This window comes from Atractosteus spatula, chromosome 2, assembly GCF_055471065.1.
Source record: "Atractosteus spatula isolate fAtrSpa1 chromosome 2, fAtrSpa1.hap1, whole genome shotgun sequence".
Lineage (NCBI taxonomy): Eukaryota > Metazoa > Chordata > Actinopteri > Semionotiformes > Lepisosteidae > Atractosteus > Atractosteus spatula.
In genome coordinates, this window is record NC_142707.1 from 35415647 (window position 1) to 35487735 (window position 72089).

General features: G+C 36.5%; 1 protein-coding gene across 1 annotated transcript; it reads left to right on the forward strand.

The window, feature by feature from the left end:
- The first annotated feature begins 2136 nt into the window (after positions 1 to 2136).
- Positions 2137 to 46592, forward strand: kcnk3a (potassium channel, subfamily K, member 3a). The gene is made up of 3 exons (XM_088935990.1): positions 2137 to 2442; positions 5276 to 5561; positions 45718 to 46592. The coding sequence occupies exons 1-3, from the start codon at positions 2137 to 2139 to the stop codon at positions 46590 to 46592; spliced, it is 1467 nt and encodes a 488-aa protein (XP_088792116.1).
- The last annotated feature ends 25497 nt before the right edge of the window (positions 46593 to 72089 follow it).

Consider the following 72089-nt stretch of genomic DNA (forward strand, 5'->3'; position numbering starts at 1 on the left):
GTCCTGTGAGGTTGTAGTTGTGCTTCACACCTCCTCATTCCTGGGCTGATTCCAGGTTGCTGTGGTCCATAGCAGGAAAATGCAGCTATCAGTTAATAGATGAACTGAACTGGATACTACAACAATTCACTTGCTATTGGAATGTTTTAGTGGTCCTTTACAAATTTGATAAGTAGGAGTTAAGGCATTTTGCTAGTATAATTATATGATAATATTGTTTTATTAATATTGCTATGAGTATTTTAGATATTATTAAAGTTTTATACAAAGCAATTGTTTTAATATTATTTTACATTTTGTTTGGCTGTAATTTAGGTTTTGATCTTGACATGTTCAGGAAACAAAATACATTCTACTGTATGTTTTCACTACAAATACTGTACATAAAACTCGAATGCAAAAAAAAAATACAAAACACAAACTACAATTCCTTAAGTTCTGCTTTGTTAGTGTATCAATATGTGGTTATAAGCTCATGTTAATAGTATGTTATATCTGAAAACCTCTAAGTTATTTCCAAGATCTTCTAAACAACCCGTAAGGGATTTTCAGAAAATGTGCTGAATAGGCTGAAACCTTATTTTTTTTGAGTGTGTAAGCATTTTGAGGTTTAGATTTGCATTGCTAAAAATCTTTTCTTCATTCATTCAATATCAAAAAGACATATTTCCTCTCAATTTTTTTTCTGTATTTGCATGTTTGTTGATTTTACAGTAATTGAATTTATTCACAATAACACATTTCTAATTGTATTACATTAACTGATGATTAACTGATGCAGTGACACATTTAGTAGTTTGTTCAATCACCATATTTTACTTGGGGGAAAAATGTTGCTGTTTAGGTGCATAAAATTACTTATACAAGTCACAGATTTCATTGAATAGCCTCTGTTCATGCTCAATAATATTGGTTCAGAACAAATACACCAATCTCTATAAAGTTGCTCTGCTAGGTATTAAATATAAATGAATGATTCAACCAAGGAGCTTTAAAGACAACTAAGGGATAAAGTGGATTTGAAACGTTATTCAGACGGGTTTTGTAGTGAGCGAGCTAATCGCAAAAAAGCTGAGGCCTCATGTAGAGGGAGAGTTTGTGAAAGAGTGCATGGTGGCTGCTGCGGAGTTGTTAGTACCAGACAAAGTAAAATTGTTTCAGAGTGTTAGTTTGTCTTGGAGAACCATCTCAGATCGGATTACTGACTTAGCACAAGATATTGAAAAAACACTGAAGGATTCTGCAGGAGATTTCCAATTTTTCTCTCTGGCTTGTGACGAGACAATGAACATAACAAATACTGCCCAACTGGCCGTTTTTGTTCGTGGAATATCTGCAGAGTTTGACACGCGAGAGGAACTGCTGTCACTGGAAGCCATGCATGGCACTACAAGAGGTGAGGACTTGTTTTATTAATGAAAAAACTTGAGCTAACATTTGAAAAGTTAAGTGGCCTTACTACAGATGGAGCTCCAGCCATGGTTGGCTCGCAAAAAGGGTTAATAGCATTTGTCAAGAAAGAACTGAATTGTCTCAGTCTTGATCCAAGTGATTTAATTATATGCCACTGCATCATACACCAAGAAAGTCACTGTGCACAGTCGTTGCGGCTCAACAATATGATGTCAACAGTAGTGTCATGCATAAATTTTGTCAAAAGCAGAGGGTTTAACAGCCGCCAGTTTAAGAAGTTACTGAATGATCTTGACTCTGAGTACGATGATCTTGTTTATCACTGTGAAGTGCGGTAGCTGAGTCGCGGGAACATGCTAATGAGGTTTTACCAACTGCGGGATGAAGTCAAGCAGTTCATGGAGATGAAGGGAAAACCTGTTAGGGAACTCAATGATAGCAAGTGGCTGTGTGATCTAGTGTTCATGGTGGACATTACCAAGTACCTCTCAGAGCTGAACGTCAAGCTGCAGGGCCCCAACCAGCTTCTCAGCTCCCTGTTTTCAAACGTGAAATCATTTGAAGCTAAATTAAGGCTGTGGAAAGTGCAACTCGAAAGGAATAACACGGTGAATTTCCCCACTCTGGAAGGACAAAAGCCTTCTACGACACTTGAATAGGCTGGTGAATGTGTGAAACTAATTGAGGCATTTAATGAGATTGAAGGACGTGAAAAATAAACAAATGGAATTGAACATCTTTGCTACACCGTTCAATGTGGAACCAGCTGATGTTCCTGATAACCTACAACACGAAATCATTCAGCTGCAAAGCGATGATGAGCTGAAAGTTAGGTACAACAACCTCCCACTGCTTGAGTTCTATAAACATTACATAAGCAATGATGAATTTCCCACTGAGGAGACGTGCATTGAAATATGCATCTGTGTTCGGAACAAGTTACTGCTGCGTGCAGTTCTTTTCAAAACTTGCCATCACAAAGAGTCAACTGCGCTCCAGACTGACCGACGCAAACCTGGAAAAGCAGTTGTGAGTAGCAACATTATCAATACCAGCTAACATCACACGCCTCACCAAAGAGAAGCAGTTCCAGCCATCACATTAGGGGTGAGTTAATTAAATGTTTGACCAAATATAACAGGCTAATTTTTAAATTTTTTATGGCCCGCGAATGATGTTATAAATATCCAAATGGCCCTTGGCAGAATAAAGGTTCCCCACCCCTGCTTTAAAGCACAGCAAACGTAATCATTAAAAGATAGAACATGTCTCATACCACCAAAACATTTTCTACATGAGGTTTTCCTTCTAAACTGAGCAGTCTAAGACAACTTTGAAAGAGTTAAAACATAAGACTGGAGAAATGTCCGAGTGTCACGGGAGCTGGGACAGTCTTCTGTGGAGTATGCAATTAAGACCCTATGCATAACGGTATAATCCGGAAGAGACTGGAGATGGATATCAGGGGAAAAGACAGCAGGGTTTATTTGGGTTGACAGACAGTGAGTGTTGACAGTAGTGATCCGGTGCACGGGAGGAAACGCAAAGGCGATCAAGTCCAGGCAGTTCCAAAAGGGGTAGTCAGGGCACAGTCTAAATTCCAAGAACCGGGAGATCCATCCAAGACAAAGACAATTAAAATCCAGGGAACGGGAAACAAAGGCCAGGAGCATGGAAGATAACCATAACGGGACAAGGCGCTCTGAGCCCCGGGCTCAGAGGTCAGAACATCTGGATGAAAGCCTATACCCTCAAGCTATCTCCAAGCCTGGTGCTTGGTGGTGCTAGGTGGGCTTTCGGACGTCCATCTTCCAAATCTGAGCCAGTAACTTGAAAGAGTCCGGGTTTATATAACGAAGTAGCTGGGAGAACTTAAACTAAAATCAATACCAAAAAGGTAGGAGCGCCCTCTACAGGAGGGATGATGACAATGATACTGAGTCAGCAATAACTTAGTTCCTCCATAAAACAGGCCTTTGTGACAGAGTAACAAACCCCACATAACATTTTGAATAAATTATTTAAGTGATACTGCAAATAACTGCAAGCACAAAATTTTGTGAACAGATGAGAAAGAATTGGAACTTTTTGTGAATAAGTGTAATATCTGGTTCAAACTCAGCTCATCACATCCCCCCGTTAACACAATCCCTATGTCAAGCATGGTGGTGGGCAAGATTATGTTACAGTTGGGCTTCTTATCAGCAGGAACTGAGCAGCTTATCAGAATTGAGAAGTGCAAACTATTTAATTTTATCTGAAGTGAATCAGATAGAAAATGAATGACAAGACGTGAAAATTGCTGCCCAACAGCAATCCCCAACCAATTTGATAGAGCTTGAGCACATTTACAAAGATGAATGGATAAGAATCACACCATCCTGGTGTGCAAAGTTATCAATAATGTAACTGCTGCCAAAGATGCATCTTCCAAATTATTACTCTGGGAATTCAATACTTATGCAATAAACATATTTCAATATGTGTTTTTTTTTCTTTGCAGTTTTTTATTAATTTAATTACATTTAACTTCACTTATGTTCATACATTCATTAATATGTATGACTGTAAATCAATGTTTGGTTTGAGTATTCAAACAATAAAATATACAAAAAATTGTATGAATTAAACATGTATGATTCAACAAAAGGTGAATGTCATTTGAAGGGGGTGAATATTGTGCATGGCACTATACATACAAGAAATCACATGCTCTGTAGGTGAAGTAAGATACAGTATGCATAAACATGTGTTTGACCTACAGCAGGAATAATAATAATGTATCTCACTCTTTCTTCTGGTCCTGGAGAGCCACATGTTTTTATTTTGTGGTTTTCATTGCAACTGAATCTCCCATTGACAACTGAATGAATCATTGGCTAAGTTCACTTCACTTACAGTACCTCTGTTTCCAAGTCTTCAGTCATTCAAGGGTTTGGGTCACATAAGAAAATTGCAGGGCTGAGGCTGTCCAGGATCACTTATCAGAATTACCATTCGGTTCTCTACAGATCAAAGGGCATGAAGGTCAATAGTTTTATTTGTTTAATGACATTTTCCTTCAGCTTTTTCTGGAATTGTTATTCTGCCTTTGTTCTGGCCATCACATTATCTTTGCACTTGTTAGTCAGGTGGAATTCACAATCATTAGATTTGATACCAGTCACTTTTTTAGTTGGGAAAAAAAAAGTATTCACTTCAATGCATGTAAAAATGTTTTACAGAACATGTCATTTTTAAGGAACAATGGAACTGAACATTAAGTATTACTTTATATACAGCTTACATAATGCACTGTAGGGTAAGGGTGTATTCAGTGTAATGTACAGTATAAATGAAAACACAAAACACAATGCTAAATAAAAAATCCTGTAGCAACGACAAATTAACACGTTTTAGAGTGTCCCGTACATGTAATTTAATGGTCTCGTTTGTAACCTTTCCTGTCTTCTTAATAAAACGCGAGTTCATATAGCACCAAGTAACTCTTTTGGATTACATTTCATAGCAAATGGGTTTTTCATAAAAAAACGTGTTTAAGTCACCCGTCTGCTTTTATGCAGTACCGTGAGTACACTTCCAGGCTGCCGTGTCTCCATACAGAGAGCGCTACTTAGAATTTATGCCTTGGAGCAAATGACCAAATAAGGCACGCACACGCTCTGGTGTGACGGGTCTCAGAGGTGGGGGGTGGTGCTGAACGAACAGCTCCCAGTAAATGAGTGCTTCAGTAAATAAAGCAATCAAAGACCTCTCGGCTTAGCGCACAGCTCTTCGCGCGGCACAACGTAGTCATGAACCAGCCAAGCTCTCCGTCTTCAAGATCAACATTAAAACTTTTAAAACCCGTCACTTCACCCAGACCATGAAGAGGCAAAACGTAAGGACCCTCGCTCTCATCATCTGTACCTTCACCTATTTGCTCGTTGGAGCGGCTGTTTTCGATGCCCTGGAATCTGAGCAAGAGAAAACACAGAAGGCAAAACTGGACGGTAAAAAGGAAGAACTGATGGTTGCATATAACCTGACTCCAGAGAACTTCGATGAACTTGAAAGGGTTGTACTGCAACTGAAACCTCACAAAGCGGGAGTCCAGTGGAAATTCGCAGGATCTTTTTATTTTGCTATCACTGTGATCACAACGATAGGTAAGAGCGTGTTTTTTTCCTTTCTTTTATGTTTCATGACGTTCCAAAGGAAAGGGAGAGCTTTTGCAGCAAGCTACTGTATTTTGGTATATTTCTCATACCGTTTTCATCACAACCGTGACTATTTTTTCGTGTTGAAATGTGCACTTGGCACTGAATGTGTACAGAGCACGGCTAAAGCTCTGGTACTGCAGTGTACTGTATGTGTTAGCGTTTAATTTACTAGACTCCACTGGAAGGTGATAGGGGATAATATAATGAACTGACGCATCATTTTGTAGGATGAGTTCAACAAATAGAAGTTTAATAAAAAACACACACAATTAAAGCATGTTTCCTTGATGCTTTGGACAATAATTGTCAGGTACTGTATATGGTTCAAAGCTTCTAAGGCTTTTTCCAAAGCAAAGGGCTCTTTTTGTTGCATACAATAGTACTCAAGGTAATGCATGTAGTCAGATGCAAGGAATTCAACAACGACAAAAGATGTATTAGGTTTGTACTTCTATTCTAAGTGAGACTGATTTTATCATGAGTAAAATACTTGAATGGAAGAGAAATCACCAGTGTCCCAGTAGCAAAGGAACAAACTCATCCGCGGTACTTTTATCTACCACTTCTTTACAGGTCGCTTAATAACAAAGATGAAAAATAAAATAAAGGAGGGCTAAATAATATAATGGTTCAACAACGACACATTATTTTCTAAGAAGAATGCAATACGAATGGACGATTAGAAAGCAGTTACTATTTATTGGTTTCATAGATGCCGCGTGTGGTTAACATCTGTGAATTTAGCTTGCTACTCATACTTTTAATAATAGTCATATACAGTATATTTTAGATTTACAGTAATACCCGACTATAATCAAACCGCTTTTTACAAAATCGGTATTAGCAGCGTTTTTTTTCTATGGGATATAAAACTCCACAGCAACTTAACTTTACGTCAGAAATCTATCCACAGATTAGTTGAAATGCAATTAAGATTCTGGATTTCCATTTTGCATTCTTAATCCAGTTTATTTCAGTTCCTGGTGCTTATTTGAACGTGTTTGGAATACCGGTCCCGAGAAATACAGTAGATCCGATTTAATAAATAGCATCTCGCTTCTATAATTGTAATGCAGGAGCTGCAGATTTATAAAATATTAATGCTTTTAAGAGCAATGTCAATATGCCTACAGTATACTGTATGTTTGTGTGGTTGCGATGCCATCTGTGTTTTTCGTATTAGAGAAACAGTGAAACGTTTTACTGTACCTGCGCCTTTTCTAGCGGTATATTTAGAAACTAAAAAATAAATAAATTAAAAAAAGCTCTGTTAAAACTCCATGTACTGTATTACTGAAAATCGCGCACTTTACTTTTTTGTAAGCCAATTCTGTTTTTGAAAGATTAATAAAAAAATAAAAATACTAGCTTACCAGTACTTACAGTATGAGTGGAAACGAGTTTTATGAAAACATGCGCCCAAAACATATTTTAATAACTAGGGAATCAATGTTCACACAGGAAAACACATTATGCTGATTAAAAATAGTCCATAATATAGTCATTATGAATATTTTATCATCCACATGATAAGGGAAATATTCAGAGTCAGTTGGTATTTTATTAAGTTGAATGTGTTATTAAACTACTGTGTAAGTAGAGTTATTGATCTCCTAAGTAAAGCTGGCACAGTAGTAAAGTTATATAGACTTGAGTAATAACGCACAAGTATAGTATATTGTAGTATTTTTATTAGTTTAAAATATTTTAATATTATGATTTAATATATGTTTTATCAAAAGGAGAGATGTTCCAGACCTTAGGATAATCACACCTGTAATTTCGTACTTTATAATTAATTGTGGATACAGTGTTAGTGTGACAAGTTACATTTGGTAAACTTCTAAAATTAGAAATTAGTTGATTATTACAGTTACTTTTCTACTCTTTGTTAGATTACCTATATAATTAACACTTTTTATATAAAGGTACCTACATTCACACCTTTTAGCTGTCTATTTTATTAGTACAGTTCAGGTAAAGTACCTTGCTCAAGGGCACAAGATTTCACCTGTAATTTGAACCCACAACATACTAGGAATGAGTGCAGAATCCTAACCTGTGCTCCATAATGGACACCACAGTGGAAAGCACTAGATTAAGCATTATGTGTATTCTTTAATCACCATTTCTCAACTTGTGGAGGCCAGTGACCATTTGCCTGCAGTCTGTGGAGAGTTCTCTGTACCGTGTGTCACGCCCTCTACTCACCACAATCTCACACGGAAATGTGCCCGCACTAATTACACTCCAGCCCTGAGCACTTCTGCCAAACGACACTGCCCCTGCAAATCAGCCAACCACAACACTTCATCAATCAACACACCTTCTTCCTCGCACAGTACTTAAACCCTTCTGAACCTTCTGCTCTTTGCCTGGTATTGGTTGTTTGTTTGTTCACCTACCTCACCTTAGATTATGTTTTCCTTCTTGCTCTTTGTTACTAATCATGAAACTCACCTTTGACTACGTCTACCGTCTTGCCCCTTCGGATTTGGAAGCCTACTTGTTGACCTTCACCTTTTGACTCACGGAACTGCCTTTTCAACTACAAGTTCAGCCTTGCCCTATTCTGGATTGGAAACCTACTCTCATTCCTTTTTCTACGATCCTTGGAACTTGACTCGGACTTCGCCTCTCGTCTAGCCCCCTAAGGTACCGCATAGGGTCCACCTTCCCGTTTCCTCAGCGGGTCAATCCTGACACCGTGATGATACAATACGTTCTGCCACTGAATGTCTTCTGTGCATTTCCTCCTTTAATACCCCAGGACACAAGAAACCTTTGCAAGCCTCCAAAATGGTTCCTAAGGATTCCATTGCCCTTCCAAAGATAAGAATGTTGTATGTTTGGTTTTTATTTACAATTTAACAATTTTTGGAATTTCTTTTAAATTAAGACACATTCTGCAGTCTTTAACTCATTCTGTCCCCAGTGTGTTGCCTTAGTCTTTTTTGCATTTTAAGAAAAAAGACTACTTCTGGATCCTTGCTCTTCCATGGTGTTTCATGGGGAAAACTACACTTCCAAGTGAAGAGCAACTAAAAAGGTTCTACACGCACAAGTCACTATGTCTTATCAACTCTTCACTCTTAGTGTTGCCCAGGTGTCACTTAAGGAATCATTTCAATTCAAATTTCTTATTTTACTCCATCAACTTTTTATTCCTCACTAACATCCACTAGCTTTTCTTACCAGAATCCTGACTGATTTGGGTCAGCCAGGCACATCTCTCTGTAACCAGTACAGACAGAGCAGCTGCTGGTTTGCCATTTTCTCTCATTTCTCACATTCTGAGACTGTCGATCTTCTAAAGTTAAGTCAATCTAGACTCCTCTCTCTCCCCGGTGGGGAGAAGGTAAACTGAAACCACACCGAGCAATGCCCCACTCCTCCAGGTACCATCAGTTCCTGTCAGCCTTGGTTCATGGGGCTAAGACTGGTCTTCAGCAGCATATTAACTTAATTCAACCCCATTGAGCCTGACAAATAGAGTACCACACACCCTGCCTTTCAGCACATCAGATGCCAACCAGTTCAGCCTAAGCTATATTGTTTCAAGCACTTGTAGTTGCTAGGTTGCACGAGCCTATAAACCAGTCCACTCCAATTCAAAACTGGGTCTCTTCTCTTGCATTACCACTAATCAATTTTCCAGGCTGGAGTCTAGACACAGACTGAAATTCTGTTCCTCCTTGTTGTTCTTATTAGCCTCTTAATTAGCTCAGAGGAGTGGCCAATTCCATGCAGAGCCTATCCTGACAGCACCTTTCCCTCTCATGGAACTTCACTCTGCCTCAGTGTTAACTACCCATTCAAACTAGCTGTGCCTCCTATTGCAGGTTTTTCAAATGAACAGGTGGATTTCTCACAAAGCCAACTCTCACTACCTCACCATAACATTATTTCAAAGTGTTAACAGATAACGTTTTGGCACACTTACAGTACAGTACTCAACCTGTCAATAAATATTAAATCTTAGATAAATTAAGGTACACTACCATGAAATGTTCTAGTATACACGGGATCTAAATTGCTCAGTTCATTCAGTTATATGTGAATGATTTATCTGAGGAGAACATTTACCGACCAGTTTCACTTATTCTACTCTGATTCTGAACCTTTAAAGTCTGGTTTCAGAGCACCCAAAATCAATAGCATTAAATCTAATCCTGTCACTTGGAAAATTATTGATGAGCAGTGGCTCTGCATGAAACATTTGTATATAAGTGTTGCCATATACTATAACAAGAGTGTTTTGATTTTAATTGATTTACAATGTTAAAAATTGCTGTTTATGCTTGATATATACCTCCAGTGCCATAAGTACATGTTGATGGTCATCAAGATACAGTATATTTATGAAACTGTGGCTAGCTTCTGCTGCAAGTTTACTAAATAAGAGGATTTATGAATACCATATTAATTGAATGAATATGGTCTCAAATCTCAGGAAGAAACAAATTTAAAAATGTAGAAATATGTATCAGAAAATTAAATCAACTATTAAAAGACAAAGCTTTATCCATTAGATGTAAAGGCCATGACATTCTAAGTGTTTTAAATTCATCAAATAATTCATAGGATTGTGGGTTTGTTTGGTAATTTAATTTAGATGGAAAGTTAGTTATTAGAAATTCATATGTTTTTCATACAAATTATCTTAGAAATTCCTGTACAGCACTATTTATATTGTGCCTTTTTTTGTATGTATTCTTATTTTAACTTGGTGCATGGTATTAGTCAAAAGTAGTAGTAAGGTTGGTATGATTATCCAAGATCCAAGTGAAAGTGCACTTTGAAAACCATTCAAATGATTTATAGCATTTAAGTAGATGGTTATCAATTACCTTTTAATTTAATACATACAAAAGAAAATACAAAAAGTAAGAAGAAAGGATACTATCACTGAGACACCTATATCTTGCATGCATAAGCTTTTGAAGACTTTTTACTTCAGGTGACAACATTTTAAAACCCTAAAATCAGACATAAGATGTTCCGTCAGAATAGGACAATTTTAGGGGAGAGGTCAGACCTGAGATGCATTTGGACAGCAGTGAGGGAAAGTACACATAAATACTGCTGGCATCATTCCTGACTTTCCAAAGTTCAGCTGTTTGTCGGCTAATGTAGGTGCCAATTTCACAGTCATCACAACAGAAAATGAGAAGTGGAAAGCAAACAAATTGCGAGCGAAATGGCATATTTGTATCTTCATAATAATAATAGACATCATCATGAAATGAGAAATTGTTCATAATAAAGACCAATAGTCATAATATTTATAGTCAATATGTAAAAAAAAGCTACAGCTTTCTGTGGCTGGTATATAAACATTGTTGAATCATTTTTACAAAATGTTCAGCAGACTATTCAGTCTTTTTCCACTATGCACTACAGTACATTAATGTAACTCATGCAAAAGGAATTTTTGTCCAGTGTCTACAGCTGCAATAATCTAAACGGCTAATCAGTGATCACTGTCCTACCAAAGTAGCTCTAAACAGATATATCAAGACAAAAGGGACTGAGCTAGCATCGTTTTAGCTGTATTGTACTGAAATTGTTTTCCAAAAGAAATGTGTCATGCGAATGCATATTTGCCCTGACATCACTAAAGTGATAAAAAGCCTGGGAAACTTGGAATAGAACGTTTAGACCTTGCCATTTAAAACAGTCTTCAGAGATTGAAGGTTCTTGTGTGAAAGGGCCTTTAGGGGCTCATCTGGTTAAAATTGTCAAAATACACAAAGTGCAAGGAGGCTACCAAGGCTCATCTGGGTACCCACTGGGAGTGTTGCACTAGCTAGCTCTCCTAACAGACCCTGCCCATCTCCTTGGAAAGACTTTTATTTACGGAAGGAATGCTAAATGGGAAAAAAATAACAAGCAATTTAAAATAATTCCCCAAACTGCAGTACTTGGCACAAGGGTGGTTTTGATAAACTGTAATGGAACTTTCACATGAAAACCTTTTGGCAGCCCTTTTTCTGTCACCTCCTGTTTCTCATGTTGATCACAGTGACCACAATGCACAGAAGTATTGCGCAACACATCACATGTGGTGTTCTCAGCTGCAACTATTCCCTCAAAATGAAAGATTACTTTTTTTTATGATCCCACCATGCCTTGTCGATTAGCAATAAATATGCAGTTTATTGCAACAAATGTTGCAGTGACATCCTTACACTCACAGTCAGAGAAGAACTTTGGAAAGTAGTTTCCAAATGAAATTGCAGTATTAAGAAAGCAGTATCATGAAATGAGCCAGACTATTCACACAGTAATTCATAATTGTGTGCTTTTCTCTAATTTATTTTAGATTTTTGTGACACAGTGGATAGATGCTTTATTAATCTGGAAACTTTATACATTTTAGACAGGTTTGACAGTAATTTTGTGATTAATATTCATATAATATTTTTTTATGCAGTACAGTATATAATTGAAAGCAAGGGTGAGAACAGATAACATTGCATAACAATTGGTATTATGCAAAGATAATAAACATGTCTACTTGTATACTGTATCTCATATGCAATACATATAAAATCTGTGTCTTACGGCTTGAATTGATGATTAAGTGTAATGTGTTGAAATATAGCACAAGCAAAATATACAATAATGTCGGTCTGATGAAAAACAATTTCTGAGTGTTTACAATTGTATATTTAATTATTTCTCAACAAATAGAAAAAAAAGTTAAATTATATAATCTGATACACAAATCCCATGCTAAATGTTGCAAATTATAAAATAATGAATGGACTTCAAAGGACTCAGGAATAACAGCAACATGAATGCACCAGCTGTTATGTTTGGGCACAAATGCTTGATCAGGTACAAAGAGAGCACAGTGTGTAAAATAACTGGTGCTTAAAAAATGACTTGATCCCAGAGGCTTTGAAAGAGAAAAAAGTGGAGCGGAAATATGACAAAGCTCTTTTCACCGTGTTTAAGTGATAAAACAAAGGCAGTCTCCAGGATCTGTACAGGTAAAAATGCATAAAATCCTATAATTTAATGGTGTAAGACAGAATAAATGAGTCATCCAAAAACTTACGTGACCTGAAGCAGGGATTGTTTAATTCAATAACCGAGATTATTTCTAACCTAGGAAGAAAATCTAGTTCCAGCATTAGTAACTGAAATCAGAAAAACATAAAATAGATTGTAAAATCAAGGGGGTCTTTCCTGCAAAAAAAAGTACAAGGTGAATTCAAACAGACCATTTACAGCTCTCCTTTAAAGATACTTTTAGTTTTTGTTTGGGTTTTCATTCGTTTTGTTTTAATTGTACTACACCTATAATAATAAAATTGCAATGCTTGTTATAAAATATATTATTACAGTTAAGTCTCAATTTAGGCATGTTTGATTTTGTTCTTTAAGAAATACTTTCCACTTCCTAATTCAGGACACCACTAATTCTCACCTCAATGCGCTTTGGGGCCTGGCTAGTAACAGACATCTGTTTGGGCTTCTGTGCCCTGTTCGAGATGCTTTATGTAACCCGTCGTGTACCAGAATGAATATCTTTCTACCAGCCACTATTCATCATATCCCTTAAAATTCACTAATAATAATCTTTTAAAACCCTAAATAAGGAAAAATGAATTTGCAATGGTAATAACAGTATAAGATTTGAAAATAAATGGCATTTGAAAACTCACTGAGAGTAAAAGGACAGTAGTCAGTTACACTGTCCAGATGTATCTATGGACACATGACTCATATATTTTCTAAACAGTTTGCCACACACCACTAACAACTGTCTTCTCTTTATATTTTACATGAAGTTGCTTAACATTAAAAAATGTCTAGTACTTTCACTGCAACTATGTAAATATTATTTTTTTCTGATTACATTTGTTGGTATAATGGTTTTTATTTTAGAGTCAATTTGGAATGCATTTCCCCCTTTTATATGCATTCTTATGGAAAATTAGTTATTAATTTATATGTTTGATTTGCATAGCATTTAACTAATGCTTCTGCTGCATAAATTGAAAACGTTTATTACTATTATTATGATTAGTTGTAGTAGCAGTAGTACTATTACTATGTCCAATGGTAGAATCATTTTACACCAGAGGTCTTCAAACAATGCTGTCAAATCGGCTTTATAGGTGTCCTTAAATTTTTCAGCTTCATGAACAGAACATAACACTTTAATATGACCAGTTGAGCAGATAATGAGTTTAAATTAGGTAACTCAGGGGGCAAATCGAATGAAAACCAAAATCCTTTTGGATCCTCAGTGCACCTTTATTTTCTTGTTAAACTTTGAAATGTTTTAGACCTACAGTACATACTAACTACATACTGTACTAGACTACAATAACTAAGCAAGGCAAACAGAACAGAATTTCATGCTCATACAGTATATATTGCTATATACTTGTGAAGAAGAAGAAATTGAATATGTCATACAAAGAACCCATGTCAGAGAACAAAGAACATGTTATGTAAATATCTAGAGTGTGAATCACTGAAAATTAGCCAGAATGGATGTACTGTATGTCCCTGTATTCCAGTTCTCTCATTGTCTCCTCATGGGATGCTCGCTCTTGCTGGTACTTCCAAATCATCATCACTTTCTTTGTTCTTGCTAAATTTCAATTCACTGTAGTCAATTTTTATATGAATACTTTCTTTCACATTATAGTTGGCTAGCCAGGTTAATGGTTGTTTTAGTGACCTTGGTTTGTCCTGGTCTGCTTTATTTAGTTAAAAACAGCGGTCATGACCCATGTCTGTAGGTTTTGAAATATTTCTGTATTCTTATTGCTATGAAGGATAAAAAAGTAATATTTAAATTACATTTACGGTGTAATGAATATTTGGGACATACTGTTGAGGTACACACGCATTAAGGATCATGCTACACTGGTGTGACTACATTCAAAAGGATTAGAATAGCTAAATGTTGTTAAAAAATCTGTGTTTAAATTGCCACTGAGTGCCATTTTGCAAATCATCCCACTGCAGTCTACTGCCTGATCAGGCATATGCATCAAATCTACCACTACGTATTTAATGCTTAGGTCAAACCTGTGACTAATCATTATCATGCTTTCATTTTGACTGTGTCCCCAGTTTTCATACTGAAAAATAATGACCCCTTGATCTGGATTGTTTTTTTTTAGATTTAGTTTGATATCTCGATTATTTTATTAAGTCCATTATTTCTGAACATTTAAATTCTCTTGTATTTATGACATGACAACTGTGCAGTTACTGTAAATATGTGAACAACTTTCAAGTAGATAAAACAAGTTAGCAATACGACATCTGAGAAAATGCACATAATAACTTCCTTGTTTCAAAATGCCCCCCTTTCTACCTGGTTGTTGTTTTTGCTAAGAAAAAGTGTGCTACAAGGTCAAATCATTCAAATAGGACATAGCTGTCAGAACCTGATTCAGATCTCTGTCTGATATGATATTTTGGCAAAAGACATTTTGATCCATAGGGATTTGCTTCAAGGGATATGAGAGCATGAGAAAATAAAACCATGTATTATACATGTCTAGAATATACAGTATTTTCAACAGAGTTGGCAACGGCAATGTTTGAACAGATTTCAGAACAATACTCGTATACACTACTCTAGCAGTTAGCAGCAGCAGTGTGAAGCTAGGGTCAGGGTTCTAGATTCATGATAAAACCTGGAAAGTTGTGGTTTTCTATCCCAGGTGAGAAATTGCTGTTGTGCCCTTGAGCAAGGTTCTTCACCCAATTTGCTCCTGCCTAAAATCCAAGCTGTACAAATGAGTACAAATATTGGCTGCTTTTGATAAAAGGGGTCAGACAAATAAAATAGTAATACTGACTTTTAAAATAAAAGATGCTAATGTTATAAATTGTAATTGCATGCTGCATAATCTCACAGTAGGGACTTTTATCCTGACAAGCCAGACAGATAGTCCATAGGTTGTATATGAAATGACAGCACTTCATGATTGATGGCTCATTAATTTAGCCTTGAGATGTCGCATTAAAATGCATTTTTACCTCTTCATCAGACTTGCTAGAATGTATAATCATAGATCACTAGATATGACCTAAGCAATTTATGGTCTGCACCTACAGTATCTCCTGTCACAACGCATCTTGTGCTCCCACTGCCGATACCCAAGCCTGTTTCTCTCATGTGAGAAATTGAGATGAAAGCTGGCCACGTAACCCTGACCAATCACTTTACTTTGCTGAGATAGCACTGATAGTAACATTGTTTTGCTTGGTTATGGTGTTGTATCTTTCAGTGTAGAGTATGTTGCATATGACTCTCAAACTCTTAAACACAATTACAGATAGAAGTATTGAACCATCTGTTAAAACATTATAGCCTGTCGACTGAAGAAGCTGGAATGTACTTTGAGTGTACCTTAACTAAATCAATCAACGGTCAGTCAGGTCACATTCATATTGACTTTTTTCACCACCTTTGTTGGTTACCTGTCTCTTCGTGTTGTAGATGTTGGATCCACACCTAACCTTCTGACCTATTGAACTGTATTCTGCTTTGCTATCATTTTAATTTCAGTGGAGGCTGGTAGGCTTTTGTACCAAGAGAGCCAAACTGAAGTCTGACAAATCATTTTTTTAATAATTTCCGCGCTGAATGTAAACACAGTTTAAAACATACTGTACAATACATAGAAAACCATGCTTCTATTGTACAATACACTGCTGTAAGTCATATGCCTAATCTTTGGATCAATTATTGCCAATTATTTATGAAAGCAAATAAAGGAATTGAAAATATTGGGTTTGAGCAAACAAAAACACTTGCACTGTTAGCAGGCTACTGCAGAGTGAAAATTCTGAGATACTAAGACCACCAGGGGGCAGCATGGTGGTGTGGCTGCTGCCAATAAACTATTGGGTCCAAACCAGTGCACCATGTGGGCGGGGTATGCATGCTTTTACTAGGTTTGTCTAGGTATTGTCTAAGTGTTCCAGTTTCTTCCCGTTTTTCAAAGTCATACAGTATTGGTTGGATTGATTGACATTTCTAAAATCTTTCTGGGTGAACATGCTAAACTTCCAGGATAAGCTTCAGGTTTTCATGGGCCTTACCAGGAATAAGCAGCTTTCTGGTAATGGATGGATAAAACCAGCAGGGAAAAATGATATACCTTAATTATACTGTACAGTATGTATACTAGTATAGGGAGCATTTTTGGTTTTCACCCATTGCTTTAAATATGTAATTATGAACATAATAGAAAGCTGTGGATCAAGGTCATTCATTTCTTCTTTTCACTTTATCTTTAACAGAGTGTAACCAATGATCATTACTTAATGCTTAGTGCTACTGAAATGCGTCTAAAATCAGAAAGCATACGCTTTAATGATCAAGAGTTCAGAACATATTACCAAAGACTGTGGAAAGAAGTTTTATGAGTGTTTTAGATGGCTAATACAGACAAAATGCATCTAGAATTCACACTTCGCTTTGGTAAAATGACTATGTCAGTATCATTATTCAATCTGTAGTAATTCATGCAATTACTGTGTAAATGTCATTTAATTGCTTTATAAGATTTGTTCTTACACAAATTTTATTAAAGCTCTAAAATCTGCCTGAATCATTTAAATATATTGTGCATAGCTGATAATTCACAATGGATATATACTGAAAAAAAATATCTTATTTATTTAAAAGATAATGTTAGATTATCTTAATAGATAACATTAAAGTGCCTAAGACGGTACATCATTTCAAAATGCTGTACAAGAAAACAAAGGAAAGAAAAATGTAAACCCAAGCCAGAGAAGTGAATTAATTAAGGTTGGAACATTTACCAATCAACATAACTTCTTATCCTCTCAGGGTCTAGATGCAAAACATTTTGCTGTATCCATTTTCTAATATTGTCTAAGGATCATGATAAGACAGTGCTTGATTGTCCAGTTTAATGCTAATATAATTTTGGAATTTTATAGAAATGAAAACTGATGCCATACCTATGAAAAATCTTTACCACAGGTAGCATATCGAAACTAAAAAGAACTGGTCCTAGACCCTGGGGGAAAGGTCCAGGTCTTTTAGAAGTGGAGTAACAAAATTGCTACATGTTAAAAACTTTGTAGAGGAATGACAATTTTTCTGTCAGACAAACTTTAAACCATAACAAAGCTGTTCCAATAGTACTAACAACCTCCTTGGGCATCAAAATATCATATCTGAAAGTTAGAATTTCATTAATGTAGGTAATGTGTATTTTTTTTAATTAAACTTTGCTTAACCTGATACAGTAAGTCAGTTGAGAACAAATCTTCATTTAGAATGACAGCCTGTAGAGTACCCATTTCTATAGCAAAGCATCTATTGGGGGAAATGTAAGTGAAACATTTGTCAGCAGCAGCATCCTACTAGGGAAATCTAAATGTCACAATTTAGTACATCTCCTTTTAATATTTGAGAAATGTCATTTCCATAACTTCCTACTTCAATTCCTAGAAATCAAGACCTCCCTGCAGACGTGCAAAATATTTTTTAAAGTCATATACAGTAAATATCATTTTCTTTCCACCCAACATTACTCTTTTTTACTTGTTTTGTTCTGGCTTAGCTTGTGTAATTAATGAGCAGTGTAACATGCGTGGCCCAGGTACAAAATGTACTGTACGTAGCAGCAGATTATGACCTTGAGGTCCAGGTCTTTTAGAAGTGGAATAACAAAGCTGCCTGAGATTGTGATGATCTGAGCCTAGACTGCCTCCTCCTGCAGCTTAACAATGGTTTGTCAGCTCATCTTGCTTAAGGGTAACCTTCTTGTTCCATTTTCGTAAGGAAATGTCAGAACAACCATGACTTTTCTTGCACAGCACATTGTGCTCAAAGGACTCAGGGCCTCATTTCTTCACATGTCTAGTTATCTAAGGCAAAATGTTTTAAATAATATGCTGTATTTTAGCAGAAGCCAAGGAATTTAAACAGCCTTGTTAAATGTAAGTGTGCCTTCTTAATGAGAATTGTTTTTGTCTTTGAACAGAAATTCATTAAATAAGAATTAAATCAAACAGAACAAAGTGTTAGCTCTAAAGCTGATTGATACAATAAGTACTGAACAGTTTATGCTTAATATACAGTATGTCTAGTATGGGTGCTAATGTGTAGGACATACTGTATCACTGATTTTAACAAGGCAGTATAAACCTTATCTTTCTGGCAAGCATATTACACAAACATGATCAAATATATTTCTGCTTTTTGTGCGATGTATCAGATGCAATATAATAAACTGCATTTAAACTACAGCTGATTGAAAGCTAAGTGTGTGCGGAACACATTTTCACTACATTTTAGATTTGCCTCAAACAGCCTTACATCTAGTTAAATTAGGACAAGAATGCAGATCATGTATAAAAATAGCAGCTGTCTATTTTTTCTGTTCTATATGCTGTACAACATAAGAAGAGCTTATGGCAATTAATCATGGAAGTGTAATAAAGACACCTTGCAAAGCCAAAGCAATTAATTTGGCTCAACTTTGAAATTTTCTGTAGCATTTACTTTTGTATTGGTTACTTAATTGATAGAAAGTACACATCTGTGTGTTTAAAATAAAATGTTATTTTTTCCTGGTAAAAAAGAAAACTGTACTTACAATTATGTTCAACAATTTCATATTCATCATCATTTTAAATTATTGGAAAGTGTGTAACATTTCACAGAACACTGCTTCTGCAGTTGTTAGAGTCAGTTTTACAACATGGACTCATGCCCAGTGAAAATTAGGTTAATATATCCCTTTTATTCTGTAATCCCCATTCAAACATCCTGCTTCTTTCTTCACAGATAAAGTGCCATGTCATTGATACTCTGAAGGATGGTTTTGCCAACAGACCCTGAATTTAAACATCTTTATCCATCCATTTCTTTGATGAGTTTAAATATTGCCAAAAAAGCAGTGAACATTAAAGCTATAGTTTGTTCTGACCGTAGTTACTAGTCTTGGGACCCATCAGTTTGTGAAACAGTATCTACCTGCATTTCACTATCACCTGTGAGTGCATGGAACAAGGTAAAGTGATACTACTGCTAATGATGTCAGTCAGATCTCCTTCAATTCTTTTCTCATCTAACAGATGTCTGCTACAAGCAGCTTCTGTTTCCTGAAGCACACTCAAGCACTTGGCCAACTCGCATCCATTACCATACTTATAGAAAGTATCATATCGAGAACTAACACAACTGTGTGCAATATTTTGACATAGCATTGTCATACATCAGAGTTGTATTGATTTCTCAGAATTTACGATTCTTGCACAATTTCATCAGATAGATGTCAATCCCTTCAGTCTTATTGTTCTCTGTCCACTAATCAGAAGTTTATTAAAAAGCCTCCCTTCCCACAGACACACTCACACCTACACTACACCTCTTCATGCAGCACGTCAAATAACTTTCAAGTGTACATGAGCCTTCTGTAAAAATCAGGTAGATCACACGGCTATTTGTTTGGCTTGAGCAGAAAAGCAATAGAAAAGCGATTGTCCGATCAAATATCTAATTGCACCAAAGTACAGAATTTTAGAGCAATGGTGGGAGGGCTGTGACACTGAAAATTAGTGAATTGTTAATTGTATAGGCACACATACTGTACAGTACAGTAAGAACATAAGAAAGTCTGCAGATATAAGGAGGCCGTTCATTCCATCTACTGCAGCTTGTTTGGTTTTTAGTAGCTAATAGAGGCATCTATTCCAGTCTTTTCTTGAAAGAAGTGATGGTATACTGCAGGCTTTGTCAATAATAATAACATCACTTTATTAACCCTTTACAATTTCTTGCATTAGGAATTATCTTTTCACATACCCCAGCTTGCTCTCCATGAGACACACAGACAGGGAGAGAGCCTGGGGTCAGAGCACAGGGTCTGCCATTGTGCAGCACCCCTGGAGCAGTTGGGGTTAAGGGCATTGCTCAGGAGCCCAACAGAGTAGGATTCTTCTGCCAGCTGCGGGATTTGAACCAGCAACTTTCCAGCCACAGGCACAGATCCTTAGCCACCACTCTGCCAACTACAATATACAGTAGTTGTGCTGCAGTCTCCCATTTAAAGAACTGCTTCCTCTTCCTGGGAATATCTTTTTTGAATTGTAAAAAACAAAACCGCATTTTAATTGATGTACTGTACTACTAGGGCTTAGCACAATTTTAATACGACGTTCTTGGATTAAACTATTCAAATTAATCTTATTGATTTAAAAAATGAGTTGATTTTTCTAGTTTTACTTCAGAAATACTGTATATCAACTGTTTTATACCGTAGGCTGTATTTTTTTTAATAACCCTCACAAAGATCAAGATATTGAGAAATATGAAAAGTGTTAAAACATGGACACTTGGTTACCACACAATTGCTAGTAAACATTTGAAAGCTGTGTGAAGTGTGATTGCTACTTGCCCGTCATCAGAAATCACGTCTGTGATTTCTCATTAGACTTGTACTGTATGTTCTTATAGCTTGTTCTTTCTCATATTATAAAATTATTTCTTGCGTGATCCTGGAATAGCATCAGGGCAGAAAAGAAATGGCAAAAGATTGCGTCATTCCAATATATGAACACAAGTTGCATACTGGGACTTTCAAAATGATATTTGAAGATAGTCATTTTCATTCAGCATAAAATATGACCAAATTGTTTTTAATAACTTAGACATTGGTTTATGTTCTAATTAGGATTAATTAGCAATAATATTAAATTCTCTGTGATTTGAACATAAAGGTGGAACATATTAGTCAATACCCATCTAAATGATCAAAGTTGGCTCCCTGTGGGTCAGTTTTTTAAAACTTTAAAACATTAATTATTCACCACCTACAGTTCCTTCATTAGGTCCCAACTGAAGTCCTCATTATGAATTTACAGTGATGTCATTTATTTTACTGCATCGCTTCACTGACAGTGAGACTGTTGAACCTCAGTGCTTTGTGCTTGTGTCCCCAGAGACTTGGCCTTTGCAGAACATTCAGAAATATCATTACTTACAGGCAGCAGGTCTATAGTGGGCATCGTTAAGAAGCAAGAATGAAGGATTCAAGACTTATGTCTGTTTCCATATTAAAATCTTTTTTATGAACAAACTGACAAATAAGCTGCAGGAATGAAGACATTTATGGGCCTATAAAGACATGCTGGTATTTCCTGTTACTCTTAATAAACCGTGCAGAAGGATTTGCACAACTCTAAAAAACTTGTTTTAATCCAGCTCCTATCATGGTATTTGATTCTGCTCCAAGCTTAAGTCTAACAGATGAAAGGAAGCTGACCTTTATTGGCCATTAGATATGCTATGCTACCAATTAGTGGTAAGTGTCAGCATCATTTTCATGTTTGATGATGGTTTTGAAAAAAAAACTTTTTATTGCTCAGTTATCCAACCCATTTTAAATCTTTTATCCTAACATTTGATTTTGCATGAGCCAGAACTGTTAACAGAACACATTTCAAACATTAATAATGTTCAATAAAGAGGTTTTTCCTGAAATGATGTTTTCTGGACTTTCTGAATCACCACAGAACACTTTTCCAAGAGACAGAATGAAAACTGCTCCAAGACTGCATGTTTTCCAAAAAAATGAAAAATCTACAATATGTTATATCCCATTTTCATTTAAGTGCTGCAATCCTGATAGTATTTTATTTTAGAGGTATAGATTAGGCTACAGCACATGGGATTTTGTTTTTCAAGAGTGTATGGATGTGTTCTTTCAGAGAAGCTGGTCTTTGCCATGAGGATATATTCATCTGCTGCCTCTTCTTTGTGTCGTAGTGTCTGTGCATATTCATTAAGAGCATGTTGAAACTTAGGTAGTACCAGCCTGAATTAAACCATACTTATAAAAAATCTTCGGCTGTAGTCCTAGAACAGAATCTTAATTCAGACATTTTCTATGTCAATAGTTATTGCTCAATTTGAAAACCCAAAGAAATTAGAAAGTAACTGTAGTTTGAAATGTATTATTTTGTGTATTGAGCTGTATCTCATATTCATGAGTTTTTTATACTTTACTAAATTTGGGTAAGTTTGTCAATATTAAATTAAACTAATTACTTTATTTTCATTTTGGAATTTATGGAATTTATTTTTACAGTGAGGTAGAAACAGAGAGAACTGAGTAACATGTGGAGGAGAATCAAAGAACTGAGGGCACAGTTACTGTATGCAGGTAGACAGAATCCCCAGTTCAACCCTTCCCAGTTAACAATATGTTTAGTCTATATTAGATGTAGATTTAAATTTATTTTTTATTTTATATAAAAAATAATTAAAATACTGCAATAAAAAGGTGCATTTCATAACCCCAAGAATCCCTATATTGATGGCTTTTTGTAACAAAATAACCCACAATAATGTCTTTTGGTTAACATTTAAATTAAGCCAAATGTGTTTAGTACTTTTGTATTAATAATACTCATGTCAGCATTATAATTTATTACTGGCAGCTTTTCCTACATACTAGAAAGCTACAGGGCTTTTTGAAATATTACTCAGCACAGAGAAATGTATCGTTTTAGTACACTGAGCAGGCTCAAATGAGTATTTGATGGAATACCATGATATTTACAAACTTTTTAGGTTTTAAGATTAGGTGTTCAAGAAAACCTTACACTTGTATGATAAAACAAGAAACATTGGGGCTTCCAAAAATTTCTTGAAATTCATGTTTCAAGAAAAAACGTGAATTGTTCCGTTGCTTTCTGTAATATATACTGTAACTGTACAGTACTGTACATATAGTATAATATGGTATTACAACATTACATTAGTACTTTTGTCCAACTGAGCAATCTTTCTTACATAAAATATACCAACTTTTTAATGTATAATGATTAAAATGATGTAATACACAGTTTAAATTTAAAAGTCTAAAGAGTATACAACTTAAATTTTTAACTGGATAAAGATTGTCCCTCAGCAGTGATCAGGATTCGAAACCAAGTGTTTTCTGGTGACAGCTCAAATGCTGTACATGAGAGGCTAAACTTTATTAGCTCCACCTGGCGGTTTTACAAGGTGATTCTGGATACTATTAACATAATCTACTTTGCATACGGTACAGCGGTATGACGCTGAATGACGTGTTATGACGCGTTTCATTGTGACACACCCACTGCGTTGTACCGCAGCATACCCCACTCGTTTTGAATGGCTGCATCTGTATATGGCTATATCACCACTAGCAATAAAGACAGAAAAGCAATTGTCTTCTTTTATGTTGTTATAAATTAATAGAAATTCCTTGGAGAGTTGTGGTACTAAGATCATACATTTCTTGTCCTACGATCCTCTTGATTGTCTGTGTACTAATTGTATAATAGGAGGAATGAGTAAAAAGAGATAATGGACTAAGACTGAGTAAGTGAGCTAACAGTGTTTCGTTATCAGTTTTTTATTATTTTCTTCTTTTTCATGGACAATGAGAGATGCACACAGGAAAGAGAATTATGAGAAGGAAAGGACAGAGGTAAATGTATAGTTTTAGAAGTGTGAACTCCAGAACAAGCATCACTTTAGTAAGCCGATTGCTCTTTGACACTCCTAAAAACCTTGTCTATTACTGTACTTCCAACTAAAAAATATTTCCACCCTTTTTCTCTACTAACATTTTTTTTCCATTTTGTAACTCTCAAAAGTTTTTTTTTCAAACTTGGAGTGTCAAAACTAAATATTTCTGCTACATAGTAGTATTGTAAAAAGTATTGGTGCAGTCTCAAAAGAACCTAGTAATAACTGTGTACTGTATCTCATTACAGAACACAATTTATCATGAAACAAATTTGTGTTCTCTTCAATAATAAATATTTAGAAAGCTGCTGTATCTAATTTAAGTTAATAACTTACTGTGCATTAATAATTCCACAGAGGTATTTAGGAAATTAAACATTATTTAGTTAAAATTAGTGCACAGTATTCTTTTCAGTTCCAAATAAAACTTTTAATTAAGCAACAATTTGCATTTAGGACTTTTATGATATTTAGATTCCAATTATTTTTAACACCTGTACAGGAGTTAGTTCCTTAAAAATTGGAAAAATGCTAAAGAATTAACTGAATAGTAAACTTATTCACTAATTCAGAGCCCAGATAAAAAAGCACAATCCAAAAATCCTATAATCACTGAAGATCAGAGTTGCCCACCCTACAATAATCATCTAATCTGTGGATCTCTATCATATAAAGTTGAAAGAAAGTTATATTAATTATATAATTGTTTATTTTAATAACATTTTGTGAATCACTTACAGTAATTTCTCCCTCACTGGCAGAGGGAACATTTGCAGCATAAAAAATTAGCCAAGTAATTATTTTTTGAAGGCTGCCTTTATGTATGCTACAGTAAGTATTTTATGTACTGTATTTTTGTAAAATAATTTTTGTAAGAGGCATTTGTGTTTCTAGCTGGTTTGAAAATCACATAAAGGCTATTATGGACTTGATTTTCAAAACAATTAGGCCTAGAATGTAAACACACGAGGACTGAATTAGTACACTTACTGTAGGTGCTCAACTGATTCAAATTCAGAGAACAATGTATGGTCTTAAGTGTTAAACACTTAAATGCCAATAAATTAAAGCTAATTCAGACATTCAAAATTCACTTCTGTTTGTTTTCTGGGAAAAGAAATTGAATCTATTTACTGAACTCGTAGCATGTTACCAGACAGACTTTGTCAGGCACTCCATCTGGCTTTAAAAGAATATAAGTAGGTGAGGTATTTATTTTGGCACATTTATGGCATTAATTATTTTAAAGATTGGAAAAAATAATGAAAATAGGATGTGTTGAACCAAGAACAAAGATTTATTGTGTGTGTAATTCTATTAAGGTGAATATACTGTATTTTAAGATCCAATATTTTAAAAAAATGAGCACACAGTCCAGGCACATGCACATTTAGGTAGTACAATTAGGAGTGTAAATAATGCTCAGCTACCACAATTTCCCTTTAGTTGTAAAATTCCATATTAATATTCCATATTAACCGGATTTAAACATGCACAGTAAAGAGATTAAATAAAGGAATCATTTCACTAACAACCAATGCACCACAAGTGCCACCTTTCGGTCATTTTGGCCAGCCAATCACGTACTGCAGTATTCTGCAGATTATTTCCCGCGGTACGGGGTTTTACTGTGCATTTTAAATGGCTACATTTGTACATGAGTTCAGGTAAAGTAGACCTATCATTGGTCATACAGGATATGGCAGGCACTGATTCCTTCTTTTGCAATATAGAAATTATACACAAATTTAAAGGTATGCCCACATTCTAAATTGCTCACCGTATTTTTCCTTTAGCTAAAACTTGACCTTATTGTTCACTTTTTCACTATTTGTATTTTATATTCACTTATTGTAAAGTGTATAATTGGACAGTGAAATAAATGCCCAGTGTAATGCACTATGTAAAAGTAAAGAAGAAAATATTTTGCTAAAAAAATGCTTAGTTTTGACATAACCTGAAGGAATAATGCTAGTAAATGGTCTTGTGTAATGAAGGGATGGTTACATTATGTGAATGCAGTTAGGCAGGGAGATTGCATAACTGGAAGAGAACCTCAGGCTATGTTGATTAATACATTAACTCCAGTCTCACTGGGACTCTGAAATGGAATACAAAACAAAGAATATTTGCTGGTAGCTCTGGAAGTCTCACAGACAGTCAAAGCACAAAGCATGAAACCATTTAGAAATTCTATTAGATTGCAGTTCAACCACTTAGAAACTGAGCTGCTGTTCTACTAATTGTAGCTGCAATCTAAGTAATTTAATAAATGTATGTCAATGAACATTACCTTTTAAATTCAGATGTACCCTTCACTACATTTTGTGACAAAATAGTTGATAATGCTATCTGTAATGAAGAGTGCTTCTTTATTAACCTATTACATATGCTGTTGATTTTGTTCTAGCCTGTTTTTTTATGCTTATGATTTATGCTGCATGATTAAGAGGAGGAATAATGCTACAGAATATCTGAGTAGTAGCACATTATGTTGGGAGTTTATAGTTTGAAAACTATGGCTCTATGTTAAAAGTGAAGAACTAAATATTTAAAGTTAGAGTGTAATTTAGGGGAAAAGACAAACTCAATTTCTTCTAATCACCAGCTCTCTAGAGTATCTACTGTACAGTATATCATATACAGGTGTTTTTAAACTGCTAATCACCAGCTCTTATCATGTTAACCCCTACCTTCTTCAGAGCCACCAACAATGTGAAAATGTCTTGGTTTAATATAGATGGGTCCCACTTTCTTTTCCCTATGCACAGGTAGTTGTCCCTCAAGCCTACAGTATGTGGTTTTAGCAAAAACATATCAATAAATGCTCTTTCCTTATCACAGTCATAGTCTCAGAGTATTTTCTTGCCAAAATATTTTTATCTAACAGGTGTGTCAATAATTGATGTGGAGTTTTCTTTTAGCAATTAATCTATGAAATTCATCTCTCATTCACTTTATATTCAACTTTTAAACAGATCCCCTGGGACCGAGAGATAAGGCTAAAAAGTAGCCTTCAAAAATTGATAGGTTTTAATTATCATTAATTAACATAACATTAACATTCATTATCGGGTTAATGCTACATCCTACTAATTTCTGAAATAATCCTTTCTTTGTAGGATGTCATCAATTTTCAAACATTTTGATGGTGGCGGGAATCAGTTATCTCCTCAGAGATTAATTTTCCTTCAAGGAAAGTTTTACTGACTTCTAAAGGTCACATTCTGTCAAAGCTGTAATTTAACCTTTAGGAATGAAAAAAAATTAACATAAGCATTGCATGTCTAACTTTAAAAAGCAGAAAATAATAAAGAAACCTTCTTACATTCTGATCTCCCACTGCATATAGTATCATGAAAACTCTTGATATGAAAAATCATTTGTGACTAACAACCCTTGAATACAATTAATCTTTAGGCAGAATGCACTGTATCAGAATAAATAATATGCAACGCTATAATTTACATTGTAAGAAAGATGTCATTTTATGAGTTGATGGAATTCAATAGGCTCAAAGAAGGATGTTAAAAACTAAATAAAATTCAGATCCCTGAAATTCCATCAAAACTCTGTATTACAGAGGCATATCTTTCATATATATTTCAGTATTTTCCAGTAAACTGTGAGTTTATTCTGATTTTTTGTTATCTCCTTACAGGTTTACAATGTATCCAACTTGAATTTAAGACAAAATTAGATATAAATGGAGAGTTCCTTAGTACAGTAGCAGTTTTCATAATTAGAATCAAAGTGAGGTTCCTTAGGTAAAGTGATTTGAAATTTCCCATTTTAATGTTCTGAAACTGAAATGTGTCAGCCTGGCTCTATATTTCCAAGTGATGTATTGTAAATTAAACATAATGCAGCTACAGTTCAGTCGTGGTTGAAATACAGTATATATTGTATATGTAAAGCTGTAAATTTTCAATATTTTCAGTAGCATGAAGGTTGATAGTATTTTTCAGGAGGCAGAATGACCTTGAGAATAAAAAATCTAAGAAATTTGTAACACCTTGTGGCAAAATATAATTTATTTTACAGATTTTCAGTTGTTGAGATACATTATATTGCATTATCGAATAAGTGACCAATTTGTAGAGACATCAATAAAGAGATACTACAAGATAACAAGATACAAGATACTACAAGATAACAATTTTTGCCTATTATATTAAAATTTATTTAGAAATACTAAAAAGAAAATGCCAATTACAGTCAGTTTTGATTATTTTATATGTTGAACTTCCAGATGCACTTACTCTCAAAGACATAAAGTACAGTAAAGTCATAGTGCACCATTGAATTTGCACCTGCACCTGTGTGACACTGCTCTCCATTATGTTGTTTCATTTTAATTAATCTTTACTGGAAATTATTTTAATGTACTCTTTTGAAGGTCCTGATTATAATTCATGTATTTTCTTTCACATGGTGATTGCTGAGCAATGTTATATCTGAAAAGGACCCTTTTCCCCATCTGCTTTTATTTTGTGTAGTTCTTTAATTTGTCTGCTACTTGGCTACTGCCTTCAGGAACTTTGGTGTTTACAGTATGTTTTGCTGAGTATTAAGGGTTGCTTCGCAATCAAAATACATTTATTTAGAAGAAAACAGGGCTCAAACAAAATAGTGGTACGTCACTATTAAATACTCTAAAACCATTCATTCACAAAATCTGTAAGCTTTGTTTTTCATTTTTGTTTAACATAGTCAAATTGCCAATAGGCTGATGCACGTTAAAAATTGGTAAGAAAATAAAAGTGCAGTTCAGTTTTAATTTTAAATGCAAAATTAGATTCATGGTGAAGGGCTTCAATTGATGATTTTAAAATGTGAGAGTGTTCAGGTCAAATGAATCATTTTAGAATTTACAACAGTGCTAGTACAGAGTGATCTTTTTCAAGGGCTAACATTGAATCAGGTGTCTGACATGCTATGCAAGTGATTCTAAGAAAAAAGGGTTAGGCCATTTCTCTCCATTCATCCATTTTCTAATACTTCATCTAATTCAGGGTCATAGGGAGCCAAAAGCCTCCCTGCAAGCAATGGGAGCAAGGTGAGATTCACTCTGGATGGGATGCCAGTCCATCACAGGGCACACACAGACACAAACACGTACACCACACCACACACTCACACCAGGGGTCAGATTTCGCAAAGGTAAGGCCATTTGCAGATGCAAAATTATTCTTGCAGGAAAAATGAATAAAAGTTCTTATTTTCATATCTGTACAGTACCTTTGTAATATGCAAAAAATAGAAATGAAAAAAGCCCTTTAACAGATCAATATATCAGAATACTTAGCAAAGTGCACTGTGTTTTTCACTCTGTAAAATTTAATAGCACAACCTCAATAGATTGAGGCTTAGGTAAACATTTGGTTCACTAATCATTTTTCTGCCAACAGAACTGCAAACCAGAGCAGACACATCTATCTCTGAATAACTAAAGAAAGTCAAGGCTCTAATCAGTTTAGGATTCAAATATTTTGCTCTGTTTATAAAATTAACAAATTGTTTGAATTTTGAAAGCAAACATACCAAAACAGAAAAGTCACCTTGGCCAGAACAATAATGCAATTAAGAGGTTTTGAAATTACTTAAAAACATTGAACTGTTTAAAATCAAGTGTTTACTAGTATTATTTATTTATTATTTCTGAAAATAATCCAATATGATTTCAGATTAGTTATTTTTAACTACTAAAGTTACACACAACCGTAATTATTGATCTTGTCTTGACTCCATTTAAATTTGATGCTGTTTCAAATATTGAACATCGGTGAAGGTATTGAGCTGTATTGTCTTCCAACAGTGTGTAGACAGACATATAGTAGTAAAGGCAGGGGAAGTGATTTCACATGTCGTGTAGAATGACAAACGACTTCAAGGACCAAGCTCTCCTGTGTAATTTAAAGGGGAAATCAACCATGTGATTGAAAAGATCACGGACTCACACAATAAAAACGGACTCCACTGAATGTTCACTCAATGATGTAAGGGGCTAGTCTTTACAAATGAAAGATTTACACTTGAAAAGAAGCTCTTGCTTGCTATTGTCCTCTGGCAAATGAACCATAAAGACATTTTTTGAATGTCAAAATTTCAAATTTGCATTACTTCATGGAATTAATTATATTTTCTTACCTGTATGGAATTTGGATCCACTAGTGTTAAATATATATATATATATTAATCTATTCTTGGATAGTGTTGGAGAAAAGTTACTTTTAAAAAGTAATGGACAACAGGAAGAAGAATAACTTACAAGGAAGGATAGACACAAGGAAACCGCTGCTCAGTTCAAATGTGCAAAACAGCACTTGAATGAAAAACAAGACTTCTGGAATAATGTGCTGAGGAAAGATAAGCCAAAAGTATTATTTGGCCATAATGCAAAATGTTATGTTTGGCGAAAACCAGTATGATGCATGCTGATGGAGTGATGCTCTACCAGAGCTTTGCAGAAGAAAATGAGAGATCAGACAAGCAAATCCAGATCTATAACCCATAGATGTGTATATTATATTATATTTAGACAATAAAGTGAACACAAATTATCACTTGAAAACAAATATGTGCTTTGTAGCAATAAATATTGCCTCTTTATCTACATTCTTATACTTGGATTTTTCAAATGCAATATTTCTTCAGAGTAATGACATTCTATGGTGACTTACTAACTGTTATGGTTTCTTGCTGTCTGCCTAAGCCCCTGCAGAAATATACCTGTCAAGTGAGGTAAGACTCTGACTCATACCTAACTGTAACATATTACAATCAACCTGAAATAAAAATGCCACTGCTTCTGCGAATGTGAATGTCAAAAGCTCTTGCTGTGATTTCTATTTCGAACAAGGCAATAGAAGGACACTGAGATTCACTACAGGGACACTTCACCCATGATTCTTTCATAGTCATAATGCAGTGATCCATTATTTAAAAGTTCATGAAGTGCCAATAAAGATCTCTAATAAAATTTAACTTGATTTAGAAATATGTTGTAACTGAAGCAGCTTCAAGTTTAACACAAGAGGACAGCTAATGGACAAACCAAGTCCTTGATCAGGAATTTAATTTCACTATTTCACTTAAATTTACAGGAATGTGTAAAACTCTTAGAGAACATAAGAAGTTTTGCAAACATAAGGCGTCTGTTTTCCCCAGGGGATAATAAATCTTGAATCGATTTCTCTCAGATCTACAGTAAATGCACTTTTTCGTAGTTTTCACTACAGAATGATGAGGGTTTTAGCATTGATAAACACTGAGAGTAAATTGTGAGAGTACTCAATGACTTTTAGGAACCAATCAAACATAATAATTTACAGTATCACATGGATTCTAAATATATAATGTACTGTACAATTTATTGATATAACCAAAACATGCATAACAAACAACAAACATAATAAACTATATCTGTGGAATATCTGTCTGTTGTGATACAAATATTGATTGTTCTGGGATTTCATAGATCTGTAAATAAATACAGAGATAAAATACCCATCAACTATAAATGCTACAGTTTCATATAATTAAGTCACATTTATACTCTCAGACACAAGTAAATATGCATTTAATGTCGTGAACTAAACATCAAACATGCATTTAGAATAACAGTCCAACTCTCGAGAACTATAATATGAATAAAGAAGTTTTATACTTAATGATTCATTCGCCAAACATCCTTGATGAGTTTAAACTTAAGCACTGGTAAGAGAAAACTGGGTGGATTGGTCCTGGCAGCTTACACTGCTCTGTACTAGGAGGGTCCCGATGCAGACAGAGAAGATCGAGAAAGAGCAGAGCTTTTGCCTGCCATTATCTAGAACCTTTCCCAAAGTAGTTTCTTGCCGACTTCGATCTTTAAAAACAATTTGTGCACAGTTTGTCATCTTAGGGTCTTCACTACAAGGTAGACAAGAAGGGAACTTGGTTCCTCCCAGCTTTAGTTGGGTTCAGAAAATATTCCTTGATATTCTAGATGTAAAAAAAAAGAAACCAACTGTCTAATTTCATTGATCAGGTGAAGATAACAGTGTGTTTGTGAACAAAAGTTTTTTTTCTGTTTCAGAGAGAATATCTTAGTCAGAATTCCTTACTTTACTGAGTCACTCTCTCAGTTAGCAAAGTTAGGAAAGCCAAAGCCCATGATACCTTGAAAAATACTTAAACAAGACAAAATTCAGAAATTGTGGGAAAAGAAGAAAGTGGGTTGAAAGATTTACAATAAGTGACAGAAATAGCACTGCGGGCAGTAGTTCTACTTTGAAAAGAATCAATTAATTAAGAGAGAAAATGGGCAAGACTGAATAAATCTACACCTTCTAAGATTCCCTGTCTGAGGGAGAGAGAAAAGGGAGACAGAGTAAACATTAAGGGATTGCGAGGGACAGGGAAAAGGAGAAATCCTGTATGAAAGGTGTTGAAACAGAAGGTCCAGACGAAGCTTTTCTGTGTCGTGTATATCAAAGCAGGGAATTGTGAAACAGTAGTAAGAATAATGGATATGGAATGGAGGAGAAATGAAAATTTGAATGAGAAATAGATGAGACAGAGGTAGGAAATGTGGACTCCTGCTGAACTACTGTATGTGGGATGCCAGTGGACAGGAGAGAGAAAAAATACTGTTGAATGTCTTCTTATTGAGTTGGAGGAAGGACACTGGATTTATCTTTCACTGAGGAAGTGGCATCAGGCACAGAGGGTTCTGTAAGATTGGAATATGGAGAAGAAGGGATCTTTTGAGTTTGAATTCAGCATGATGGGATGTAATGTATGAGAATACAGACATCACAGTGCCACAGTGGTTAGCATTGCTGCCCTGCAGCACTGGCATCCTGGGTTTAATTCCTGGGGTGCTATCGGGGAGACCATACAAACTAGCTAGCACCCTAGAAATAAGGATGCTAGGAATAAGGATGCCCTTTAACTTTACAATGAAAATTAATGAATTGATGAAAATCAATTAATACATTTAATCATTTATCCTTTATTTTAGCAGGTTATCAGAAACTATATGTGTCCTGAGAACTTCAAATGATTTAAATCTTTAACAAATTACAGTATGTTGCTTTCATTTTAGTTTTTTATTTAATGAAATTTCAATTCCCTAGGCTCTTTGATTATCTATTGTATCTTAATCACCTCAAATTTAACAAAATATGTGGATACATTTTATAAACATGCAATATACTTATCAGCCTAAATACTGTATTACTTATGCAATGGTAACTGATAAACTCTTTGTATATAATATACTGTACGTAAGGTCTTAAAACGTTTTGATATGCTTAAAGAAAATGTTAAAGCAATACAACTCACAGCTAACACTAGATCTTTTGTATTTGTCCCCATTACACGCTGGACTGTTCGATAATTACAAAGTACTTTTTACATTTATATTTTCTTCAATGCCAGTTCACTCATATTGTATATGCTATGAACTTCTGCACGCTGCAACAGGATTGTGTCATGTGACTCACTCGATTTTTAAAGTTTTTTTTATTAGAAGGGTGTTTACTAATGATGGAAGTCAAAACAAAAATATAAATAAACTGTATCCTACTGTATCAAACGTTAATCTTGAATGCTGGACTGAATTTAAATGGATGGATGTTTGCCCATTATGCAGGGGCAGCAACATCCTGTTGCTGTTCCTGTAAAATTCATTTTTTACAGGACAGGGTTGTTAGCCTTGTGCCCAACCTTGAACATGGAGGACCTGTTCTCCCACTACCCTGAGATTATGAGTCTCATGCTCTACCAACAGAGCTAGTTGGGGCCTTTTCTCTATATTACAGTATGTAGTTTCATATTTCTTCAGCATCAGATCAAGCATTATTTAAACATTAAACTCTTTTTGACACTATTTTGGTGACATAAAATAGGATTTTCATAAACTATCACACTAATACTTTCTAAAGAAACTCAAATATTTCCATCATTCCAACCATTTTCTAATTACTATATTCAAAACAGGGTCTCAGGGGAACTGGAGCCTATCACGACCAGCAAAATCTATGAGGCAGGATACACATTGGATGGGATACCAGTCCATCTCAGGGCACACACACTCACACCAGGGCCAGTTTTCCTAGAAGCCAACTAACATACCAGTATATCTTTGCACTGTGGCAGAAAAAGGGAACACCAGAGGATAAGCACGCAAAAACAGGGATATTCCACACAGAAAAGCACCCCAGGTCCAGAATTATATCCCGGGCCCCAGTGCTGTGAGACAATACAAACTGTTGTTATACCGAGCTATCCTTTGAACATCTCCATCTAAGAAAATAAATTACACTGTCAAGACCACTATTTCAAACCTAGAATTAAGAAAAACTGCTTGAACAAAGGTCTACCACAGGTACTTCAGATTTAGCAGTACGTAGCCCATGATTTTGTATTCCTTTCATGAAACCAACCAGTCACCTCTGATTAAATTTATTTTTCAGAAAATAATGCCTTCCTGAATTCCTGATATAAGAGAACCACAGAAATACCAATGAGGAGTACATATCTGTATGCTGAAGAGAGAAACCTGATGGGAACAGTTATTTTTCTGGTGAATAACAAAAAGCACAATATGATGATTCACATGGCATGATAAAGCTCATTGTTTCTCAGAAAAAAAGGTGACACTTATCTAGACTGTTTTATAACTTTTCTTCTTACAAATATACATTATCTAAACAATTTATATGTTCTAGGGAATTGGACTGAAAAGCATTATTTTTTTGGTGCCACAGCAATGTTCAAAATGTTCAAAACATCTTCTATCTGAATAGTTAAAAAGAAAAATGGATGCAGCAGACATACTGTACAGTACATCATTTTTCATTGTAGAGTATTAGGTACAGTATGTAAGGTATTTTCTAACATTTTCAAAAAAATACAAAATAATTAGTTATATGTTGTACTGTATTGAATAATTGCATAATCTAAATGTATCTAATAAACACAGAATTACTGTATGTAAATACCTCATGCACTAATAAGTATTATGTGTCATGATTTTTTTTCTCTCCAAAATTGTAAACCTGGATATGTACTGTAGCAGTTTGCATCTAGGTTTTACAGTATTTCAAAAACAGATGAATAGAAGATGACAAAATAGTTAGAGGTGGATGTATAAACATTAAGTAAACAACTCCTTGAATAGGAGACACAGTTGATCAATGTCCATCTGGTTCACTGTTCAAATGCTTTCCACATCTAAAGCTCTTACTATACCACTGGTCCTATTGCAATAAGATAAAATGCCTGACTGTGATATAATGAAGGGTTCAATTTCAGTGTTTGAAAAATGCAATCAAAAGTTAATGGAAATGGTAAAACTTCCTATTTGTAACATGGAAAGAAAAAGCCCAATTTAGCAAGCCAATTCTTATTAAAAGTTAGCCCTATGTTATAAACAAGCATAGATTCAGCATGCAACACACATCAATTGTTTGTTGCTTATTTTCCACCAGTTTTATCTTCTTTCATGTATTAATTATATTAAATTTTGAACTTATTTACTCTTCAGCAAATTGCACGTGGTTACATTTACTGTAACAAAACCTACAGTACATTACAGTTTCCATATGTTGTGATTCATTAGTGTAAGTGATAAAAAGGTAAAGAACGCCAGAGATAATCTATTTTGTACTCCTAAAGGACCTTTTATATTATGTCTTCTATTTTTCTGTCCTTTAAAATAATTTAAACAAAAACACAATATATGAGTATCTGTTTAAATACATTTTTACATTTAAAAAACCTTCCAAGAAACAGAAGCCGATAACTACAATATGTCCCTTGCTAATGCAGAAATCAAGCTACTGAATATGGCAGCTAATTGGCAATTTTAGATTCAATTAGACAGCAGTTTACATGGCTGCCTGAACAATTAACCCCAACACATGCTGAGAAAGCTTCTGCAGAAATTATCATAAATATAAAAACAATCATAAAACAAATCGAAATTTGAAATCCCATCTTCCCTAAGTCCAATTTCATCAAAGCTGATTCTTACAGAATTTTTTTTTAAATCAAACTTTTGATATAGAGAAACAACTCTATAAAAAAATTATACTACAGTAACTTTGAGGTAGGAACTGTATCAAGAGTATCAATGTGCTTATACTGTATGTTTTTTTTTAATAAAACGTACAGATTTTGGATATTGATTTTTTTGTATTTCGATTGATTAATTGATCCTTTCATGACTGACCGTGATACACTCAAGTACTGTAGCTTTAACTATTGTATAAACACTACATCACCTCTCTAGTGAGAGAGTTGATTGGGCACGAGGGTTGAGGTGATTTAATCAGTTTAATGATAAGCCACATCAATTTCCCTTCGGGATCAATAAAGTCTTATCTATCTATCTAAAAATATTTTTAAAAATCAGAGAAAGGAACCAATATTCCCCCTTGCCAAGAGAAGAATGCCTTTGTCCCATCACTATGTTGGAGGCTAGAATAAGACAATGCACTGTTGATTGTTTTTTGGGTGTTTGTAATGAGCAGTTTCTAACCTGGCAAAATACTACAGCCAAACAAATAAAGATCTAGAAAAGTTGTGTATTTACAATTGTGAATTGGTTAATTAAAAGAAAACAGAAAAGAACGATAACTGACGACTGCTCAAAATTGGATGGATGAAATTAGTGGAAAACCACAGGGATCTGCACTAGGATTTCAGTCTTCCTAATTTATATCAATGATCTAGATTCCATAATAGACAAAAATAGAAACGCAAATGTACATCCTGTCACGCTGTAGCAGGCAGGAGTACTTGGACCCTATGCGAAGCAGTCTCTGGTGGAGTCGGGTCAGGTGATGGAAAGGGATCAGAGACGATAGCTAAACCAAAATGAGAGGCAAGGTCGAGGTCGAGTACGGTAGCATGGAGTCAAAGGACAAAAACAAGAAAAAGGTTGTCTTCAGGAGAAGACAATTGAGGAGCAGCCCAGTGAGGAAACCTCAATAGGTCCAAGAGGAGAGTGAGGGTTTAAATAAGGACGAATGCGGTGTTAATTGGTCTATGGGCATTTACGAAGAGTAGTGCTCATGAGAATGCAGGAGCGCTTGCGTGTTTGTGTGCGATACGTGACACATCCTTTAAGATTTCAGAACCAAGCAATCAAAGCTGTAGAGCTCTTTAGGTTGACACTACATCTGTACTCCTCTGTTTGTTCAGAACATGGTGAAGGATAATTTATCTGACCAAATGACATTTCTCTAGTTCTGATTAAACCATTGCTTGTGCTCTCTGCACCACTGGACCAAAACACCTGTTGTTCTTGAACTGTTTTTAACAATACTGTAATACAGCTCTAAGCACATTGTGTTTAAGTGGACTGTATGAAAGTGAAAATCATATTTATGTTGTGGCTTTAGATCTTACAATGACAGGGAGAACACATTGAGAAAGGTTTTTTTCTAATGTCATAAATGTATTCTTACTCATGTAAATTAAAATTATAAGACAGAAATACGTATAAATGTGTACTAAGATTTGTAGTGTCTCCCTTCATCAAATACTGCATTAAAGTGTACAGTTTAGTGAATGTAAACAAAAATGAAAGGTTTTTGAGATGAGTCCTCCTGCCATCATTAAAATCAGTACATAAATTAAGGACAGCCTTAGAAACAATTCATCACTGCAGGTATTTTAAATTAAAAAAGCCCAAATCAAAAGAAGCCCAGGAAGTTAATTTGCAGTGTATGCTGTTTCTCCCTTCATACTGAATGTGATTTAGGCAAGATAATATAGTGCACATGTGGACCCTTGAATCTTATCCACTGAGATAATTCTAGGATGTAATCTGCTTGTCTCCTCTTTTTATTAAATAGAAATCACATGTGTTGCCACCTGTCCATGTGTGCAATCAAGCTTTGTTGGATTAAAGAGAAAGTCTATCTAAGAAGTAGGAATGAAAATCCATTCTTACTATATCTTATTGTGTATCACAACAAAAACGTGTATGTATGTCTCATGATGTTAGTTAACACTGAATTCTGAAAATGAAAACCTTATAATAATTTCCTTCATATAATTTACATCAGGTTTACATAATTGGCACTGGATATTGTAATTATTTTATGTTTAAATAGTGTCCTCTTCGGTGGCATGGTGGTTATCATTGCTGCCCACAGGGCTGGTGCCCTGGGTTGAGTTCCTGGGGTAATATCTGATGTCTATATGTTCTCCTTTGTATGTGTCCATGGGTTTCCTCTGGGTGCTTCAGTTTTCTCCCAGGCCAAAGATATACTTGTAGTTCATAGGCTTCTTTAAAAATTGTCCCTTGTGTCAGTGCGTGTGTGTTTCACTACTGTTGGATGTCTAGGATGTTTCTTTACTTGTGCATGTTGTTTGTCTGGGATAGGCTCCAGCTTCCCCCCAACCCTGTATTGGATAATGTAATTAAAAAATGGATGGATGTATAGTGCTCTCTTTCAAAAAACAATGTACAGTACTCATGCTCTGTGAGTGAGTTTGACTTGTATAATAGTTTTTGGAGTGGAGGGACAATATTGAATTTGGTGGGTGGGTGTTGACAATGAACAGAAAAATACTCATGTCCAGAATTCTTAGTATCAAAGATGATGAAGGGTTATGACAAATCTTATAATTATGCATATTAACATATAGTACATTTATATAAAGTATATAACAATGTCTTATTGTCAGTATACTGTATGTGGGCATGTATTTTAAACATGCACCAATATGGATGAAACATCCATCCGTTTTCTAACCACTTTATCCAATACAAGTTTGCAGGGGAGTTGGAGCCTACCCCAGCAAGCTGAATGAAGCAACTACATGTTCAATTACAAAACATAGTTAACTTTTATTCAAATATATTTCCAAGTACAACAAGTGTCCAGTATCAAGAGATAAAACATGGATGTTTCAAATAGACACAAACTTAATAAATAAAGTACTGGCAAATAGTTCACACATACTGTAGATGGGTCTGATGAGGTCTACTGGAGCCTTAATCCAAGACAAATTAAAAACCTTTTTGATAATGCTGGAATGATGTCAGTTGGAAAATGCATTGGAGTCTTCTTCACTCTGAAGCTGGATTCAGTCATGATTTGTGAGTATTAGGATTTCTAGATATACAGTAGTATTTAACATTGTAACTGCTTCAAATACTGTAGCACACAACACATTGCAACATTGCACATGGCTGGGTTGTAACTGACATGCAAATTTTAAATTTTACTAAATTTACTACTTTACGAAATTATTATTGAGTTATTTTAGTAATCATCTCTCTACATGTCTGTATTACCAAGGTTTTTAACTTTGCTCTGTAATGGCTGAAAACTATATGCAGTATATTAGATATTGTTGACCTTGTTGAAAGGGCTTTTTTATTACAATTACATTATACATGAATAATGTAGACCTAATTATTATTTCAGTAGATTGAAATATTGCTGCATAAATGTATAAGCATTATCAGCTTCATGTTACAAATTACATGTTTACAAATTTAATAGCCCCAAATTGAAACACAAGCTATATTCATACAGTAGATGCCCTTGAGCCACTTTAACTTTATTATTCTGTAGCTGGTATTACTGGCTTGGAAATATTAAATCTCATTTGTTTCAAGACAGCTTTTTGATAAATCTAAACACATTGTTACTTTTAATACAAATGTCCAGCATTCCTTTACCAAGGTCTGGGTTTTATCTTTGTTTGGACTAATTAAAAGCAAACAGCTTCTCTAGACCTTATTAGTAAAAGACCCTGGAAATGTTACTTCTAAAAAGGATTTGCTCTGTGGATTTGCCTTTCAATAAATAATTCAAGCCCTATCTTGCTGATAATGGGGTGATTAGAAAATTGGCTTTGCAGTACAGAACTGAATTGTAGAATTATCTATGTGCGGCTTTTGATGTAATACGTTTGTTCTGCACAACTGTAACTCTTGACCAAAAACATAATCTTCCTAGGATGAATCCTAAATCTGTTCCCAGTTAGCCTAAAAAAATATTTGGGATGAAGTGAAACAAACTGATGACCAGACAATAAACATAACATGGGTTATGTATTTGATAGGTCAATATTTGACAAAATCTTAAAGTCTGATATAGTTTTGCCAATGTCTTATTACAATAGGTTTTTTGATACAACCCAAAACTGAATCAGAAATACTGACTAATCTTTAAAAAAATCACAATACTGTACAGTATGTCCGCTTAATGACATTGATTTTTTTTTTATAAAACGTGTGGCTCATTTAATGTCTGTTCCTCTGACCTGCTTAATATATATTATATATAGTATTTTATCTGGTCTTTCTAAGGGTCTGGAAAAATTGGTAACAGGTACAGTAGCTAAGCTGTTGAGAGACAACATATTTTATCTGATATATACTCTGTTTCTTCTTCCAGTGGAATGAATGTGTCATGTTTTGAAATGTTTCAATGATATTGCAATTTGCCCTCATTACTACTGTACATGACCATTAAATAACAAGACTCTCAGTCTGAACGAGTTTATTTCTTTTGTGTCTCTGAAACAAGGTGAAGATGTCCTAAAGTAGGATGTGAGTTGTGACAATGAGATAACGAGGAAGTCATTTGAGATAACAGGGGGATTTCACAATGAGCCGATAAGATGATTGTCCCTTATTAATGATTTGGACACCTGCAAAGTTTTTTTGAATGAATAGGAACTGATTATTGTTTCCAATTGTGGGCTTAAAGAATGGCAGCCATGACAGTAGGAAAATAAATGAATAAGATGGAAGAGTGTTCAGACAGATAGAGGAAAACCCGGGAGGCCAGAGCACTGTGAACCAATAGCCTTGAAAATAACCTCCAAAGCCAATGAATTGAGTTACATCAGTAAAAGGCTGAAGGCATTCTGGAAATCACAAAAATCTCACTATAGAAGAAGGTTAAATCTAGAATTTGAGAAATAAATATTTGGCCTTGTAGAATGATTTGCATGGCATCGTTGAGATACTCTAACAAGGACAACAGGAGTTATTTTCATGCAAAACATACAGTACAATCATTGTATCAGTGGGCTGATACATGTACAGCAAACAGAAAAAAGAGGTGAATCAAAGAGGTCGATCATTCAGCCAGAAGCAAGGAATCTACAGACATGGTGTCAGAAATCAAAGGTAGTTGACTGCAAAGTTTTGTAGGTAAAAGGAGTGAACAAACCTATTGAGTGGCCATCAAGTAAAAAATGAGTGAAACTGACATCTGGGTGGTGGAGTAATTCGGAATCCAGTAGGGAATATCATTCCGGGAGGAGACCGAACCAGCAGTCATTTGAGAGTATGTAAGGTAAAGTGGAGTCAAGAAAGTGTGATGGGGGCACACAGAGCAGGCAAGATCTTCACCACAGCAGCTTCAAATTAAAAGGAAATGGCAAGAAGAGGAGAAGATTGGTGAATTGAAGTTTTAGACTTGTTGACCTCCAATGACCAAAACTGCTGTGAGGATCTTTAGAACAACAACGTTTAGTGAAGACCTCCTACTGAGATTAACAGAAGGAAACAGCAGGGATGAAGAGGAGATAGGCACACAGCCAACCTGGGTGACAGCTGCAGGGCAGAAGTTTGAAGTAGGAAATTACAAAGACCAAATGCTGCTGGAGAGGAATCTGACACCAGCAAAACTGCAGCAGTAAAAATATCAATATCCACAGCTCTACAGTAGAGACATTGGTTCTGGTGGAGCAAACAAGCTACATCTTTTCAAGCCCATGGTATCTTGGAAAATACTTACACATTTTCTGAGAAAAGCAAGTGGATTGGAAGATTTACAGTAAGTGACAGAAATAGCACTGCAGGCAGTAGTTCTACTTTGAAAAGAATCAATAAATTAAGAGAGGAGGTGGGCAAGACTGAACAAATCTACACCTTCTAAGATTTACTGTCTGAGGGAAAGGGAAAAGGGAGACAGAGTACACATTAAGGGATTGCGAAGGACAGGGAAAAGGAGAAATCCTTGATGAAAGGTGTTGAAACAGAACGTCCAGACAGAGGCTTTTCTGTGTTGTCCATATCAGAGCAGGGAATTGTGAAACCAGTTGTAAGAATGATGGATATGGAATGGAGGAGAAATTAAAATTTGAATGAGAAATAGATGAGATAGGGGTAGGAAATGTGGGCTCCTGTTGAACTATGTGGGATGTGAGGGGACAGGAGAGAGAGAAAATACTGTAGATTTACTGAGCTGGAGGAAGGACACTGGATTCACCTTTCACTAAGGAAGTTGCATCAGGCACAAAGAGTTCTGTAGGATTGGAATCCAGAGAAGTAGACACCAAATTTGTTGGAATTCAGCATGATGGGACAATGGGGACAATGATCAATGAATAGTTTTAAGACAGATTAAAAATTAAATGATACATTTACGAATTAACAGTAGATCCAATGAGCTTGCTGCCTGAAGGCAGGTGGTTAGGAATTTGGTAGAACTTGAGGATTTTGAGCAAAAATGAATTTTAGAATGGACTTTAAGGGTTAGGGTTAGGTTCTTGTACTTACATACAGTACAAGGTGTGAATAGTCAACAGTTAACATTCAAGGTGATGACTGTGGCCTTCTCATTCAGCCAATGCCCAGGCTTCATGCAATGGGCAACAGAGCCCTCTCATGTGCAGCACCTTATTTGTGGAACCCATTGCTCTAGGACAATCCATTTTCAAAATGCACTTATACTGTAGTTCTATCTTTTTGGTACAGCTTTTATAATGTACAATAATTTAGTATTACTTGTTATTTCATTAAGTCTTTGTTTCTGTTGCATAATGTGCTGTTTGCCTACAGTAGCTGCAAACACCAGATAGGCTAAGAGGTGGATAAGAACAAAAGGGGTTCCTGGCAGTTTGCTCTGGTTGACCATAATAAAGGATAGTCAATTGCCATGAATGCAGAGAGATGGAAATAAGGAGAGATAAAAACAGAGGAAAGAAAGATGACACCATCATTCTTTTCTTCCTCAGTCCTTGTATGATGAAGACCTGATTCTGATACATTATTTTAGTGAATTCTGATTTCCTTTATGTGGAATACTGTACACAAAATAAAACTATTCTCCTCTAATTTGGTGATATTTTTCAGAATAGGGAAATTGATTCCCATGGACATTTGGCCTCCATGTTGTAGGAAAAAGAGATTTAGTTCTTAGTAGTATTCATTTAATAGGATGCAAAGTTTTTTTTTCTTTTTTTGATCATTGACAAGTTAAGAATACTGGATTTTCTGGGTCTTTAGAATGTAAGGCTCTGAAATGCATTGATAGTATAGTGTATGAAGTTCATACTGTATACAATATGTAGCGTACATAACTAGCAAATGTCATGTAACAGTGTGTTTTATAGATTGTGCTGTTTATTGTTAAGAAATATTTTCATTGTTCAAGTTTTGATTTTATTATTCTATAAGCAGAACGGGGGCAGATAATGAAAAGAACTGTCATGCCACTTTTTCATATACCTCAGTACCGCCTTACACCTGGGTCATTTACTGACCCTGCTATTGTTTATGTATAAAGCAATATGTCATGTACTTGATTTTTGGATTGCCAGTAATTATAAAGCAATACAGAATGTACTGTAGAACTATCAGAGTATTTTCCACTGTGGGTCACAGGCTGTGTTATTATCAAGCTGCTCCCACCTCTAATAGCAAATATTGTAAACATGGAAAAAGTGGTCAATTTTTAAAAACATAAAATCTTTGAAATTCGTGATATTGGAAGTTGATGCCAAGTTACAAGAAACACTTGGGTAAACCTGACTCACAAGCTGCAAAGAACTATACTTTAAAAGCAAGATGATCCCATTTCACCCCATATATTACATAATTCAATGAAGAATTTCAAAGCAATTTTAATGATACACTTTATCCTTTGATCCAAATATAGTGTGACTGATACAACCTAAATACAATTTTTGCTTATGTCATTCCAAGCATTATGAATAACTTTCTGAAGAATATAAACTATAAAAGGGGACATTACCTGAAAAATAACAGAAACAGGTGCAGTCAAACACTGTCAGCCAAGATAGTTCCTCTCCTCAGATGCCATGTGCAGTTTTACACAATACCACTAAAAAAATACAGCTAATTTCTTCCACATCTGGAAAAAAAGAGTTTGATAGCATACACTAAGAAAATGTGTAAAATGAAATTAACACAACAGTTTTGGGATGTGCATGCTTTCAATACCTTGAATAATGCAAATAAAAACTGTTGGATTTAATATATTCTGTTAGCGTGTGCCACACAATTTGGAAGAAATTGGATGTGCATTTGTTCCCTCTGGCAGCTCTTCTTGAATTCGAAACGTGGTTGAGGGTGTGATTTGGAGAATACCTGAGGATACTGCAACACATGGAATATCACATATCAGGAATCTTTTGTAACAACTTCATAGAGCTCAAGCATTGACAGCTTGTGATTGTTGTTATACCATTAAGTCACATACAGTTTGGTTTCCCTTCTGCGTGCTCAGATTGCTCACGGAAGCCTTTGGCTGTAGCACAAACAGGATGCCGAAACTTTTAAGAAAACAGAGGATAAACCCTTGACAGACTTGTGTGATCTACGTCAGGAATGCATTACATCTGTTAAAATGAAGAGCTTCTCAACAGGTCCCGTAGCTAAGCGGGTAAGTCACAAGTGCTGAATGTGTAGAAGATCTTAGGTTCGAGAAACAGAATATTTTATTTGTCCTCTTTGTGGAGGTAAATGTCTACTTTAAAACATAAACAAATCTGTTAAAGAATACCAGAGTATTCTTGTTAATTTTGTTGTGGGCATATCTTAAAAATGATAAAAAGAGCATATTATGAAACACATATACCATTTCAGAAAAACAGCACACAGCAAATGTACTGGTTCATACAACAGATACAGTACTTCACATGAGAATGTATATTTTCTGAAGAAAAATAGTATAAAACATATGATTGTAAAGTCCATATACAGTAGCTCATTATACTGTTATAATCTCTGTACCAGTATAATCAGGTATATGAACCACAATCATTTCAATAAACAGTCAAGTTTATTAAACTATATACAGTATTTAACTATCAAACAAGAAACATGGCAATTGAGAGTGTAAGTTACAGTATATTAGATACAGGTTTTCAAAACTAAGTACAAGTGCTCTACTTTGGCACCTTGTTATTTTTCCGGTGAACAGAGTTTTAAAATCATTCTTTCACGTGTGACCTGGAATGGGGCTTGTGGGTGATTTCATTTATCTGGATCAATACCCTAAAACAAGAAAAACTCAAATCTCTTAATTATACATTACTTCTAGTAACTGCAGTTCCTCTGCCTTTCTGTAATTTGGCATCATAACTAACATCCTTCTCAATGCGTATATGGAGTAAGATGCAGGGCTGTGATTTTTTTTTACTTATTAATGTGTTTCTATTTACAATGCCCCATATAATAAAATGAATCATTACCCATAAATGCACATGGGACAATGAAAAGAAGTGGAAACCAGTTCTGGTATTTCATACTGTATTTTCTTTACACATTTTATTCATTTTTTTCCTCAGGATATGGTCACGCAGCCCCCAGCACAGATGGAGGGAAAGTCTTCTGCATGTTCTATGCCCTTCTGGGAATTCCACTCACGTTGGTGATGTTCCAAAGCTTAGGTGAACGAATCAACACCTTTGTCAGGCACCTCCTGCACCGCATCAAGAAGTGCCTTGGGTTGCGGCAGGCAAATGTCTCCATGGCCAATATGGTAACCATTGGCTTCTTCTCTTGCATCAGCACCCTATGCATTGGTGCAGCTGCTTTCTCCAAATATGAGGACTGGAGCTTTTTTCATGCCTACTACTACTGCTTCATCACGCTCACCACCATTGGTTTTGGAGATTATGTGGCCCTCCAAAAAGACGAAGCCCTACAGAACAACCCAAAGTACGTAGCGTTCAGCTTCATCTACATTCTTATAGGCTTGACTGTCATAGGGGCCTTCCTCAACCTTGTGGTGCTACGCTTCATGACGATGAATGCTGAGGACGAGAAGCGGGATGCGGAGCACCGGGCTTTGCTTACCCGCAACGGGCAGGCCAGCAACATCCACTGTGTCCCAGAACCCCCCGCCTCCACAGTGGGCACCAGCCGCGGATTCCGGAATGTCTATGCTGAGGTGCTTCATTTCCAGTCCATGTGCTCCTGCCTCTGGTTCAAGAGCCGGGAGAAGCTGCAGTACTCCATCCCCATGATCATCCCTAGAGATCTCTCCACCTCCGATTCCTGTGTGGAGCAGGGCGACGCCTCCCCTGCTCGCTTTCCAGATCCGCGCTCTAACGGCTGCGTCTGCAACATGCAGCAGCGGTCTGCTATCAGCTCCGTGTCCACCGGCCTGCACAGCCTCTCAGGTTTTAGGGGACTCATGAAACGAAGAAGCTCAGTTTAGCCGCTGGAAGGTTTTTCTTTCCCCCTGAAAGAGATTGTAGAGGAAACACTGTTTTAGAATGTTTTTCTTCATTTCAAAACAAATATTTTAGAACCTCAAGAACTGAATAATTTGCACCTTTTGATAGGTAGGATATATTGAATGATATACAGTTTTGCTTTACTGACAAGTCTTCAAGCACATTAGCTTTAAAACAGCAGTACCAGAGATATAGTAAAGTCAGTTACTGATCCCAGATTTGTGGCTTATAGCTTTGTATTTTGTTTTCTGTCATTTGGTAATCATTTCCTTTTCATGCTAATTTACATAATCAGCCCCATCGTCACATTTTGTTGAACTGAAAATTGGGTAGATATACAGTATGATGAAAAACAGATGAAAAATCCAATTTATCAGAGTCAGGTCACAGCAATGACTGTCCTGCATGAGAAAAGAATGAGGAGGAAGCATGTTTCTCTAACATGCCCATCTGCTAGAGCCATTACCCTGTGACAGGTGCCTGTCAAGAGAGCTGACTCTGATTAGAGGAGGAGACTGTCTCACAGTGATATCACTACAAGACTGAAGGAGTCCAGCCCCTCGGGGCAGTCACTGCTTTACCAAAAACCAAGAAGACCCTGGCTGATTAATGCTCACTCTAACTTTGCAGCACACTGCCAACTGTGGTGCAGGGGGATCCTGAGGACTGTTGGCTAGGAGTCCATGCTAGGAATCCAGGCTTGAACCAGAGATGTCTGGACCATGGAGCTCAATGTGCAGTTGCAGTAAGTGGCTATAGCTGTATGTTCACTCATGATCCCCCAAGAGAGAAGAACTGCATACTGAAATGTATATATTTCTACAAATGAAACCTTATTTAAAACTATCTTCTGTCAATTAGGAAAGAGCCTATTTTTTACAGTTAAAAACTCAAACTGAGTCTTAACATCTTGGTACTTATTTCTTAGTCACTGAAGATCTGTGTATGACAAACACTTCACATATTTGAGTACTGTTGACCTGGTAAAACTATTACCTCTTATACTGTAGGAAATAGTGTAATTTCTATTCTTATTAAGTTAATGTGTTATGGCCACATGCATTTCTATTGATTGTTTATTTTTATTGCCATAGGCTACAATGTACGTATTACCATGTTTTTTGAGTTTGTTTGCTCTTTGTGTGTAGGCTATTCAATTTTTAAATTAATTGCAGCACTTTAGGATGCTAGATATTTTACAGTATCCATTAAAAACAGAATATTTTAATTTATGCTATTTTTTGAAATTGAAACAAAAGCTGTTTCTTACAAAACATTTTGCTTCATTGAAATAAAACAGAAACATTACATTTGTGCATATCTTGTTTTGTGTGTGTTCTATATAATAACTGTCTGCAGGTACCTTTTTTATGTGCTACAAAATGGGATTCAGTCATTCATGGTTTTATAATCTGTATTTGTCATCTGTTTAATAATATACAGGGTAGTCTTAAATGTAATGAATAATGTGTTCCATAATATATGCTGCAGCTTTTTACTTTAAGCCACCTTTTTATACTAAGCATAGGGACTGAACTCAATATTATTTAAATTGCAACGTATAAAATGTTTACATTTTTCCTCTATCTTCTGTATTTAAAATTGAACCGAATATGAATTATACATTGTAGTAGGCTGGAAAATCTGGTTATTTAAGAGTCTGTTAAATATTTTACTTTTTGTACAACACACTCATGTTCAATAGCTGTGATGTCTGAAGCCTAACCAGGTGTGTAAAGGATGCAAAGTGGATTTCACAGGGTGCAGATACACAGGGGGCAATAGAGTTACACCAAGCAGACACACAGTCTATACTGAAAGTTCCCCAGTCAGGATGTGGACCAAGGACCTAAGAGCTAGAATATGAATTTATTTATCAATTATTAGTGATAAGATGCTGAACTGTATAAATAAAAAACTTTAAATATTTTTTCAGCAATTTTGATATAACTGTACGTAATGTATAATGAGTCTGGAAGTCCAGTATGGGAAAAAATATCATCCATCTATTTGTTTTCTAATTGCTTTATCCAATACTTTGTCATGGGAGAGCTGGAGCCTATCCCACGAGCAATGGGCACAAAGCAGGACAACTCCTTGGTGGAATACCAGTCCATTGCAGGGCAGACAGACACAAACACACACACACTCATGCCAGGGTCAGTTTTGCCAGGAAAAAATAATCTAGCAGTATGTCTTTGGAATGTAGGAGAAACGTACGCAAATGGAGTAACAATAAAGAAATAGGCTAATGGGTATTTATTCCCTTTAATCTAGCTACAGTATTTAACTCATAAATATGCAATAAATCCTAACAGGATGTCCCTGTGCAAACCAAACAAACAATATTACAGAAAATGGGAATTGCAAATAATAATATTTAATAGCAAAACATTACTACACTTAAAGCTTAGTATCTACAAGAAAAATGCAGTTTACAAAGCAGAACTCGTAAAAAGCACCTGATGCTGATGAGATGGTCAGAATCTCAAAGGAAGCTTAGCAACAGAGGTCAGTTATGCAGATACTGTATAAGCATAAGATGGATTGAAGGTACTGTATGTCAGCATACATGTTGCATAGGAACAGGTACAAGGTAAATACATGTAACGAACTAAGAAGAAAGAAGAATAAACAATGTTTTGGCAATGGAACCTTCTTCAGGTATGTGGGGGATTGAAGGAGAGCAGAAATATGGGGAAAATGGATGGATGGGACGAACAATTACAACCAAAGAAATGTCAGAATGTGCCAGGGGGTGAGGGTGATGTGAGAGAAAAAAGGTTAACCTATTGTGATGTGCTTTATTATGATGAGTAAACTCATTCTTATTAAACCAGGATAGAGTTTTAAATATCCTATTACCCGAGGGGAAGCCTGACTTCCACAAGCCCCATCTACACAAGAAAACAAAGTAACTGAGCAATATAGCCTGTGAAGTAAACTGAATAATGTTTTTTACTGTACCCTAGTTAGTTTTGCACCAGATCACCAAAACAGACTAAAGATCACAAGGAGTGTTGATTGGACTAAAGTAGTACAAAAAGATTAAATACACTGTACCTTTTAAAAGTTAAAGAAACATTAGTCTCATAATTATTCTTAACACAGGATTTTCAGATGCATACTTTCAGATGCATCAGTTTTGTACTGTATTTTGCATTATGAGACTACATAATACATGTTTTCTTTAAAAAATATATGTTTATGATGCTACCATGGTTCAGCCCAGGACTGAAATATAAAATCCATCAGATACAATATTTGGGCTTAGATTAAATCAAAACTTCAACCTATAACAAACTGTAAATTACAAGAGCAATAACTCACAGTGTTCAGTAAAAAAATGGCAAGGCGACATTCTCCATACTGTGCAGGGAATCTACATCCAAGCTTCACCAGGAGCAACCATATTTGCCATCCTTTCCGTCTTCAGTCTTGTACCAAGTCTTAATATTTGGCACTTTTCCTCTCAAAGACCGCCTTGCATCCTTCCTCCCTTGGCACGTCAGCTCAATGATGATGACCTTTCTCACCTCTGGGGACCACATCTTCACTTCTGGCCTTAAGGATGTTTGAACAACCTCAGGTAACTGCAGCCTTCCTCCAAGCTCCATCCTAATGTCCCATGATAGAGATTTATGGAAGATAAAGTATTTGACTTTGTCCATTTCTCACCCTCTCTGACAAATGCAAATGTGTTTGTAGATTCTCCATGAGGTTACTGTTTAATCTTTCTTTCTCCAGAATGTCCACACTTGTTATCAAAATCTTGTCACGGTGTCATCTGTACCTCCCTCAGGAAAGTGATACTCTCCACCAAGCTTGCACTGTGGATCCTTCCTCATACGCCACTTGTACAGGTTCGTTGGTGATGGGAGGGTGTCGTAGACTGCCTGTAGCAGGGAAGAGATCCTAAAGGACTCCAGCCTCCACAGTTTTGTCTAAGTCAATCTTCTTTCAGGAGGATTACAGTTTGTCCATGCTTCCTGTACGGCCAAGTCCACTGCTCTGGACCACTGACCCTCCTCCTCCAGACTCCTCACTTCTTCCTGTACAATGGCTCTTTTTTTCTTTGAGCTGGCTTTTCCCCGCATTTGAAAGAGTGTTGTTCCCAGGCCTTAGTTGCATGTACATGGGTTCCCAAAGATAACTCAGAGTTTTAAGTTTGTCTTTGCTTGGATCACAGAAATAGCAGCTGCCCATGTCCTTCCTGATGTACTGTTGATTCCTGTCCTTCTTATTAGATCTTCCCTGGAGTTTCTGCAGGACATCTCCAACCTGCATTCTGCCACCTAGAATTCTTCCACAAGTGAATACAGAGGGATTGGCAGCTATCCCAAATATATGTGATGTGAATCTTAGATGGATTCTACATTCAGTGGTACTTGCTGATCTGTCTATCCACTCTTTTTACTATCGTCGTGGGTAACTCGTACACTGTCAGCAGCCACAGGAGTCTCAGCAATCTCCCATATTGGTAATGCCACACCTTGAAACCCTTGCTTGCACATGGGAGGTTGCTGTTACCGTAAGATCATTCATGAACTTCCTAAGGACTGGTTGCCAGTTGACTGAATACATATGGGGTCCCTGGGCTTATTCTCCTGCTGCTGTTACTATGAGTTTCATTCCAATGATGAACAAGATAAGAGAGTTTGCACAGCCTGTTAAAATTCCTTTCTCTAACTCTTACCAGTTTGTCGTAAACTGTGTTGCCTCAAATGATAACTTAATTTCTCCAAAACAGCTTGTAATCATTTCCTTTCATGGTGTGGAATATGATAGTGCTCTAATGCAACATAAATCAAACTGCAGGATGGATCCATGCATTAGCCAGGCCCAGCCAAACAACTGTCAGGTCTCCTCTACTGTATTTCACCTCCTTGATCATCTGTCTTAGAAACCTATAGGGCTCCAAGCATCCTGAAAAGCCTGGGCTCCCCTCTTTTTGTATGGATGTGTCAACATACAGTACCTGTTCTTACTCATGTACTGTATGTTGTCAACCTTGTGGCTAACACTGATAAGATCTTCTAAGAGATGAGATTGTTCTGAACTGGGCAAAGACAGAGGAGCTCTTCTCCTTGGGAAAAAAGCAGCCCTGTGTCCTCTTCCAGTTTGATTTGATGGTCCCCTTCTTCCATATCCTCCAGAATAATATCCATAGCCAGGCAGTTCTTATATCCTTATAGGGGATCCCTCTTCACTCTGGAGTGGACCCCTGATATTGCCTTTCTAACCACCTCTTTGACTTTTTTCCAGGATAGTTAACTAATGTTGAACTCCTTTTGCTCCGCTGATGCATGAGTTCTTTCCTACTGTGTACATTTCTGTAGGTCTGTTTGTGGTATTCCACCACTTCTTCTTTAGAAGACAATCATGTAACAATCCCAATCTTCATCTTAATCAAAGTAAATTTTTAATATATTTCAGAAATTGTTAGCAGTCTTTGTAAGTCCTCTTAGGTATATCCTTCCAGGAAAGCAAAATGATTTAAAGACTTTGCTTGCCTTTCTAGGCCTAATCATTTTCTTCTTCTACAGTACCATGACAGGCCAGCCTTTGTCAGCTGATTGCAGCTGTGTGACAGAACATCCCACGACAATCTCTCCAGAGTCTGATCAGGTCTGTATGTCAATACTGCCAGGATTGCTGCAAAAGGTCATACCAAATGATAATTTTTACTGTCCATTTTGACATATTGTCACATTTCATATGGAAAACCTATCATTATCCTTTGATCTGTCGTGTTGTTCACATTGTCAGCGAAATTGCTTGATACCTACGGTATGTTTAAAATGATTAAACCCAAACAGCAATTATAATATCTGTAATGCTAATAAGAGTATTGGTGGTAGTGATTATAATCATGTATTATAGTACCTTTGAAGGGATTGATGATTAAGCTTTCTATTCATTGTACTATGGTTGTACAGTATCTACTGTATGTGATTAGTACTAAATAAGTGACTCAGGCAGGATAGATCCCACTAGACTGGACTAGGTGAGAAAAAGGAAAGTAGAAGACAAACATCGAGTCTGGTCTTGTTTGTATATGTTATATACTGTATGTACATTGTATGCAAAAGTATTCATTCCAGCTGAATAAAATAGCATTTTTATAATTCCTACATACATTCTGTTCTCTTTCAGTCTGAAAAGGTTCAGCTTGAATTCAGCTTTAAAATTTAAAAGTAAGTGAAACATGTAGGGAATTCAAAGTACTTGTTCATTTTGGATATTAAACATTCTCTTTTAGACAGTATCCAATCAGACCTCAGCCAAATAGCCCATTTCTGACTGGAATGAAGTTCACTCTCAAACATTTTGTAAAACTGTATCTCTGGAAGGTTATACAGTAGAAGCCTGGTTTATGGCTTAATTTAAAGCTAAAAAACAAATGCAAAATATCTGTAGAAACCTGGAAAACATTTCTGAAATACTTTGCCTTAATTTCTTTAACTGGATATTTGAAGAATTCCAATTAATTTAAGAAGCCTACTTTCGGAAACACCTGCTGATCAAAGTTTGTGCTAAGGAGCCTAAATAAGACTTGTTATGACGTCTTTCCAGGCTGACCTTGGGAAATCAAAGGAAACTCTTCCTTTGTTAAAAAGAACACAAAGAAGGAGGAAACTGACACCTGGCATATTTATGAGAATTGCAAATCCAGAAGAATACCAAAATGCCATTATGCCTGTAAAGTTTCTGACATTCCAACAACACCAGATACATATACTGTATATAGTAAAATAGTTGTTTTATTAAAAATGTGCATTGTGCATTGAAAATCAAACAGGCCTGCTTTCCTGCACCCCCAGGAAAGTACGCCTGACATTTATGTTTTGGTTGTAATTACATATGTAAAGCTTGTGATAGAGTGATTCAGCAATTAGTAATGGGGACAGTCTTTGTTTTACAGTCATGTTTATTTATATGTACAGTATGTGGGTGTATGTTTGAGTATTACCAGACTGCATTACTGCATTGACCAAAAAGCATTATCACAATCTAGCTTTGAGAGAAATGATTCACCATGTTACCTAAAACTATCTTTTCTAGACTTTACATATACAGTATGGCACAAAAGTGAGAATTTCAGATACTGCTATGGGATTTGGGGATTTGTTATGTTTAGAATGTATTTTGTTTTTGTTTTTCCAATTGCAATTGCTGGATTTGTTAAATTATCGTAGTTTTGGACACATTAAAGTGCTTATCACAAAAGTGAAGCCCTAATTTACTTAAATGCCTGTTATTCCTGTTTTTTACCCATCACCTTAACTTTCCTATGTGAAAACTCTGTGGCTCACTGGGAGCACAAAAACGTCCTTCAGCATGCCATCTGTCAGGGCCATTTGTCATTTGACACACTGTGAGCTTGACAGTGCCTTTCCGGAGAAAGGCTCCGTATCTCGCTCATTTTACTGAGCTGGCAGGTGCTTAGCAGGAAACGTGAGTTGTGGTTGCACTGGAATCCAAGAAAACACTTGCCAGCATAAGCCAATGGCAGTAACACTGAGCCAATTGTACAATGACTATAAACAATAGCTCTATTGAAAAAGACCGCATATACTGTATGAACGTATACACATCTAGTGGCAAGAGAAGCTCCCAGATATAGTACAATGTATTATGCATATATTTATTAATTAAAATGTTTTAGTAGATAGGTGTAACATTCTGACATTTTGACTCGGTTGTTAAGAAATTATTGAACCGCCTTTAAGTTTTTTATACCTTCTATTGTGATGACATTCATTTGCATGGCTATAACTTAACTGGGACTTAAAAGATCAGAAAATTACATTGCATCTGCAGGGAAACTTACCATTTACAATAAGAGGGTGGCAAAAGCTACTTTTGGGATGGGCTTGTGTATCAGTTGTCATCTAATTTGCTTGTAGCAGTTTTTCAAAAATAAAAGGCTCTGCTGCAGCCATTTAATCAATAGAGCAAGAATGACTTTGTATCACCAATGAATGTCATACAAGGTACATATTTATGAACATTTTGTCTGATAATTTTGAGGTGATCCCCAGTAAAGGTAAATGTATTATTCATTTTTTAAATGATGTTAAAGTACATACAGTCTTGTACATATGTAGTGCTATGGCTTCACTAACCTGAAAACCTTTGGTTTGCCATGATTAAAGCATATCAGTACTCAACATGTACCGCAAAGAACAGTACTTGTAGTATTACATCTACATTTTTCCTCATAGTTTGCTTGGAGTCGCTACTATGATTCAAGATTAATAATTTTCTCCAACTTTAAATCCTAAGATTTGAAAAGACATTTGCAACTGACAATTTCAAAATATTTCAATGTCCAAAGTCCAGTGTAGGAGACCCAACTACCTGTATGTGTGTAGCTAAATTGCTTAGAATATTTCACTCTATAAGGTGGTTCAGCTTTAGAATATGTAACAATATAGAATGCTAACACTTTTCCAGCACTTCAGTAAAAATACAAATTGTTTTTCTGTAACAGCTCAATTTGAATCTCCTTAAATTGTGCTTGCATAGCACCAAAGGAAAAAATCATTTCTGAAGTATTGCTTTGCAAATAACACTTTCGACACATTCTCATGGCCCCTTGTTGGATTCTTGTTCTCTACAAAAACATGATTTATAAATGGATCAACTCCATTTCTTTCAACATGTTCTTTGTAAATACAGTATACTGTACTTTCTACCAATAGAAAGTCACCAGAATGTATTAACATCAATGTCATTGTTAAAGCTAGTACTAACCTGTATGCACTGGCAATAATTGATACTTTGAGGACATTGATATTGTTACAAAAATGGAGTTACGAAAACAGAGAATTACTGAAATGACCAACTGGGTAATCAACAATTAATATAAATAATCATAACTCCCAAATCGTAAATACTGTATTATGCCAAGAATATAGCAGAGAGGTTGGTATAATTACAGGCACTTGAGTTCTTTGTTCTTTGACAGAGCTTTGGCAAAGAATAAATCAGGGGTAAACTGTGATAAATTAATATTTATTAATGACATTATCGCACACTAAACAATGCAAATACAACATAAAACATTCAACAATTAACTCTAAAAGAAAGGCATCTCAGGGGTCTCCTGTCATACTTACCCTCACTGACAAGTGGCAGGGCAAGCTAGCATGTTTACATCAACCTGTCTCTCAGCACCGGTTGCTGCAAATACCGATTGACAAGAGACCTGGACCACCTGGTGATGATTTACGACCACACAAAATTGGAGTTTTCACGAGGCTCTGTTATAGAGTTTTGTCTCTTAAGCATCTCCTTGAATGTTTCTGTCTGTTCCCTCTCCTGTCTTATCTTCTCCCTTCTTCTTCCTGTTTTTAATCATGTGTTTTATCCTGTTTTTTTATCATGTTTTATCCTGTTTTTTATTATTGGTATACAGTACAACTGCATACTGTAAATGGTTCATCCATTTATAGCAGCCATTTTCTGGGCTCTTATCAAAAACATCAGTATATAGTATTTACACCAGGAATAAACTGAAACTGACCTGTTTGTGCATTAGACGAACAGGTGCGGAATTAAGGGGAAGTAAAAAAAGAAACAAAATCTTCTTAAGAATTTACGTAATCAACATAACAATTGTGTTTTAGAAGATCAGGTAAGGTCTGCTAGAAACAGAACTGTTTTTAGTAAGGCTTGATATTTAAGAAGCTTTATAGCCAATAGCCCACTTAGAGCAAATTTTAGACCAATACAGTTAGATGCACAGATACCATTTATTTCCTTTTTTATTATTTCAATAATATTGTATCCACATTTGCATTCCCACAGAATGGCACACATACCTGCAGCCAATATAAATTCTTTTCCTGATTGGTATTTGCAAGCTTATCCCAGAGAAGGCCTCATATGAAATGCTGACATTATCCATGTTATGTAACTATAACCCGCAGAGCTTTATTTCTGCCCAGCTCTAGCAGAGCATCTTCCTTCACTTTGTCACAATTATTCAGCTCCTCTGCACATTGGATTTAACCCCCAGTTGGTCCCTTTTTAACAAACATTTTAGCTGATATGTTATACTCAGCTTTTAACAGCGTAAATAAAATGGATTCTCACAATATAGTTAAAATAAAGTTATCTGTGCACTTTAAAGGAGAAATATTTTTTAAACACATTAAGGTAACTTATTAAAAAGACAGTAACTATATTGTGCCTATATTCTAAAATATCACTGTTATTCCACCATCTGATTGAGTGAGCAGATGTTATATTTTACATGAATGAATATGATGGGTGTTTACTCTATTTCTCCAAATTGATATTTTTTGGAGATTTTTTGTTAATTGCCAACTTTACCAATTAACTGTTAACATGAGAGAATATTGTTTAGTAAACATAACATAATATTCACATTTCCTGTCTAACCCCTTAATTTTTTACTCGAGACTTTTTTCGGTATCACTAAAGAGCCAAATTGCCATTGGTCAGTCTCACTCAAGCTGTTATCTAACAGACTGCTCATGTTTATACGTTTACTGCTCAGTACTGAGCCGTGGTATTTTATTAAAAGTGCACTACTTATATATGAATATAAAAACTATGAGCCTCTATGTTTAAATGTGGAAATTCATACACTTACAGTGATAATCACAGATTTCACAGTTATTAATCAGGTTTAGCAGAAAACCATCCATCCTTTTTCTAACTGCTTCTATCTGCTTCTAAGACAGGGTTGAGGGGTAAAATTCAAACGTCATCAGTACAGCAACCACATTTATCAGAGTTCATCAGAGGGCAGACACAAGGCATGCATACACTCACACCAAGACCAATTTTCCCAGAAGCCAGTTAATCTACCATTTAACCTACCAGTATGCTTTTGGACAATGGAGCACTCAGAGGAAACCCACACACACAAGGAGAACATATGAACTTTACATAGATAGCAGCCCATGTCCTAATTTGAACCAGCTGGGTGAGGCAGCAATGCCAACCACTGTGTTGCCCAGGTTTAGAAGAAATGAATGGTGATAACCTTCACTGTGATGGGTTAAGTTTCTGATTGGAAATAGGCGGTGACTGTAACATTACATAAAACACTGTTGCATTTGATGGGGCATCAAAAGATCAACTACTGTACACCTGTCTGTATCTCTCTTTTTCTAAGACGAGGTAATGTGGACTCTTTGAAGTGCTGGGGTTAGCTTGAGTAGAACCCTACAGCTGCCCCTCATCTTATCTTATTAACTGTGGCAGCTACAATAGCCAGAAGCAAGGTGGGAAGGCAGGCTTTGAAACATTTAACAATTACCAGACCTTTTTTGGGGGGGTCCTTATGTCAGGCGGGTACAAGACTTATACAAATAAGACTCCACACACTCTCAAAGAAAGAGCTCTCTTGATACTCCTCAACCTAAGAAGAAATTTAACTGTGAGATGGAATTCCCCTTTTGCAGAAATATTTCAGATTATTTGAACACTGCAGAGCCCAACCTTTGGATTTATAAAAGGGACCATTCTCTTAATAGGTGTAATTTCCTTTCTAGAGTGTCCACCAGGCAAAAAAAATCCCTTGTTTACATTGTGTTTCTAACTTTGTGTTTTATTTACAGGATTAAAATCTGTTTCGGGGCTCTGCAGAAATCAGGACCCAGGTAATCCAGGGTTTGATTCTGGCCTGGGGCAGCTTCTGTGTGTGGTGTTTTTATGTTCTCCTCTAAATTCTAAATTCTCATCCATACACTACATTGTATGGACAGTACATGTGTGTATTGGACTAAGTGGTTATTGAAAACTGATAGATATTGTAATAAACATATTCTTACATCTGACATATTAGTCACACAAAAATAGACTAAAACAACATTGAGCTTTTCTCATTGACAAACCTTTATTGTTGATGCCAGCATTTCAGGGCTTTACATTTCCCATGCTGTTAAAAGGCATTTATCAACATTTTTATGAACCATTTTCAGTGTATGCAAACATGAAAAAAGGGCATTTCGACATGACTAATTTATGCTGTGGTAAAGCACCAATTTATTTTAGAATCAGAAAAAAACACAATGAGGCAATAGCCTTTCACTGCCATGTTAAAACAGATAGTAGACTATGAATATTCCTTCCCAACAGTGTTTGAATTTTATGTAGAGCAAAAACAACTAAGATATAGGACAAGAGATTAGGCTGCTCACAATGTTATGCCATTAAATAGAGGCTTCCTTTTAAAAAAAACTGATTATCATTTTGTTTACGGCTTACAAACATTTTCCATCATGTTTTCATGAAATCCCTAAATAATTCAATGCAGTAAAAGCTTTAATATAGTTGAATAGAATCCACTCCTTTAGTGTATATTCACACTTACTCATTATCATTATCATCATTAAAATACTGTAATAGAAAATGACACTATTACAATATTATTTGTATTGCACAGTATTCTGTACAGTACTTAAACAATAAAGCTGTAATTGAAGTAAAGAGCACTCCAAAACAATTATTGTATGTAGGATAGAATTTCCATCCGTCCATTTTCTATCTGCTTAATCAATACAGGGTCGTGAGGGAGTCATATTGTATCCCTAAAAGCAATGGGTGCAAGGCAGGATACACGTTGAATGGGACTCCAGTCAATTGCAAGGCATGGACAGACACAGACACACTCATACCAAGGCCAGTTTTCCCTGAAGCTCTGCACTGTGAGACAACAAAGCTAAGCACTGCACCACCGTGTCACCCTAGCATAGAACTTCACACATCTTAACTCCTAGGTTTGGCTTGCTTTTCACATCATTAGAACAACTTTTAGCCATGACTAAGAGAGTAACTCTGCAAATGAACACAGTGGAAACTCTACACAAGACATACAGTATGTAAGAGAAAATAATTTGTCGGATGGTCTAAATATTTCTGCAAAGGAACAAGTAATGGGTTTATTCCATGCTGAAAAGAGAAGAAAGAAAACACAACATTTCGGATGTGGGGCCTTCTTCAGGCATCTTCTCTTTTCAGCATGGAAAAAAAAAATACTTGTTCCTTCCAAGCATACAGTATATATTGTATGCATGCTGCCACCATCATGCTTGACAGTAGGGATGGTGTTGACTGAATAATGCACTATGATGGGTTAGTTTATAATAGTTTGCTTTTGGACCAGAAAGTTTTTATCTTGCCTGAAAACCTTTTCCACCTTTTTTTGTGTGCAGAACCACGTACAGTAGATCCTTTGTTGCAAGATTTGATATGATTTTTTTTGCAGTTCCACAGAAGATCCCTTTGTGGAGTGTCTGCGATATTATTGACCCATGGACATTTTCTCTAATTTCATCCACCAATATGTGTAGTTCTTTCAAAGTTGTCAGTGGCCTTATAGTTGCTCCCTTAACCATGTTTGTCTTTGTATGGCCAAGAGGGACAGCCTAATATAGGCAGTGTTTCTTAATGAATGACCTCATTATGATCAAAGATATTTTAAGCCTGAGACTCTGTCAGGTATGCAATAATGGAATCTTTAGGATAGGTGGGCCCAGGAAAACAGGCACATGAAACACATCTGCATGGTACAAAAAAGAGGCTGTTTTATTTACTGTCCAAAAAAATAAATCAAACAAAAAAGCAAAGCCAAAACAAAAGCCTAAGCTCCCTTTTGAGCTGCTAACTGACTTCCTTCCCAAAATCCCACTATCACGCCAGGCAGCTAAGCTGTTTACTAGGCTCAAAACAAAACTCTTGAACTTCAGCTTCTCTCTGAGACTTCTCAAAATTCTATAGCCTAAGTCTCTCACCTCACAGTCACCCTCTTTCGTTCTGATACTATCAAAAACATACAGTAAGTCTCTCTTCAAGACTTTACCCCAAAACTCAAAAATCTCAAAACAAACTCTGTCCTTTGTAACTCGGTTGGTCACTTCCTTCTCCCTTCCCTATTGCTGATCATGTCATCTGTCCTCCAGACTGCAGATATCAGCTGCATGTACTGTAAAACCTCTGCTTCTTGGTTATCTGTCACCTGACCAACTCTCATCTAGCAATTGGTCAGGTAACTGAGGGCAGCAGCTCATTCCCCATAGCTTTATGTCTGAACCTACCTTTTTACAGATGCTTTTAATGATTTATAACCTCTCCTGATCTTTGCCTTTATACAACTTTATGCCTCAGTTGTTTTGAAGGCTTCTTTGTCTTCATGGTGAAATCTTTGGTTAAAATGTTCTACCTACCTGAGGGACCTTACTGAGTCAGGTTTATTTATTCTGAAATCATGTGAACTACTATTACATCACACAGGCAGAACAGAGGCCACAATTGTGTAGCTTAAGGCAGTTTTTTGCACTTACATTTAAATATTTATGCAATCATGACTTTTCCATTTTTCTTTAATATTAATAATGTATTAACTTCTTTCATTTTTTGCATTCAAACTGAGAAGAAGGTTTTACAGTATATATAAGAAATATTAATCATTTCTTCAAGAAAAATTGAAAACTATGCAAAAGAGTTACTGCATAGTAATTCACATGGGTGTCAATTTGCAGGTAGCAATGCATTTTCTGTCCTTTTAAAGCCATAGATCTAAGATTGTTAAGATGTAAATCCAAGATAACAACTATACTGAGCTTCAATTAAAACATTTTCCAAAGTTCTGTTTAATGGTTTATGATTTTAGTAATGAACCATTTGTGATTCAAAACTTGTTTTCTAATTCAGGCATTGACCAGTGATAGAGTTCGTGAGTCCAGTTTTAATTCACATATGGTGTCATGTGAAAAAGTCTCACATGTTTTGGTATTTACGAGTGTCTATGACTTGCTATTAAGTTATCATGGGGAACACATAAACTTCACTCAGATATCCAATGGGAATTGAACCCACGGATCCACTGCCACGATACCAATAACTTGCCGCCATGCCAACCTACAGTATGTACAAGAATTACAATTAAAAAATGCAGTGCAAGCCTCATTGTCCAACATGACAGAATGTTTGCAAATTGATAGGAGAGAGTTCATCCCATTTATCTTTGAGTTTGATGTTTAGTAGTTAAGTGATCTAGCTATCATGAAAGATACCAGGGTTTTGACTTTAACAACATGGAAGGGGAATTGTTAAAGACTCCCAAACCCCTTGTAATAGTGCAAGCTGAGGCTTGGCTGAAGCATTCTCCTGCTGGATATAAATTGGACACACCTGCTTTAATTGGGCTGATTGGCTCTGTGGGCAATTGAACATTCCACAGAATCAGCAATCAGGGTATAACAGCAGTCAGGTGGCGAGAGCTGTGTCTATGTTCCTGCATTTTAGGAGTAGTATAATGGACTGCAGAAAGTTTAGTAGGCACAGATTTTAGAAAGAAAATAAAAAAAAACTTACAGTATAAATATTTTGTTATAGATTGGATCTAATTAAAGAAAGACATATACAGAATGGATTTAGTATTTTTATTTGAGTACTTGAATATTCCTGTATTTAGTTTTAATGTGTCAGTGTGTCTGTGGGATTGTTGTTGTTGGACTGGGTGTAAAGGGCTAAGTTGTATAGGGCACACTAGTACTGTATATCTCTGAGGAAACATGGAACGTGTTTTAGTGAAGGAAAGGCAGGCCATAGATTGAGTCCAGTTGAGTGTGCCAGGGGTTCCAGTGAATGAAAAATAAATAGATATATTTTAAGGAAGAGAAATGTACAGTAGTCTTTATTGGAAATGCATCTGTTCTGGTTCTTTTGGTGAACTAATTTGAAGATGTGAATCTTTGATTTGAAGAGTGAATCTATAGGAGATGAAGAGGAGCTGGTGAGGCTTTGCTAACAAATACTGTACCTTGGTGAGATTGAGTTTTGGGACTGAGCAGGCTTCTCTGAAAAGAGGCCACTGGTAAATCTTGGGAGTTGTTCCACAAGCCAAATTGTGATGGGCCACCTAAATGTGCAAGTGTGCAAGGTGATGACAAAGCTAGATCAGCTGGATCTGATCTCTATTCACCACACCACTGAATGAAGAAGTGTCTCCTTATCCAATTCTTTAATGCACTTTCCTATAGATGCCACTTATTTCACTCGGAATCAAGTGAAATATGAAATGTAAACTGTAGTCCATAGGATTAACTTTGTCAGTGCCTTTGAGTATTTTGAAATGTTTATACTACAGCAGTTTTGTTTCTTCTCTACCTAATGTGTCACAGAGTTGTGACAATTACAGATTTTGGCAGATAATCCTTCTGAGCAGCACTGTATTTGGGACAGTGCAGGAGGCAGTGCGTTTCCTTGATGTGTCCAAAATCCTAGTGTTCACGCAGTCTGTTTCTCTGAGGCAGGCAGAGGCAGAGCTTGAGACCATCTCCCTTCCTGCTGTTGTACCACCTGGAAATTTTTTCAATGTAATTTGATTACTTCATAAACTGATCTCACCGATTCCACATGTAACCTTTCAATTTTTTCACCTTTTAATTATTGTTGTTATTATTTCTGCATTATACTTCTTAATCAAAGTGCACTATCAAGCACTGGAACTGTCTTTAACACTTTTTTTTTCTTGCCTCTTTCTGTCACTCGGTTATTGGAAGTTTATTGTAAGGTTGCCTGCCGGGCTATGAGCTAAGCAGTGTTCAGGAGCTTTTGTACTTATCTGCATGCAAACATGAAATCCAATACCTTGATGACAATGTTGTGGCAATTCAGTAGCATTCACTGAAGACTTTATTTGCCCCTAGTCAATCCTGCCAATAGTCCGTGACGTGGACACACTAGGAAAATCAGCCTTGTTTCTGGTTTGTTGGTTATACTGTATACTGTAAGTGCCTAATGACACATTCTTTTATGCCATCTACTGTAGGTGTAATTCTTACTGTGTAGACACCCACTGCATGTTTTTTCTCAACTCTATTTCTGAATGGGATATTCCAGTCTGACCTTCTGTTACTGTGACATGAATAGTGCTGTATAACAAATGTTTAGAAGTACTGAAGAAACTAGTGACCTTTTGTCAACATAAAAACAAAACTGACAAGCATTACAAAAAAGGATCAATTTTAATATCAGTGCCCAATATTATCCATATCATTATCCTTAACATCATCATCCAATATCATTTGGCAGCTTTTCTATATAATCAAATTCATTCTGTGAAAACAAAATCCAGTAATACTACAACCAGCACAAGGTTTGCTCCCTATCTGGGGATGTGCCAGACTCTTCATGCTGCGTTGACTTGCTGAAAACAGCCTAACTACAGTAAAAGATCCAGCTTCCACTGATCAAAGACCTGAAGCATATACTGTGAATCAAAAGATTTATGAGGTTATTTAACACATGGACTGTGAATCCTCAAAACCTAGAAATAAAAATACAGATAGGAATCAATATATCCCTATTGTCAATAAAAGTGTGTGTGTGGTTGGCTCCTTTGCAGTGCCCAGCTGATTTTTCCCTATTCTGAAGGCTTATTACAGGTTTTTAGTTATTGTGTGTTTACTAACATGCCTTGGGCATGTTAAGGAGTGTTCATAATAACTTAAGGTTAAATAATTCACTGCTGAGTCATTACATCAGCTGTTTTAAAATATAAATATCCAACTGTGATTGGACCATTCCTAGTGAGTTCATTAACTCAGCCTTCATGGAATGGATCATGAAACAAAACAGGGTTCAGGACAAGAACAAAAGAGGAACAGGCAGATGTGGAAAAACATTACAGTCATCATTTGGAGATTGTGTAGTGAGAGAGTTCCTCTTTTGAATCAAACTTGAAGCCAGATAATACTTGAATATTATAAGTGTTGAAAGAATATCTGAATCTGAGCCTTATTGTATAAGAGATCTAGCTGTCTTATTTATTCCTAGAAATTCTGATTCTCTATATTGTGAAATTCTTAGGCTAAATACATCTCTCCTGAGTTAGTGATGCATTGTTAAGAAAAAGAAGCTGGTTTTCATTTGTTTGTGGGCATCCATTTAGGGAGTAAGACTTAGTCTTGGTAATGATCCATTTAATTTACTGTACTTCCTATACAGTACTGTATATGTACTGCCTTAATTTTTGTAAAGTTTAGTGTCAAGATGATAAGAGTAAAATTAATTTCTGAGCTGCTTTTTTTTGTAGAGTTTATTACCTGTCAACAATAGTAATTGTAATTTGTTTTTGGTGCAGCAAGAGAATACTGATGAAGCAGATATACAGTACAACACATGCAATATTAAAAAATGAATACACATTGAAATGAACAAACAAGAAAAACATTCACAATTGCATGCTTAAAGAGGGAACTGCAGTACGTAATTTCCTGTAATTAAATCTTGGAAACAAAAGAACTTTGCAATACTTGCAATTAAACTAGAAATCGAGTTAAGTGCAAAATTGTAAGCTTTGTGAAAGAACTGTATGGTTGCCATATTCTTGTCAGCAGACAAGAAAGAGTTTGGGCAAATTATGACATACAATAAAAGTGGCTTTTCCTCCTCACTGGTTCCTGAAAGGAAAATAGATAAGTGGTCTCCTAACAATGTTGATCCTTTCCTGTCTTTTAGAACTTGCACAGTGTACAGTATATACAGTATTTGAAACAAAGCCTCGATGTTCAGAACATAGTGGTCGCACACAGAAATGAGGATTGGATCAGCATAAAGTCAAACTGTTTCCTTTTCCAAAAGATCGTCAACTAGCCAAGAGATGGGTAATAAACATGGGCACTGGTCTTGGTGCCGGTGCTACTGTTAACTGTTGTTAACTCTCAAATTCTCAATTGCAGACAATGACATCAATAAGGCACTACGCGTACTGTACATTGAAACTTTGTCTCTTTTGTGTTGTACTGTAAATTGGAGGTTGTAGATATTACCGTGTACTTGGTAGTTTCATTGTTGTTTGAAATGCACTCATCATTGCTGATAGAGACATGCTTATGGGATGCTAAATGGCTGAAGGGGGAGAGTTCAAAGTTCAAATGGTAATGGGAAAAGAAACAAAAGTTGATGGAGGTCGCTTTTGAAAGAATTGATTTAAAACATTTTCCAGCGGCAGCTGAAACAGATTATGATAAGGCTTGAAAAGAGGTATTGCTTGTGAAAAAGGATAAAATGGAAAAGAGATCACAGGCTAATATTTTTTGAAAGTTTGAATACAATCCTATCTTATCTATATCACTGAAAGATCTGTTCAAAAATAAAAATATAACTTTTCTGATAAGTGTGGATTTGTTGCATTTATGATAAGTATTGCACAGGATTTGTAGATGGTCTTTGTGTAACATTTGCAAATCAATATGTTATATTATAATGTAAAAAAAGATAGCCTATTCTCCCTTCTTACTCTCTTTTATGATACTGTTGTTGTAACAGAAAGAATAAGGTTCTTGATCCCGAGATGAAGTAAAACAGATGAGTTTATTGCATGCAAGGAACAATAAAGCCGAAGTCTTGTTTCCCGCAAGAAACAACAAAACCGAAGTATTGTTCGATGTGCCGGTACAAACTTTTAGGTTATATAGTCCTTGCTTGCTGCTTCAGACGTCATTCGATGTTATGTTAAGGGGGGGGGGGGGGTCATGGTATTTGGCCAGTTAAGAGGCCCTGGCCAAATGGTCAGTTTAAGATTATGCCCCCAGGGGGTTCCTTGCTCGCATCTGGAATCCTTATCAGTTAACCCCCTTTCCTGCCATAAACCCCTGTTGCTTAGAAGTCTAATTTTCAGGCAGAACTGACTTAAGTTATTAACCCTTTTATTTTAACATCTTGTCTCTTACTTCATTCCCCCCTTATAAAATATGGCATACGTCAGGACTGCCTATTTTTACACATACAATGTCAGGGCAGATCTTTCCTTTTTAGATGTACAGGCATGCATTACCATGACATTGTGCGTTCCACGGTTACAACAAGATGTTATTGATGTTTTTGTACAAGTGATAGTTACAATTATACACATAAAACAATCCTAATCCTACAAATACATAAAGTCCTACCCCAGGACCCAAACGCAGATCTATCGTCAGGATCTTGGAACAGCAATATTGACCCAACTCCGATTATAATTTTTTTTGGCTGAATAGATAGGCCAACACCCGGAATGTATTGATACCATATCCCCAGTAATGCTCCTCAGGCCTAACAAGCACACTGTTGGTCTTAGGAAGCATCAGACACAGAAACGGTAACAACATCCTTCTTTCTGTTCACTCAGTCTCTGGTGCCGTGGGTCGGTGAAAGTGCGATGCGCGGATCCAGCGATCTCATCCTGTCACTCAGATGGCACAATCAGTAGTTGGTGGCACTTGATATGGTCCCTCCCAGCAGGATTGCAACGTCTGGCAGGGTATCTCTTCTTCACCTACACCCACTCGCCAGGTATCCGGTCGTGTCTCCCCTCTACTGGAGGTCCCCAAGCGTCCGGCACCTGTTCACGAGCCCTGTGCACAGCTTCAGTTAACAAACCTACAACACTTTAATAGAGAGTTAGTAAATTCATCAGTGCGTTAGCCAAACTTGGCCTCCAGGGAGTTTCTTTGGCTGCCTGTGATGATCTCAAATGGGCTCAGTCTCACAGTTCCGTTTGCTCCAGCCCGCAAACCGCACAGGACTGCAGGTAGAGCATCTACCCACGGTGTTCCTTCAGTTGATATTTCCTTAGTTGGTCTTTCAGACTGTGGGTGATGGGGACAATGTGACTTCCAACTTACTCCTAGTGAGGCAATTACAGCCTGGCACACCTTCCCAGTGTAGTATGCCCCTAGATCAGTATCCAAGGGGCAGGGCAGTCCATACCACGGGATCATCTTTGTCATACACTTGGGTATGTGCCAGCCCACATCCCATCATCATACAACCCCACATTCTTTACACATTTGTTCTAACCACTATTAAACATCTATTGAAGGCCTCAACCTGAATTCTCCCTTTTCCCCAATAGAGGTTTCACAGGGGTCTCAGACTCCCGCTCTCCCAGTGCCGCTCGTCTGGCATCTGCATCTGCATGGTTGTTACCTTGAGTTACTGGAATTCTTTATTTATTGTGTTATTTACACCTTACTCAAGCTGCTTCTGTTGGCAACTGTAAAACTACAAATCAGTTCAGAGACAAGCCCAGTATTCTTAACTGGAGTCCCTGCCGTTGTGAGAGAATCCTATTTCTCCATAGCCATCCAGAATTGTGGCCTACATGCAACAAATACATACATTATATACATATACAGTAACCCTTTAACCTCCTTCTTTTTACAATCTTCCATCAGTGCTCTTAACTGGCTTGCTGCGCTGAGGCAGTGGACGGGCATTTTCCGATTGTTAGCACCTCGAATTCTGTTGTAACGGCTCAGCCTGTTCTCTGTTCTCCCTCATGCATCAGAGAGGACCCATCAGTAAACAGTATTACATTTTCTTAAATTTTCACGGTCCCCCACCCTTTGGCTACAGTATCTAATGATATAATAGTGCCTACCTCCATGCTCCTGCGTCAGCACAGCTGCCAAGAACCCTTTTTCCACACTTACATACAAAGGAATTGTTGATCCATCTGAGGAAACCCCAGTCTCAGCACCTGTAAGAGAGCTTGTTTCAAATTATTACAGGCGGCTTTTGCTGCGGGAACCAAGGCAATCTTGTCCTTGTACTGCACTCCCCCCTTAAGCAGATCTGTTAAGAGTTGTGCTCACCCCGTAAAAACATTGCACCCAGGCCCTGTTAAAATTTCACAATGCTAGACACAAAAGGGCCTTATCATAACTGCTTCTATTAGACACTCTAAAGCTGAAGCAACTCAGACTTGTGGGTTTCCTCGTCAGGGAAAGCACTCAGAATACCATCAACATACTGAGTGATCACAGTCAGTTGAAGCCACGTGATACCCTGTTCTGGATAGTCATTCTTTGTAATGCATAATATTCCAACCCAATAGATCTGGGATAAAACCACCCATTAAAATCTGGTACTCGGCAAGTAAAACTTGCTGCCCCAATACTCCTGTGGCCTCCTGCCGCCTCCCCATATACATTACTCTATAGCACACTGTTGAACAGAGGAGTGAAACAAGCATGACAGTAGTGCTCCAGTATCCCCTAACAGAGAAACCAACACTCCATTAACAGTACATTTTTATCCACTGGACTGGGACAGACTTAGGGAGGCTACAAGGGATTTACAGGATCTAATCGTTAGGTAAACAAATCTTCTCACAAGACTGTTTATTCTCCCCAGTCTCGATTCTAAACCTACAGCGTTTCAGCATGTCTGGTTTCGAGACATTCGAATAAATCCAAATTGTTTCCACTATTGCAACTAATTGTATAAAAATACAAAAACTGTTTATCTAACTACTTTTACGTCCACCTGTACTGTACTTATACGTTTCAGACGCTCTTATATTTTCCAATCTCCTTAAGTTGATTTTCGTCAAGTCTCTTTAGTTACGTCTCTAGCCAGTCCCACTGGCTAAACACACTCGCACCGTCATTTAGTATACCAAAACTCACAGTTACACACATACATGCCGGCACACAAATTCATAAAACACACATACACATCGAGAATATATTTTTCTCTTCGTACTACAATGTGTTGTATTCTTGTTTCACTTCTACATGAATCCTTTTAATTCCTGAAGCGCACTCCAGGTTCGCTGCATTCCTAATTTCGGGTGCGGTACTTTAGCCCACCGGTCAATATCTTCCGGTTTTGGATTTGATCGTATGGGGGAATCAGGGAAGGTAGGTGCGAGTGCGGACCCCTCGACGGGGTGCGAGACAGAGTGATGCTGTCATCAACAGCGCCCGCCCCAGCTACATCAAGTCCTTTCCCACTTCGGGTGAGAGTACAGATCTGCGGGCGCCCTCTCTTTAAGAAGGGAGTCCCTGTTCCGTCTCTATTACACTCGTACCAGGTGTCATCCCACTCAGACCCCCTGTCTCCATATGGTCACTGTGGGAATTGATCCCAATTATTTTCATTTCCTGCCTGTCTGTTCCCCTATGGGAGAGCAGGATATAATTTAGTTGACGGTTGTAACCCATTAACTAGTGCAGTGCGACCAGGAACTAATTCTTCTTTTAGTTTCTGATTCTCCTGCACTGCCTCTTTTCGCTTTTGTTCATACTCTTTCGTAGCGAGTAAAGTATCTTTTCTTCCGGGTTTTTGTTTTCCCCGTAAACACACTTTTAAGAAGTCACATCCCAATTTCTTTTTTTTTCTCCCATGTATCTGCCACCACTGGTGCCGGCCGTGCACCAGGGTGGGAGCTACATGCTTGTGCTTTTGCCAATCAATACGCATATGCTTTCTTTACAGGCGTCTTCGCCCCAAACTCCCTCTGATAAACTCAGCTTTTCCCATATTTTTCTCCTTCTTTTCCGTCAACTTACACTTTTCCGATATATAAACGGACCTTTCCACCACTTTCTCAAACCATCAGTTAGTACACATGTTCGGTCTCTTTTACTTTTGTCGTGTGTGAGGTAACAGCTCATACAGTAGGGGGATGTTTTCACTTGAAAAACCTGTGCATTCCTGCACTCATTCAGCTAAGGGCGTCTGTTACCTCCAGATCTAAATGCCTCTCAGAGACTTTAGAGAGGACTTACACAGCACTGTTCACAGGTAAGGAACGAGACCTCGAAAACCCCCTTTCTTGATCAGTAATTCACCATCCCCAGAACGCCAGCATCGCTGCTTTTGCCCCGGGGTGGACTTACACACTGAGCTCAATCAGGGCGATTCTCGGGTCTCAACGTCCTTTGAATCCTGCTACTTAATGCTTTGCTCTTTTATTATGAGGTGTGTTTATGTTAGTGTCGTGCGTGTGTATATGTATTTCACAAACAAGGAAAACACCAAAAACATATATATATATCTCCTACTTCTGTTTCCTTTAAAACAAAAAACCACGCCACGCCAATCCGTGCACGATCAAGGCGTAGCTAATCTCAGGACCCCGGGCGCAATTAAGGCCCACACCAATCCTGGATTATACGTGCATTTAATGCACCACTCAGCTCCAGAACCCCGGGCGCAATTAAGGCCTACACCAGTCCTGAACTACGTGCATTTAATGCACCACTTGCTCCAGAACCCCGGGCGCAATTAAGGCCCACACCGATCCTGAGCCTCAGAACTCCGGGCGCAATTAAGGCCCACAGCAGTCCTGAACTTCGCGGTAAAGGTCCAAAACCCGTTCGAAAACTCCACGCGCAATTAAGGCATACACCAGCTTCGAAGGCCTGTACACAATACCGCGGACCGCCTGCCAGACCAACTTCTGGGCTTACAGCAAACCACCCATTACATACACCGGTGTCTTCCCCGGGCCAGAGGAATTCGGGAACTCACGTTTACTCCGTCATCTCGGGCGATTCTCGCAGGGAGCAGAGACTTCCCAATCGGTCAGAAAGAGTCGGGACTTTTAAATAAAAGAGGAGTCCTTACCTCTTAGTAATGTGCGCGCTGACCGTCTCTCCTGCCGATGGGAAGTTCTGCGCCTTCTGGAGCATCCTGCTGACTACGCCAAAATTGTTGTAACAGAAAGAATAAGGTTCTTGATCCCGAGATGAAGTAAAACAGATGAGTTTATTGCATGCAAGGAACAATAAAGCCGAAGTCTTGTTTCCCGCAAGAAACAACAAAACCGAAGTATGGTTCGATGTGCCGGTACAAACTTTTAGGTTATATAGTCCTTGCTTGCTGCTTCAGACGTCATTCGATGTTATGGTAAGGGGGGGGGGGGGGTCATGGTATTTGGCCAGTTAAGAGGCCCTGGCCAAATGGTCAGTTTAAGATTATGCCCCCAGGGGGTTCCTTGCTCGCATCTGGAATCCTTATCAGTTAACCCCCTTTCCTGCCATAAACCCCTGTTGCTTAGAAGTTTAATTTTCAGGCAGAACTGACTTAAGTTATTAACCCTTTTAACATCTTGTCTCTTACTTCATTGTCTTATAGATGAGCCGCTCTTATTTGATTAAAACTGATATCCTATTATCCAATGCTTATCAGAATTTGATCATATCACTTTCTGTTTCTTTTTGATCACTTTAAAAAGAATGCTGCATCTGGTGGATGCACTGTAAGAACTCTTTAAGATGTTGACAGAAAGTGGTCTATATGAGTTTGTGTCATTGTGCATCTGTTGCTAAGAACTTACACTGTCTCCCTTACTTTTTGGGACAATCTTGCAATAACATACACTTTGTTTTACTTTCCATCTCCACCACTGATAAGTAATTTAATTTTATTCTTGCTTCCACTGATATGATATTCCAACTTTAGGAATGTTGACCATTTTTAATCTATCAAAAAATAATTAAAACTTTTTAGATCATTAAGAACATGCTTAAATGCAAATCATTAAGCACACGTAAATTGTTAATGACAATAAGTAGATATATGGCTTTGTTTTTGCAGTGCCTTTTCATATCAATATTACATCAATCTTTTCTTCATTTTAGACTATATTCTATAAATTAATTTCTTTGGAGTTAAAGCAGATGCCCTTTTAATGCAAGGCTTTACAAATCTGATTT

Excerpts from the sequence above, each read along its gene's own strand:
- kcnk3a (XM_088935990.1), top strand. The coding sequence starts at position 2,137 with ATGGAATTGAACATCTTTGCTACACCGTTCAATGTGGAACCAGCTGAT. Across the intron at positions 2,443-5,275 it reads GCAAACCTGGAAAAGCAGTT|ACCATGAAGAGGCAAAACGT; the intron begins GTGAGTAGCAAC and ends CACTTCACCCAG. Across the intron at positions 5,562-45,717 it reads CACTGTGATCACAACGATAG|GATATGGTCACGCAGCCCCC; the intron begins GTAAGAGCGTGT and ends TTTTTTCCTCAG.